Source organism: Lactuca serriola, chromosome 5 (assembly GCF_051521515.1).
Source record: "Lactuca serriola cultivar US96UC23 chromosome 5, Lser_US96UC23_V15, whole genome shotgun sequence".
NCBI classification, from domain to species: Eukaryota; Viridiplantae; Streptophyta; class Magnoliopsida; order Asterales; family Asteraceae; genus Lactuca; species Lactuca serriola.
In genome coordinates, this window is record NC_136412.1 from 39,468,396 (window position 1) to 39,540,484 (window position 72,089).

Consider the following 72,089-nt stretch of genomic DNA (forward strand, 5'->3'; position numbering starts at 1 on the left):
ATGTTGAGACAGAAGGAGGCATTGACCTAGATGAAGTACAAGTGCTAGGTGATTTGGACGACAACATTGAAGATGGAGATTGCATCCCCATGAACAAGACCTTGAATGATGTATTTTTGAACAAGCTCTTCCCCAAGGAGCAACCAACTCCAGACACTCCACCTCAAGAGGATCCATCTCATGAAGATCCATTTGATCAGATGGATGAACACGACCCAATTCATGAGGAGGTAACAACTTTTAATGAAAATGTTTATTGGAAAAAACAAAAACCTGTGTTAGGAATGAGATTTGAAAATCCTAAACAATTAAAACATATGTTGTGTAATTATGTTGTTGCTAAAGGATATCAATTGTGCTACAAAAAAATGATAGTAGGAGGCTTTTAGTTAAATGTTGTTCAGGGCAATGCAAGTTTAGATTGTGGGCTTCATGGATGAGTGAGGAAAATTCATTTCAGATTAAGTCTCTTATAGATGACCATAATTGTGCTAGAAATTTTAAAATGGGGTCAATTGTAAGCTATGCATGGATTGGTAGCCATTTCACATCTAAATTTTTACAAAAACAAAAAATGAGTGTTAGGCTACTAAAGGAAGAAGTAAAACAAAAATTTGGAATTGATGTGAGTATGGGACAGTGTAGAAGAGCAAAGAAATATGCAATTGAACTTATTGAAGGTACACTAGTTGAGCATTATGCCAAGCTTTGGTCATATGGTGAAGAGATAAGAAGATCCAATCCAGGATCAACTATCAAATTGGATGTCAACAGTATGCCTGATGGGAAGACATATTTTAGTAAGTTTTACATATGCTTTGAGGGGCTGAAACAAGGTTGGAAAGGAAGTTGTAGAAGAGTAATAAACCTGGATGGTTGTTTCTTAAAGGGATTATGTAGTGGAGAATTGATATGTGCCGTAGGAAGAGATGCTAACAATCATATTTTCCCAATAGCATGGGCAGTTGTGTGTGTGGAAAATAAAGAAAATTAGAAATGGTTTTTGGAGAATCTTCAAGATGATCAACAAGTTGATGATGGTAGTGGTATCACCCTGATGTCAGATCAACATAAGGTATATCACTTATTATACTTCATATTTCTTGTTAATAAAATTCTATTTTCTTAACATATGAATTTAAATTGTATAGGGGCTATTGGAGGCTGTGAAGGAAGTAATGCCTAATGTTGAACACAGACAGTGTGCAAGGCATATTGTTGCCAACTATAGGAAAAGGTTCAGTGGTGTGCATTAAGAGAGGATGTTTTGGAAAGCTTGCAAAGCATCAACTGAACCTTTATTCAATGCAACAATGAAGGAAATACAAGTACTAAATCCTGCAGCATTTGACTACCTTATGGAAAAGAACCCAAAATCATGGAGTAGAGCTTTCTTTAGAGAGGGGAGGATGTGTGATGCTGTTGAAAATGGATTATCTGAAAGCTTCAACAATGTCATTAGAGATGCAAGGAAAAAACCAATAATCACAATGTTAGAAGAAATTAGGTTGTATGTTATGGAGAGGCAATTCAATCTCACCATCAAAGGTTGTTCATGGCCTGATTTGAAACCATGCCCAGCCATTACAATCCTATTGAATCAGTTGAAAAGAGCTCAAAGGTTTTTTCTTTTCTATTAATACTTTATTTAGTTTTTCCACTATACACCCTAACTTTTATACCATTGCATCAGGTATTGGAAGGTTTTACCTACTGGTTTAAACCAGTTTGAAACAAGGAATTTGGCAGAGTCTTACGTTGTGGATGTAGATAGGAGAACTTGTTCATGTAGAGTGTGGAAACTAAATGGGTATGGATGTGTGCATTCAGTTGCAACAATCTCATACCTTAACAGTGATGTTGGTAATTATGTGGATCCAATGTACTATGGAGCAATTTATAAGAACACCTACAAGTATCCTATGCGTGGGATGAATGGTAGCAACATGTGGCCACCTACTGAACTCATTCCACCTTTGCCACCATTGAAAAGAAAAATGCCAGGTAGACCTAAATTTAATAGAAGAAAAGATTCAAGTGAAAGGGGTGCTAGACATACTGTGTCAAAGATTGGGAAAAAGATTATGTGTAGTGTATGCAAACAAGCAGGACATAACAAGGTTACATGTTCTAAATCTGAAAAGCCAACAAAACTAGAGGTAAGGAAAAGGAAGAGATCAAATGTTATTGATGGGGAGGGAAGCAGTGCTAAAAAGGCAAAAGGTATGACAGATGAGGAAGGAGGGAGGGGTAATAAGGGAATTAATGGAAAAGTTGGGGAAGGAAGAAGTGGTAAGAAGGCAAATGATGTTATAGATGATAAAGGGGGGGAGGGGTAAAAAGGGCAGTAATGGAAAAGTTGGGGAAGGAAGCAGTGGTAAGAAGGCAAATGATGTTATAGATGATAAAGGGGGGAGGGGTAAAAAGGGCGGTAATGGAAAATTTGGGGAAGGAACCAATGGTAGGAAGACAAGAAAGAAGTCGGAAAGAATTTTGAAGAAAAAACTTGGTACACGGGTTGAGGGTAACAATGGGGAAGGCAACACTATTGACAAGCCAATGGAACTAGAATAGGTTAAGTGTGGTCAATGTCGTTATGTAGTCAATGTGTTTATGACAACTGATTTCGGGTTAGGTGTTTTGATTTGATGTTTTCTACTCACTTTGGTCATGCTAAACAATGTTGGATTAAGTGTTTCAATTTTATGTTATGTACTCACTGTGGTGTTATGTAGTCACTTTGCTTATGCTAAACAATGTTAGATTAAGTGTTTTGATTTTATGTTCTGTACTATTTAAATTACTATGTTATGAACTCACTGTGGTGTTATGTATGCAAAAGGTTTCAATGTCCTATTGATGGTGTGTTGTGTTTATGGACGTGCATGGTATTGGGGTCCATTATTTACATTAGTGCTGGATATATATGGTCCCATTTACTCTAGGTGAACATGGCATTGATGTCTATTATTGACATTAGTGATTGAAAGTCATTACAAGGATAATGTAAATAACCATAACAATTTCCCTGACAAGGACATAAAAAACTGCTACATACGAATTACAACTTGTACACAATTATGCCAAAGAAAATAATCCAACTTAGAACTAAAGACATCTTTAGTTTCCAAATCTTTGATTCAAGCTTCTTTTTTGACCTAGCCAATCCTGCAATCGTAACTGCTTCAGCACTCATATTCTTAGTGTCTGCTTCTTCTACCCAACAAATAAAACCATTACGAGGTCCCTAACAAAATCAATTTAGAAGTTAGAAGTGTAGAATGCAAAGATAAAAACAAATAAATTAGGGATACAGTGTCTGATATGTGCATAATTAGTTAGTTATTTAGCATACATTTTTATTCATTTTTAACTAATTATGTGAATAATATGGACAAAAGGTACTTAATATTGTTTAAATTTTTTTTTCAGTCCAAAAGACATGCTTGGGAGTGAAAGGGAACAAGGGAAAGCAATTAGAGACCAAAGAAAGAAGATTGAAGGACAAAAACTTACCTACTCGGCGAGTACACGAGCCTACTCGGCGAGTCCAGCAGAATATTCCAGAAGATAGCCACGACTCCTGATTTAGACGGATAACAACGATTCTACTCGGCGAGTTGGGTCTGCTACTCGCCGAGTACACCCTGTTTTGAGATATCTATAAAAACCGAGCCTTTATCCGATGGGACTACTTTTCTGGCTTTTTTGAAGATCCAACTGCGATTGAGAACCCTTGAAGACGCTGAGGAATTCTAATCTTCAACCTTTTGAAGAATTGAAGCAACTAGGTTAATCATTCCACTTAGCTTTAGGAATTTAGTATGTTTAATCTAGCTAAACTTGTTTTTGAGTTTGTTTTTACTGCAACTATGAGCTAAATACGTTTTTGTTTCTGTTTGGGGAATACCAAGGAACTCCTATGGTTTAATTCTTAGCTTTTGGTTAATTGTTTATTGGTGATCTATTAAATTAAGTTTGTTAAAGAACCTTATGCATTAATCACAATTATTTTCTGTTAATTGGAAGGCAATTAAGCTGCATGAACATCTCTTAGTTGTTAACCTCATATGTCTATGTGAACACTAAATCATATGCTTAGGAATAATGATTATGAAACTAAGATTAATGAGATAATAGTTAGATTAATGTGTGAGCTTGTTTGAGAAACCATCAAACAAGAGGTTAATTGAACCACTAAATTGATTAACCACTACAAATCTTATTTAATCCAAATTATTAATCTAGGGAATTAATTAGTTTAAACACTTGATCACTGCTTGAATTAATTAATTATCTAAGGGTTAGGAGTAATGAACATGAACCTAACCACTATAATTGGTAGTCAATAACAATTAATCTATCATAAATACAAAATAACCATAGGAGTGAATTGGTTGAACCTAAATAGAAACATCTTTATCAAATTTGGTGAATTAGTTGTTTGTAACAACCCAATTTTTCACGTCCAAAAATTTTGTTTGTAAAAACATTACATGGAAATCATTAATAATTAAAACATTGTATAATTAAACCATTTCACATCGAAAACCAAATTGAAATCCTCAACATTTAAACAACCAAAATATCAGAGTGTCAATCCCAGAATAAACTCATAACTGCGGAAACAAAAGTGTGTGTGATATGCTGCTACCGGGCCTGCTCCTTCCCCTTGGCTGAAGAGGTACCTGAAACAACAATTGAAAAACGTAAGCACAAAGCTTAGTGAGTTCCCCCACTGTACCACATACCATAATAATCACATAACATACATCTATTGTCAGGCATATCTGGGTGCCCGACCTACCCCTTCGGTCCTCTCGACCAGATATTGCCTAGCATACCTGGGTGCTGGCCTCCCCTTCGGTCCTCTCGACCGGATACTGCCTAGCATATCTGGGTGCTGGCCTCCCCTTCGGTCCTCTCGACCGAATACTGTCTAGCATATCTGGGTGCTGGCCTCCCCTTCGGTGCTCTCGACCGGGTACCGGAGACTACATCTCCCCTCTACTACTACCACATAATACGTACCACATAAGAATCTATCTGGCATGGTTGGGTATAACTACCCCTTCGGCCCTATCGACCGGATATCTTGGGGACTATCTCCCCTACTACCACTAACACATAGCATCACATCATACTAACACATAAGCATGGAACAGGTAGTAGTAACCCTAGATGATTATCACGGAGACAATCATCCACATACAATTCCTACTGGTGGGCCGACATTGTGGCCGTAGACCCACCGCTACTGGAAGGTAACTCACCTCGAAGTAGCTGCTGATCTGGTCGAGAATTGACTGCCTACTGCTGCTCCGGAAATCCTCCGGCTGCAATTCCCACAACAAACTCAATCAATCATTGCTAACTGTCCATTGGGTAAAATGACCATTTTACCCCTGATCATGTCATAAGTCAAAGCCAGAGTCAACTTTCAGTTGACCCGACTCGCCGAGTTAGATCTCCAACTCGCCGAGTCCCTATCTAATCGAATGTCCTGTATCCCGTCCCTACTTGTCGAGTTAGGCGTTGACCCGACGAGTTCTTCTTCTAAACTGAGGTTCAAGTCCTTCATCCTACTCGCCGAGTTCATCTTCATTCGAAGAACACTATGCGGAGACTCGTCGAGTTGTATGAACAACTCGCCGAGTCTGTTCTTGATCTAAGGAGATTGCCTTGAACTCGCCGAGTTAGGGCATGGAGTCGCCGAGTTCCTCCATGGATGAGTTTGGCTTCCAACTCACTGAGTCACACCCCGTGACTCACCACACACACTCGACACAACGAAAAGGGGACAACTCGGAGACTCGCGAGCAGACTCGCGGAGTCAGATGAACGACTCGCCGAGTCGTCGCCATGCAATCACTATATACGCGATTTTGCTCGATTCCAGTCCATGCCATTCACAGATCTGGGTTCCTAGAGCATGAATGACACGTAAAGTTTCCAACTTTATGTGTAGATACTCACCAATGAGGGATTTAGGGCTCAAAATGCCTCAAAAGGGTAGATCTAGGGTGAACAAGCAACATGGGTCCATAAAGGCAACGGATCTGAGCTCTTGGGGCTCAATCATGCCTAGATCTAAAGGCCAATCAACTTATTACGAATTATCTTGCACATACAAGCTTGGGGAAGGGCTCAAGAAAGACTTAATGGAGCAATAAGCATAAAAACAGAGGGAAAACGGGCTATACCTCAAATAAATCACTGAGAGAACACTAAGATCCCTTCCTCTTGATCTACTCCACTTCCTTCTCAAATCCTTCAAGAACACACAAAATGCTTCAAACTCTCAAGGAAATAAGCTTTGGAACGAGGGTTGGGAGCTCTGAGGTGAATGGGGGCTGGCTTGGGGCGGACATGAGGTTTAAATAGGGTGCAAACCCCTGAAACTTAGGGTTTCATCCAACAGCGGTGACTCGCTGAGTCCAGGATATGGACTCGCCGAGTCGCCAACTTAAACATGTCCCGGGTCCCGTATCTACTCGGCGAGTCGGACCTATGACTCGCCGAGTCCAAGGCTAAAAAAAAGAGAATACTCAAATAAGATTTACGTACCAGGAACCAGGTGCTACATTGTTGCTTTAGTTATTTAGTTAATTAAGTGTTTTATGGTGTGCTTAAGTTTCTAGTCTTGTAAAACTAGAAGAAAAACCTTTTACTTTCATTAATTGCTTAGTTAAAATTAGCTATTAGTTTAATTTTCCGTTCCCTGAGTTCGATACCTTACTTACTAAACTATACCACTAAAAGACAGGTTCACTGCCTTTGTGTGCTAAATTTATTAATAAAAAGTAGGAATAAAACAAGTGCATTTACGACACATCAGTGTCCTGATAAAGAAAGTCAAACAAACCTTAGTGGGGGAAGCATAGAATGGTCTTCTAGGGTTTGATGGAGTGGAAGACATTCTGATTATGGCCAAACATCCACATGAGCATTCACCATTTTTGCTTCATTATTTCCGAGAGCTGCTAACTTCAAAATGCAAACAAGAACGTGTACAAAGAAATGGGATCTACTGCCGAGTAAAGGAGGTAAAGTACTTATAAAGAGCAAATGACGAAAATATCCCAGCCGAGTAAGGAAGTAGGTTCTTAAAAATTGTAAATTCTGAAAATACCCCTTGACGAAATTACCCCAATGTTTGACCTTATTAACATCTGTCACAGTTGGTGTACCAACAACAATTAATTTTCATTAATTAAGCCAACCAAGTGTCCAAATCGTTAGTCTTAATCAAGAACATTGATCCCAACAAATCAAAACGCATTCAAGGTGTTTACATTTCATCAAGATAATATCAAAATGTCTGTTACATGTTCCCATGACTTCAAAAAACATCCGTAAACAACCACCACTAGATTACCACATACATCATAGACGATTACCACAAACACAAACGAACACACACAATCCTAATAACATATATTATAATAAAAACCTTAAACATAATAGACGATTAAGACGAACACTAGATTATCATACCATTACTATTCACCTCCTTGAGAATCACTTGTTGAATATCAAGTGAATGATGAAAATCATTAGCATGAGCATCACCACGACAAGACCCACAACCAACAACGCAATAGCTTTAATCTGCTTCTCAACCTTGTCGAACCTTTGCTGCATGTTCAGGACATCAACCCTGGAATGAAGGTAATCGCGACCCATCTCCTCCTTCATGCGCTCCACCTCACCTTTTTGCTCGGTTATTTTATCACCACAGTCGCAGAAAATCGTGTGCAAATCGTTCAAGTATAGCCCGTCTCTTGAGTTAATCGAGTTGTTGGAGTTTATAGTATCTGGTGATGGTGGTGGGGTAGGCTCCATGGAAGACAGTGAAAGGGAACAGGAGTATTCTATTTTCATTTGTCGGGTTGTGTTTGGCCGGAAGTGGTAACAAAATGTTAGGGTTTTGTCCAAGAGACCATCCATTTATATAGTAGGGGACCACCTCACCCTTAGTGCCCAAGTAAGTGAACTCATTGGTGAGTCGATGACGTGTAAACCGACTCGTCTGAGTTGACTCAGTAGGTTACTTGGATGATGACATGGCAAGCAAACCGGTTGAATTGGGTCATAATCCCAAATTAGCCGGTTAAATGTTAGTTTATGCCCTTCTAAAGCCAAAAAATAAAATAAGAAACCTTTTAAACCAAAACTTGTAAGTTAGTGGGGCTACATTGACATTTTCCCTTTATTGAGCTTGAGTTTTTTTTTTTATAAAATAAAAATAAAATAAAAAAATCTTAGAAACTCGTTATCGAAGACATCGTTAATCAATTCCATAAAAACATAATCAAGGATAATACATGAAAAATAAAAAGATATAAAATAACAAATATCGAATGTTTTTATAGTTGATTAACTAATAACCTCTTAAAGAATTAGCCCACATGGTGGGCAACTATGGAGTAAGGACCATCTCTTGTTGGTGATTTTAGTGTCACCATGTCATTTTAAGTAACTGAGAATTAACATGTGAGCTAAGGGGCTTCATAATTTGTACTCTAATATATGTACGGGGTTGTGCGGAGTGCATGCATGTATAAGATCGAATTAGAAGTTGGTTCGACAACTATTCGGGGGCCCGGGGGCAGCGCCCCTAGGTCTGGGGTTTTCAAAGGGGCAGTGGCCCTTTGGCGGGGTCTAGGGGCAACACCCCTAGCGGGGTCCAAAGAGCAAAGCCCCTGGCTGCGCCCCAAAACCTCACCGAATTTTACATATGAAAACATAGTGAAAAATTCAATTTCTTGAAGGTGATTATGGTAAAACTAACGAAACTCGTTAATTTTCAGAAGTATAAACTTAAAGCTTTTATTTTAAATTAAAAAATCATGATCCAAAGCTATTCCAAATAGTTTATAGAGTTTTTGGAAGCTTTTAGATTGATGTTTTATATTATGTTATACATTTCAAAAACTTTTAATTATTTTTGCCAAACATTTTTAAACAATAAAAACTAGAACTTTCAACTTACAATCTTTTTTTATCAATCATACATATTTTTCAATCGACGATGTTAATACAAAGAAAAATATCATTTTATTCCGTACGATATTACAATTTGGTCCAAATAAACTTTTAACTATATTTTTAATATTTTTAGATGATATATTTTTGTAGGATAATGTATGTTTTTTTAGAAGGTAGATCAGGTCTTGCTGTTCATACTAAATATCATTGGCTAAGAACACCAAATATGTCGATAACATGCTTACAGAAGAAAATTGTGTAAAAAATTCTCAGTCAGTTGATATTTTTTAGACATGTTGTTTAGATAATATATAAGATTCAATGTAACTTTTTTGTTGTTATATAAAGTATATAAGTCATAATGTCTCAAAAAATAAGCATTGCGGGAGCCGTGTGGTGGGGAAATATTGTCATCTAGTTACAAGTCGCATGATGCCAGCTATATATCAATTATTGTATTGAAAGGAAAAGACCAATATTCTTTTTTTTTTTTCCTAGAAATTTGTTGAAACAATTCTTGTATGTGCCACATTTTTAATCCTCTATGGTGTGTAGTATATGAAAGATGGTTAATCCTTTTCTTTAAACAACCGATACCTATATTTTTAATCCTACTTTTGAATCTAAACATTTATCTATTATATAACTCGAATCCTCGACCAACTGACTAATAAACACATTTCCATTACACTTGATACGATTAGTACAAAGTTCTTTTGGTAGCTAAATTATATTAATAGATAATTTTTTTAAAGATGTTTGGATTTAATGGCTTTAACGTATTTACACCCAAAATATGAGGTCAGTAAATTATATCACTTTAGCATGCCATGTTAGTTGTCACTATAATTGAATAGAGAAAACTTGTATTTCACAGTAAATTAGATCGTTACATATACACAAGGAGATCCGATTAACATGGATCAGTTACAACAATTAAGGAAGACTAAATCTGTAATAATCTAGAAGATTAAACATAATAAACATGTGAATAAAATACATAAATGGAAGATGGATCTGGATCCGGTTTATCTTTTGATATGCTCCCGCAAGATGGACGATCGTGAGAGTGAGAGGAGACCAATCTTGGAAATAAAAGTGTTAAATCGGTGACATAGTAGAGGTTTAGTGAGAGCATCGGCTAACTGATCATCACCATTGATGTGAGTGACACGAATGGATCCGGCTTGTACTTTTTCCCTTACAAAATGAAAATCAAGTGCTAAATGTTTCATGCGAGAATGAAAAACAGGGTTGACTGAATAATGTGTAGCACTGAGATTGTCACAAAAAATGGTTGGGGTAGTAATTGACTGATAACCAAGTTCAGATAATAAGGATATCAACCATTGTATTTCAGTAGTTGTAGAGGCAACAACCCTAAATTCATCTTCAGTGGACGAGCGAGCTAAGGTTGGATGGCGTTTAGAGCTCCAAGAGATTGGGTTAGATCCAAGATAGACAATATAACCTGAAGTGTTGCGGTAAGTTTGTTTATCACCTGCCCAATCAACATCAGTGAAAGCATGTAGCTGTCGTGGAGACTTACGCTGGATAAGAAGACCATGATTCATTGTTCCTTGTAGATATCGTAGTAATCTTTTGAGTGCTGACCAGTGCATATCAGTTGGGCGATGCATAAACTGTGAGAGTTTGTTAACAACAAAAGCAATATCTGGTCTTGTGATTGATAAGTATTGAAGAGCTCCAACATGTGACTTGTAATCTGTAACATTAGAGATAGGTTTTCCATCATCAATAGTAAGAGATATAGAGCTTGACATCGGAGTGGTTGATGCTTTACAATCAGTCATATTGGCTTTGTGAAGAAGATCAAGAATGTATTTAGTTTGAGAAAGAAAAAGGCCATGAGAATGATGAACAACTTCGACTTCGAGAAAATAAGAAAGAGTTCCTAAGTCTTTGATAGAAAAGCGTTTAGCAAGGGAAGTGATAAAGGCTGAAACATGAGACGAGTTTGGACCAGTGATTATTATATCGTCTACATAAACAAGAGTATAGATGGGAGAAGATGCTGATTGATAAACAAACAGGGAGGAATCAGAGATGGTTGGTTTGAAGTTTAAAGAAAGTAAGTAAGATTTAAGTTCATGATACCAAGCACGAGAGGCTTGGCGAAGACCATAGATAGCTTTATTTAGTTTGCAAACATGGTCAGGGAAGGTGGAGTCAATGAAACCTGGAGGCTGAGACATGTAAACAGATTCGGTGAGATGTCCTTGCAAAAAGGCATTGTTTACATCTAGCTGGCGCAAGCACCAGTTTTGAGAAGTAGCTAAGGAAAGAACGAGTCTAAGGGAGGCAGGTTTGAGGATCGGACTAAAGGTTTCACCATAATCAAGTCCTGGTCATTGATGAAAACCTTTGGCTACTAGTCTAGCTTTAAGGCGATCAAGAGAACCATCAGGTTTGTATTTGGTACAATATACCCATTTGCATCCAATTAGATTAGGAGCTGAATCATGAGGGACAAGTGTCCAAGTATTATTATTGATAAGAGCATCATACTCAGTTTGCATAGCCTTGCGCCATGGAGGTTGTTTCAAAGCTTGAGTGATTGTATGAGGTTATGGAAAGGAGGAGGGAGTAGCATGATAAAGAATGAAATCATTATTGTGATATTTTGAGTTGGGTTTAGGATTATTGCGAGTGATGATTTTAGTTGTGTCATGAGATTGGGTGGGTACGGAATTTGATGTGGGTGTATTAGGACCAGGTTGTGAGTGGATGGACTCGTTAAAGTCAATATAGGTGGATGGAGATTGGTGAGAGGTAGAGGTAGATGAGGTAGGAGAAGACTGTGGTGTGGAAAGTGAATCAGATTATGAGGAGAGAGGAGGAGAGGGGTGGTGTGACAAGTGGTGGAATATTTGGTGAAGGTGAAAGTGGAAGTAATTGTAGGTGAAGTAAAGTATATGGTTCAGGGATGGATGATGGGTTGGTATTTGTAAGTCTAGTATAAGGAAAATCATATTCAACGAAGTATACGTGTCTAGATGTGTAAATTCTGTTGGTAATAGGATCTAAGAGGTGATATGCACTTTGAGAAGAGGAGTAGCTAATGAGGATGCATGGTTTGGAGCGGGATTGAAGTTTGTGATTGGTATAAGGTCGTAACCATGGGTAAGCAAGACAACCAAAACTCCTTAGTTTTGTATAGTTTGGATGTTTTTGAAAAAGTTGGAAATATGGGGAGGTGTTATTAAGGGTGTTTGTGGGTAATTGATTAATTAGATAGGTGGCTGTTGTGACAGCAAAAGACCAAAATTTTAATGACATTTGTGCATGAGAGAGAAGAGACAAGGAAGTTTCAATAAAGTAGGGGTGGGTAAGATGGCGTTATTGTTGGAAGTGGAACGATTGTACCATGGCCTGTTGGGAGGTCTTTTGTTAGCAGCAAAGGCAGTAGTAGGGTGGTGAATAGTGGTAGGGATGAGAGGTGTTTGAATTAGGGAAAGTTCATGATTGATGAGCTTTTCATGAAGTCCAGAGAAGGATATAGGTGTATCACGTGCATGGATGGCTTCAATGACAGGTTTGTAGGATGTAGATTCAAGACCTGTGAGGATGGCGTCTGTGATGTCTTCCTGATCCATTTGCTTGCCCAAGATGCTTAACTCATCAACAATTGTTTTGATGGTTTACATGTAGTATGTAATTGACTGATTAGATGTTTTAGTTGTTTGTTTGAGGCGATGCTGTAGTTGCTTGATGTGGCCTCGAGATGGTTTAGCATAGGTGTTTGATAAGATTTTCCAGGCTTCAAGAGAAGTAGTCGCACTGGTGATCAGTGGAACAATGGTAGGGGCAAGAGTGCCGACACACACAATGATCCTAATTACATATGAAGACATATGTGTATAAACAATTAGTGATTATAACACTAATTAAACATGTATGAACATCCTATTGCAAGGAAAACACTTTGGTCAAGTGCTAGGAGGCTATCGGGTTGCAACTAAGGAGTGCAAAGCCTCATACGGGAGTTTATGGTCCAATGACCATCTTTATTGGATTTTACGGCCCAAGGGAGTTTACTCCTGGCCGTAAACTCTCCATTGGTCACCAAAAGGGACTTAAAACTCTAAGGGCTTAATTGGTTAAGTGCTCCAAAACTTTAAACAAGAGTTTGGGTGGGTTTAAGGTCCTAAAATGGCCTTGTTGGGTGTTCACGGCCCTGGGACCACTCCCCCATGAGTTTACGGCCGTAAACTCATGGTAAGGAGTACCATTTCGTGAATCTTGGTCCTTAGGTCGATGGGGTAAGGTTCTATGTCACTAACCAAGGCTTACTAAGGTGTTACGGTGTCATTTGCACCCTTAAAAGGGGTTTACGACCCAAGAACATGTCTTGGCCGTAAACTCCTTGAATCCCATGATTTCTTATGTTTTCTAAGCTCTAAATATGATAAGCATGGTGTACAGTGAGTTGGATCAAGTGTACTTACAATCTACGAGCTCAAATGGTCGATATTGGCCAAGAACACGAGTGCGTGTTCTTGGTGGATCTTGAAAATCTATAAAATGGAATGATTTCACGGATGAAATCATGTAAGATTACTAGATCATCTAAGATATCAACTAGTTAGGGCGAGACACTTACGAGTTTTGAAGATCGGGGACGAAGATCGGGATGGTACTTGAGAGGGTTTGGGCCAAGGAAATGAAAGAAATGAACAAATGACCTTCATCTTCACCATATAAGCTGAGTTTACGGCCCATATGGAGTTTATGGCCGTAAACTCCCATGTGGTGGCCGTGAACTCATGGTTAATGTACTTAAGGCTCGGTCTTTGCGCTATAAATTCAGCAGATAAACCCCGACACTTTTTCCTTAAGTGCTCAAGACTCAGAACTCTCAAACGGACTCTAAATTGTGCTGAATTATAGCAGGAATGAGTTTGAATTTCTATTGACTTGGTATGTTGTACAGAATGGAAATTTCGGGTTGTTACAGTAGGGCTTCAATCTGTGTCTTCCAGCTCATGTAATTGGTAGAGTTCAATTTCAGTGAGGAAGGAAATTGAACTAGGGTTAGAGAATTTGTAGAGAGGGGAAGAGAGTTGACAACAGATGAGGAGGAGTTTGTTTCAGTAGTCATGAGATCAGCGATTGAGAAATATGTTTAGAGGAAAAGAAGAGACCTGCTCTGATACCATATAATTGAATAGAGAAAACTTGTATTCACAGTAAATTAGATCGTTACATATACACAAGGAGATCCGATTAACATGGATCCGTTACAACAACTGAGGAAGACTAAATCTATAATTATCTAGAAGATTAAACATAATAAACATGTGAATAAAATACATAAATAGAAGATGGATCTGGATCCGATTTATCTTTTGATAGTCACATCATCAAAGATTGCAATGTCAGCATGTCACGTCATTTAGCAACCGATTGACCAGGTAAATAACCAACATTAAAACAAATTGAAAAACAAAGTGTCCAAAATTAAATAAAAAGTAACGTAATGTTAAATTCCAATATTCGTATGAACTTAATGACTTTTGTGGAATTTCTCTTTATAAATATGTATAATTCAAAATTATCATAAACGGTTTAGATTTGATATCATCAAATTCCAACTACTATAAACATATGTATCAGTTGTGGAAATTTTCTTTTATGTATAATTGGAGTTGAGTTAATGTAAAACTTGTTCATACTTATGACTAAAACTGCAAGTTTTTTTTTTAGTTGTGTTTGACATATGCGACAAAATGAAAGACGGGACTAATATGATAGGACTCAACTGAAGAAGACATGACAGCTTATTTATATAGTGTTTAGTAAACTAAAACATTAAAGAACAAAATATTATAAATTACCAATTTATTTTTATGAATCGTAAAAACACTAATACAAATTAAACAAAAAAAGAACACACACATAGCCTCGTTGCTCTGTTTACCGTTCTATTTGGAGAATTCCTCCCCTACACATCTGTTATAATTTTTACATTTGAAATTAATTCTATAACTCAAATGGTTCATGTGCGATGAAAGCCGATTTTACTCCCATAATGGGACAATATATTATAGACATATATAATGACATCAATGATGGTATTCATCATAAAGAATGTAAAATGAAGGTCGCTATGTTAAATATGATGAGTAAAAAAGAATATTGCTTCATGGTAAAGAATGAAAACAACAAGTCATGATTGTTTAAGTCTTGAAGATGACAAATAAAAAATTATTGCCTCACTGTTCATTTTGAATAAGGAAGAGAGAGGAGAAGGGGGTCGTGTGAAGACGATGAAAAGATGAAGAGGGTATTTTTGTCTAAAATGAACTGCCTATTTGTAAAAAGAGGAAAAATAATTGTACAATATGTATTTAGTCTTCTATATATATTATAATAATAATAATTATAAATATTAGGAATGGCGTTAATTATTTAAAAAGAGAATGTGTCGGTGTCCTTTTAATTTATAGTTTTTACAAAAAGTGTAGGTATTGTTTTGTACATCCAATGCATCCCTTTGTTGAATTTGGGGCTCCTTTTCATTCAATTTGCTTTATTGCTTTAATAATGGGGTCTACGATATAAACCACTTTTTGATTTTTCAATACGGATTGTCCATGGGTCACTCACTAGTCTCGATCCGTTTTAGGTGCTATAAAATAAAATTTAAGTACATTACACAAATGGTCTATATAGTTAACTAGTTTTTTCTTTTTTAATCAAATTTTCTTTTCATCAATTGTAACAACGACCATTCTAATGCTTTGATTTGATTTTGTTTCTTTTCCCATGAATTTCTCACCTTTGATCGCTCATCATGCAAAGAAAAACCAAGAATATTAAGCGTAAACCATTACTTAATGGCTAATGAATTTGAAAAACAATCTTATAACACACAAATTTATCATCAAATTCAACTAGATCACTATAATCAAGTCCGATGTCACTCCCTAAAATAACGATATTGAGTTAGAACACCTCATGTTGATATCTATCGACCATCATGGAACACTAGAAGTCAACACTGATCTTCGGCTAATTCTTATCCAAAAACGTGACAAAAACTAACAAGAAAATTAAAAAAAATGACATCTTAATTTACCATGTAGTATTACTAGTAACTTGTTTGTAGTAAATCGCTTTAAACACTTTCATATTAAAGGAACAAAAAAAAACTTTCATTTTTTCTATCTTGCAATAGTTTATTCTAGTCGACATATACCGAATTTACTATTCAAATATAATATGATATTTTAAATTCATCCATATTATAAAAAATGATAACTTTTAAGAAATTCCAAATCGAGAATTTCAAAGTATTGTGTGGTCAAAAAAGAAGAGAGTACGAGAGAATAATAAATTCAACATTCATTTATTATGAGCTAGATTTAGGTGTAAATTTATTGAAACAATTTTTTTTTTTTAATTTTATGAGCTAGTATTTTCAAGAAGAAAATATCATTACTTGTCAGTTTAAAAGATTCTTCATGTTTTTTCAAACTTTATTAATTAGTTTTATATAAAAGTGATGTTCTAGACAATCCATTTCTAACTTCTTGTAGATTATCAATTGATTGATATTTTGTAATTCATTGGTTAAGTGTGGAATTAATAGGAGATTCATTTTCAACATATTTTATTATTTTAGAAATTTTCAGCTATTTAAACAAAAACCAATAATTGCATTATCTCCCAATAATCTAAACTTTTTAACATTAATAACATATGTAACTTTTTGAATTTGAAGTTTATATACGAGTTGTCTCATTAGCAAATAGTAATCTTTTAAAGACAATATCCTTATAAAAAAATATCCACTAAATACCAATTCCCCTTTTACCCCTGTTTCTTTTGCAAAAATGGTTGACAAATCATCATAAAAGGAACACTTTTTGAAAAGTTTTCTTGGTGGGGTGTCGTAATTTCTTGATTTTTGGTAGCATGCCCATCTCTTTCGTTCTTTTGTTTTATATAATTTACAAACTTTCTCACTTAAATACTTTTATCTAAAAGATTTTCGTAACTCATAATCCATCATAAATCTATGTCATTCATCTGTACACTGCTCCACGAGTAAAGAAAATTAAATACCGGTGAAAAGTAGCTTTCTTGATTAAATTAGCATGATTGAATGAAACAAAAAGCTGCAGTTTTGCCTCTGAATATAAAAATCGTTTCCCTTTTGCATTTAATTTTTTTGATGACACTATTTTCTTGAAATTGTTACTTCCCTTGATTCACACTGTAAACACACACACACACTAAAACGCATCAATTACCCTGTTTGTCGTTTCTCCATTTTAACAAATTACACACCTGTAGTGAGTAGTGGGTGTGTCCATTACTACTACTCCATGTGGGTTGTTTGCTCATATTTTTTGTCATTTGTTTTCATCGTTTCTTTATCAAAATCAAAATCATTGCATTTTTAGCTCCATAAGTACTCCCCCAATCCCAATTTCTTCACTCTTTCCACTCTTTTCCCACAAATATCATTATATAATCAACCATTTTCGATCTGGGTTTCTTCATTGCAGATTTGGGCGTGATATCATAACTTGGCCGGAAAAGAAAGATGGCCGGAGGTGGAGGCGGAGGAAAATCCGACGAGCCAGCACCACACCCACCCAAAGATCAGCTTCTTGGTGTGACTTACTGCATTACAAGTCCACCCCCATGGCGTAAGTTTGTTTCAGTATAGATAGATGTTCATGTTCCTCTTTTTGAAAAAAGTTATTTCAGATTCTTTATATGGCAAGTGGGTTGTTCTAAATTAGGTTGTTTTAGGGTTTCTTTAAGGCTCGCATATCTGGTACCAAATTCATTCTGATTCCTGTACAATCATTCCATGTTTCTTATTTAATTCAAACTTTACCATTTACTTTTATTAATTCCTACAAATATTCTTCGCATCTAGTTTCTAATTTCGTTCTTTATACTTTAGCATATTCCGAGAAATTAAGGTTATGTTATCCTTTCTTTTTGTACAGCTGAAGCTATTCTACTCGGGTTTCAGCATTATCTAGTAATGCTCGGCACAACGGTTATTATTCCGACAGCTCTTGTTCCTCAAATGGGCGGCGGAAACGTAAGACATTAAAAAAATTAAAATTAAAAAACATATTGTTCATGTTTCTAGTAATTCAATACTCAATAATAACTTTTTTTTTAATAAATTCTATCAGGAGGAGAAAGCACAAGTCATTCAAACACTACTTTTTGTTGCCGGGTGGAACACGTTGCTACAAACTTTGTTTGGTACTAGGTTACCAGCCGTAATTGGGGGTTCATATACTTTTGTTGCGCCCACAATCTCAATCATCTTGAATAATAGATGGAATGATCCAGATCCTATAGAGGTGAATCTCTAAATGGGTGCTTGAAAATTGAAATACCAAAATTCATCTTGAAATGAGTAAATAGTGATCAAGAAACAAAATCTTGATTTTCTTTCAGAAATTCAAGAAAACAATGCGGGCAATCCAAGGTGCTTTGATTGTTGCTTCAACTCTTCAAATTGTTCTAGGGTTCAGTGGTCTGTGGCGAAATGTTGCAAGGTTGGTTCATAATTGATTATTGCAACTTTAAATAATCATAATCATAATTAAACAATCAGTTGATTAAAGCTACCGATATACACTTAAATTTACATATATCTTAATAACCACTTTGTTGGCAAAATGTTTTTAGAGAAATAAGACTACAAGAATATACATGGAAAACTCCAAAAACCGGAGAATAACTACGGGCCCACTTTACCTTTCTACAATCTATCAATCTGGGACAAAATCTTTCTTTCATATTACTGTTTTAGTCAACAAATCTGATAACACGGTTTTCGTGTGAGTATTATGACCTTATACGATGAGAAATATCAAATACTCAATAAATGGAATATTTGGATATGCTTTGACCTAATTTTCATTTAGCTAACAGTAGCTTTCTTTCTTTAACATCATTATAGATTTTTGAGTCCTCTTTCTGCTGCTCCTTTGGTGGCTCTTGCTGGTTTTGGGCTCTATGAATTTGGATTCCCCGGGGTAAGTATAAAAAAAAAAAAATAAAGAAATCATTTCTTCTCATGATCACATTTTTAGCTAAATACGTAAATTAAACTTGTCTTGTCTTTTTTAGGTTGCAAGATGCGTCGAAATCGGGCTTCCTCAACTCATCTTTGTAGTCGTCTTGTCGCAGGTAATAATATTGTCATATTTTAATGCATTACTATGCACTTAATCTGGTAAGCTATATATGAGTCAGAAAGAAAAGAACAACTTAATACAAAAAGTACTAAATTTGGTTTGTTTTGTTTATGTGTAGTATTTGCCTCATTTGATACATTCGGGAAAAGGGATCTTTGAGAAATTTTCAGTTGTGGCATCGATTGCAATTGTTTGGATTTATGCTCATTTGCTTACGGTTGGTGGGGCCTACAATCATACGGCACCAAAAACACAAACAAGTTGTCGTACTGATCGTTCTGGATTAATCGATGCTGCACCGTGGTTAGTTACTTATTACACACTATTAATTTAGCTCTAAATTTTTTTATTTAATTTTGTAACGCTTTTTTTTTTGTTAATACTTTTAAGGATAAAAATTCCATATCCATTTCAATGGGGTGCACCTTCTTTTGATGCTGGTGAAGCTTTTGCTATGATGATGACTGCTTTTGTTACCCTTGTAGAGGTCCGTTTGACCGTTTGACTTTTTTTTTCTTTTTGCTAACATTGTTAAAAGTTAAAATCGTTATTATTTACATTTTTACACATTTCAATTATATGATTCAGTCAACTGGTGGATTCATTGCGGTTTCACGGTATGCAAGTGCAACCCCCTTGCCTCCATCTATTCTAAGCCGTGGTGTTGGTTGGCAGGTAATTATAATTCTTTTTAACTTTTAGTTAAAAATAATTATATTTTTTTTACAAAAAGAAAAAAAAAAAGACAAATATGTTTGTCTTTTCTTTTGTTGTTAGGGAATTGGCATTTTGTTGTCTGGCTTGTTTGGAACAGTAACTGGATCTTCTGTCTCTATGTAAGTGACAAATCTCAAAAAAAAAAAATTTAGCTTCGAAATTACTCACTACTTTTATAAAAAAAAAAAAAGAATGAAGAGTTTATGATTTGTTATTTGCAGTGAGAATGCGGGACTATTGGCTGTGACCCGTGTAGGAAGTCGAAGAGTTGTACAAATCTCAGCAGGGTTCATGATTTTCTTCTCCGTTCTTGGTATTTTCTTTTCCAATTTTACCCTTTTATTTAATTTTAAAATTATCATATTCCTAAACTTTTGGAAACGATTGACAGGTAAATTTGGAGCAGTCTTTGCGTCAATTCCTGCACCAATTGTCGCTGCTCTTTACTGCCTTTTCTTCGCTTACGTGGGTACGTTTACATAAATATCCAATCCGCGAACCTTTTATTAATTCATTAGAAGTAACTCCGAGGGCAATTATGTCTTTTCATGTTTCTGTAGGTTCATCGGGTTTGAGTTTCCTTCAATTCTGCAACCTTAACAGCTTCCGAACAAAATTCATACTCGGGTTTTCAATCTTTTTGGGCTTGTCTGTACCCCAATATTTCAACGAATACGAAGCGATTAATGGATATGGCCCTGTTCACACTTCAGGAAGATGGGTGCGTACATTAATAACCTAATTTTTAGTATTTTTCCAAGATTTTTAGATCTTTCAAGAAAGAATTGAAATCTAGGAGACCCCACGAAAGAAAGTTTTGATCTTGGCCTATCTATACAATAATTGACCTCGATTTATGTTGTTTTTTGTAGTTTAACAACATGGTGAATGTTCCATTTTCATCGGAAGCTTTTGTGGCTGGTGTTGTGGCGTATTTTCTTGATAATACACTTCACAAGGATAGTTCGATAAGAAAAGACAGGGGCAAGCATTGGTGGGACAAGTTTAGATCGTTCCACACTGACTCAAGAAGTGAAGAGTTTTACTCATTGCCATTCAATCTCAACAAATACTTTCCAGCTGTGTGATTTATATAACTATTGTTTTTTTTAGTCAAATATGTATCTAATCTTGTGCTAAAGTAGTTCATGTTCATTGTTCAATTGTATCTCAACCGAGTGATTCTTAGAACATTCCCCAATACGGGTAAGATGGATCCAAAGGAGAAAGGTTAAGTTTTTGTTGCTTTCAAATTCTTAAGAACATTGTCTCCCCACTTTTGTAATAGAAATCTTGATTCCTGAATATGTTCCTAATTTTGAATATCTCATTATTTTATAATCGCAATCTTGATTTCAAAGAAAAAATTGTTCAAGTAAATATGTTGAGTTGTGGAAACCGAGGGTTGCCTTGAGGCCCAAATGATAGAGGGAGGCGCAATGCTAGGAAGAAACTTAACTTTGGGTCTGGTATGAAGAGTCTTTGTATATTGACTTCATGTACTTGTAAACAAAATTATGATTACTTATAATCCATAGTATGAGCTACTTTACATAATTATTTGAAGATAAAAAGTTTGTATTAATTTGAAAAACAAAGTCATTTTAAGAGAAAAAATTGCATATAATGGACTTAGAGCATGTTTGTGATTGTTTTTAAAACAACTTTTGTTTTTTAACTTTTCCAAAAAGTTAAAAGATGTTTGAATAATGCAAAAGATCTTTTAAAATAACTTTTTGTGTAGAAGGAAAACTTAGTGTTTCAATAGTCATAAATTCCTATCTTTTTGTGACTTTTGGGACTTTTTAACATGAAAAGATGATTCTTACCTTAAAAACAAATACAAACACATTTTAAAAACTATCTTTTGAAAAAAGTTACTAGCCAAAAAATCATTTTACAAAAAGAACTTTTAACATCAAAAAGTAATCCCAAACACCCCTTTAAACGGTAAAGTCCTCAACATTTAAAAGTTTAAAGTGTTAAGGCATATAGAGTGAATCAGTATAATCAAGAAACAAAGATAGAGTAAACAATTTTACATACATTTTAAATCTTAATTATACATCTTCTAAATATGCAAAATCTAAATTTTATATTCGGTCTTTGACTAAGTCTTCAAATCCAATACTTGACAAAATACGTAGGTTAGACTTGGAAAGTCGGTGAATATTATTGACATTAATTCTTAATATATTAGATAAGTCAACAATCAAATCCCAAAGTCAAACCCCTTAAAGATTTTTACTTCTGATACTCAAGTCAAAAGTTTAGTAAATACTTATCATTTGGGGAAAGACACATTAAAGTGTAGGCATTGGTAAACATAAAAAACAAATCCACAATTTCAAGTATGCAATGCATATGTTTTTACTTCTGATACTCAAGTCAATCTCAATGTCCCACTCCTCACTCGTTATAAGGATGAGAAATAATCCATGTAAAAGTAGCGAATAACACACTCTACATATATGGACTCTAATTGTCAAGATCATGTGTCCATAACACAAAAACCGCACAAGAGGTAGCTAGCTTCATGTGCAAGTGAGTCCTATCTAGAATGTCATCATTATCATTTGTCCCAAATCATGCAAGCATTGGCTTGCAAACCATAGGTTCAATGAACAAAATAATACAAGCATTGACTTGCTAAAACAAAGGTTCAATGACCCCAAATCAAAGTGTCCAAATCATATAATTCATAACCCATCCTAAGTGGATGCACAAGAGCAAGTTTAAAGTGAAGTTTAAAGCAAAAAACATAGTGATCACATAGTACAAACATATGATATTCCAAATAAAGGAGAATTTAGGTAAGCAAAATATAGTAATGACATGTATTCTAGGGTAATGAATCCACCTAAACTTGTTGCAATATACTACTTTACTTCTAATGTTGTTTGGTTGTCTAGTTGTCACCTACAAATAAACATAACTCGAGTAATTACTAACAAATTACATTCCAACAATCTTAATCCCAAACATCTCATTTTAAACATTGCATGTAATCTCTAAGATCATGGAAATAGAATGGAAGCAATTGAAGTAGACTTGGACTTTAAACAAAAAAGATTAGTTTTCCTTCACACAGGTTTACTCAATCGAGGGGAATTTTCTTTGTGGCTCCACTCAGTCGAATGGATTTTCTAGACAACACCACTTCGAGTTGTAACTCCTTTTAAGTTTCCAAAACTTGTCCAAATCAATTTTAATTCGTTCTATTCCACTTCTAATGACCTTGTATCATTAACTAACATCCAAATACTAGTTTCAAAACTTTGATTAATTTTATTAGAACTGGCAATAGCTTCAAGATAAGAAATTATCTTCAAATGATGATTTAATACCATCAAACATGATTCTAATTGGTGATTTAAACTATATTTAAAATATAATTTGAAGTTTCAATGAATTAAAACATAAATCATATCAAATCTAAAGCTAGAACATGTTGTCATTGGCTTTTTATAACACTTGTCCATTTATAAAACAAAGTTTATAATTAAAACATATACACAATATATCTAACCCAATTAGTATACTACTTTAAAGGATAACACGTTTAGGAATAATGACTTTTTATGCTTCATAGTTTAGCCACAACAGTTTCAAGAAATTGTCACTTTTGGTCCCTTATTTTTGTGATTCATAGTTTAGCCACAACAGTTTTAAGAAGTTACCACTTTTGGTCCCTTTTGTTTTATGTATTTCATTTTTTGTCCCTTGTATTGTATGTTTGCCACTTTTGGTCCATACATTATATATATATATATATATATATATATATATATATATATATATATATATATATATATATATATATATATATATATATATACCATAAAAGTTTCATGAATTTGCCACTTTTGGTCCCTTGTATTTTATGTTTGTCACTTTTGGTTCCCTGCATTTTATATATATTAAATATTAGTCACAAATGTTTCTAAGATTTTGCTACTTTGGTCCCTTGCATTTATTATGACCTCTAAATTTTTTGTTGTTTTAAATGTACTGATTTTTGTGTTTCTTTAAAAAGAACGTATTGGGGGTGAAGGCCGGGATCACCTACTAGTTTATATAAGATTACAATTCTTTTATAAAATACAACATTTTATAAAACTTTTCTTCATTTTTATGAAAATTACTTCACTTAAATATTTTAATAAATAAATTTGAACTAATACCGTTTCAGATTAATGAATAAAAACGAAATCGATACACCTTGATAATTTTCCTTCCCTTGAAGTCCTGTAACATGCATATAGATGCAATGACACCCATTCCTGATATCATGCATTATATCCATGTCCGATGTTTTGATGATTTTTGTTGCCAATAGGGTCTTCCACTACAACTGACCATCTAAGTTGCTGTCTAATACCAAATGATACAGAAGATATTGAGGACAAAGATGATCGGAAACAAAATGGAGTTGCTCAAATATCACAATAACAACCTTTGTTGGGTCTTTGTTCTTTTTTGGGGAAAGAATTTAGTCCTTATTCCTTCCAAACTCCAAAGTGTTTATTCTCAACTCATGGTATAATCTTTACTACTAAATAATTTAAAAGCAACTATTTTGTTTATAGTAATCTAGAAACCTAAAGACTCCTAAGGTAAAAAAAAAGAAACAAAATCCAAATAAAAATATGGAAAGGACTAAAACCCTAAGTTCCCTTCAAAATTCCTAATAAGCCCAAAATACTCTAAAATTGCAAACCAGACGGGCCTCAGCTGGACCCGTCCGGTTTGTAATTTGTCAATCCGTTAAGTGCTCATTTTCGGCCTAGTTTGATTAGCATTAGGTTCGGGTTCCCTACATCATAATTGCTTACCAATAACCTATTCATGTATGGAAAAGTGAATAATCTCCCACATCAATCTCTAAACTTATTCTTCTCATAACTTCATTTAGCTTCAAATTTATCTCTTTGATTCTAGGATGAAGCTTATCTGCAGCAAGAAACTCATGTACAACACCATCGATCTCAATATAACTACACCCCGGGGTTGAAGTCGAATCACCCTCTTTATCAATCTTGGATTCTCTTATCTTTCTTACATTATCCCATTGGCCCAAAGAAGCATACAAATTCGAGAGCAGAACATGCCCTCCACCATCTCTTCTTGTAACATGTTCAATAATCCTCTCTGCAAGACCTGCATTTCCATGGAGTCGACAAGCACTCAACAATGCTCTATAAATAACACCATCAGGTTCCATACCCATTTTCTTAACAGCTTTGAATGCATCTTCAAATTCACCAGCGCGACTTAAAAGGTCTATCAAGCATCCAAAATGTTCAAGTTTGGGTGAAATCCCCCATAATCGCTCCATATTATTGAAAATCAAGATTCCTTCTTTAACTTTCCCTGAATGGCTACATGCGTTAAGAACGCTAACAAGGGTGATGTTATCTGGTTTGATGTTTTCTGCTAGCATTTCAGTGAACATCTGGAGTGCGTCTTTACCAAGTCCGTGCATAGATAATCCTGAAATTAAGCTTGTCCATGTCAGAAGGTCTCGTTTGTTTATTCCATTGAAAACCTGTTTCGCGTAATCTATTTTCCCACATTTTGCATACATATCGATTAGAGCAGTTGCGATGTTTGAGGTTTTTGGGACGCCATTTTTGTCTAAGTAAAAATGGATCCATTTTCCTTGGTTTAGTTGACCAAGATGAGCGCAAGCTGAAAGGACGCTGACATAAATTGCTTCATTGGGCTCGACATCACCATTAATCAACATCTCATTAAAGCATCGCAAAGCATGATTATACATCTTGTGGCCGACATAACCCGCGATCATTACTGCCCACGATACCTCGTTTCTTTCAGGCATTTTCGCAAACAGTTCTTCTGCTTGCGGTATCTTGCCACCAGTTGCATACCCTTTGACCAGACTCGTCCAGGTAATTGTATCTCGTTGAGACATTTCATCGAACACTTTCTGGGCAGATTCCGTTCTTGAATACACAACGTACATATTTACTAAAGCGTTGCCTACACAAACATCTGAATCATACCCAAGTTTAATTACCATTGTATGACAGTTTTGAGCAAAACCCAACAGTGTCCGATGGTGTGAACAAGCTGTAATGGTAAACGTAAAGGTGTAATCATCTGGAACTGCTAAAGAGTGGCACCCACCAAGCAGAAGCATTTCTTTGAAAAGATGCAGTGATTCATTGTTACGCGCCGTTTTCGAATAAGCTTGAATGATGAGATTCCATAAGAAAGTGGGTGGCAACGATGGATATCTACTGAATACCTTCCTAGCGGATTTAAGTTCCCCATGATCACTGTATGATCGAATTAACGATCCAGTAAGATTATTGCTTTTAACTAATGATCTAAATATGACCTGGGCGTGAATTTTCTTAGTTTGCTTCAGTGATGGCCGGTGTTTTAACAGCTCATACAAACGAACCTTTGGTTGGCTCATGAGTTGTCACTTGTCAGAAAGGTGTTTGATGAAATGCGTTGGAGAAAAATATTCAATAAACCTATATCTGGCTCAAGAGTTGTCACGCATCACTTTATCTTTCAAAAAAAGTAGTGACAGATCCATATATATATAACAAAATCGAAGGAAAATTGAATGGAAATATAACAAGACAACAGAAAAAAAAACCAATCAAAAGCCTCAAATAATCACAAGAACCACACATCCTTACAACCCCACACCAACTTTATTCAGTAATGACAAGTTATTCACTCAACACACGCAGTCAAAACTCAAAAAAGTTCAAATCTTGTAAATAATCTTCTTTGAACAACATAAGAAAAAACACAGACTGCAAAAACTCTTCTCAAAATATAGTTTAACATTCAGAAACCCGATCTTGAATTTAATCTCAGATCATCAAACTTCGGTTGTGTTCTCAGTCACCCCATTGGGCACTCCATGATTTGGTTCATGTTGCTTGTCAAATTGACTGAAATTTCCCTTCGCCATGAAAAGCTGTGCATGGTGATGCTTGCAATAAAGCTGATGCTCATGAGCCACGTAGTTTGATGGACTTATATGACACCCTCCATAGCTACACTTGAAACATGCCTTGTGGTATGCATTTCCATCAACACCCACCTGAAAAAACATCATCAAGATTGTGAATCTTTAAAAAAGATTGAAACTTTATCAATTAATTTCAACTATTTCATGCGAATTCTTGTTTATTACTTTACCTTTTCAATAGGGTAGACGGTTTTCTTGCAAGAAACACATTTGTCTTGTGTTCCACCAAACATACTCGATACTTTACTGTTAGATTGGCCCTGAAAGTTTTCACATAACAAATATTAGCGTCACATCACTTTAAGAATCTATGGAACATGCTTCTTTTAACCCTTTTTTAAACAAACATAAAATGGGAAACAAAAAAAATGTAATTTTGTTACATTAAATGGTTAAAAGAAAGCATTTCCAATTATGGAGTACCTGATCAGAAGATCTATCAACTCTAACTGTTTTGGGGGTACCTGTTAAGACATGAAAAGTGATATCGCTTTATGTTTTTGTCATATGTGTAATTGGTTAGATTATAAACCAATTACAGACTTCTTATAATATTATTTTGTAATAGACTCAAAGATGTATTTTTCTCTATAATAATATAACATTCAACATCTTCTTCACTACATTTACTGTGTGTTCTTGCTCGTATTACAATCATAATTCCACATTTGGTCAATTATTTGGATCTAACAGAGTGAATTAGTAGCAAGATTCTGTTATTTTGTCATTATTGAACGATGTTTATAACTTTTTGGTAAGTAATTAAGAGTAAAGGACTAAACTAACCTTCAAAACTCTTATCCAAACTGCCAGTCAATTTGAAGAGCTGATCAAAATGAGGTTGACAGTATAATACTCCTTCAAAAGAGCTGTAATTACTTAACTGCAATAAAAAATCGAAAGATATTACTTTTATAATGTGTGTGTTTTTTTTTTCATACGAAGGATGTCGTAATTACACAAAACCAAGATAATTAATAGCAAAATTATGAACTGAGTTTTCAATAAAACTCCATCAGATGAATCAATAAATTCCGTTCTGGCTATTTAAGATCACAAATAGCAAAAATATTAATTAAAACCAAAAAAAGAATACTTAAATAGCTCATAAATCTTTATCAGATGAACATAAACTTGAACACTGGTCATTTCAAATCAATAATCACAGTAAGCCAAGATCAAAAAAAGCGCAAAAGATTCAACAAAAGATCAACTTGTTTCACTTTAAATTAATGATCACAGAAAACCCGGATCAAACATAAAAGATTCATTAAAACTAATAAACTCTCCTTCAATAATTAAAATCAACTTTGGTTACTTTAAATCAATAATCAAACAAAACCCAGATCAGAAAAGGTGCTAATTAATATATGCAATAAAACTCAAGAATCAGAAAGAGATATTAGAGCATAATTCTAACAAAAACAGATTAAATCGAAGTTGGGATCATGGTTTACTAAAATAAGAAGTCAAAAGAAAGATGAAAACCTTGAGGGTGCTTTTGCAATGGTGACATCTGAAACAAGCCCTGTGATAAACTTTATTATCAACAGTGAGTTCATCCACCAAGTAAACAGTCTTTTCACAAGCCTTACACTTTTGTGTTGTCCCTCCATAGGAAGCCATTTTTGATGATCTTTCTTTCAAAGATTCAACAGATTTCAAGACCCAGCAGCGATCGAATCAAGCAACCCAAAAAGCAAACGGAAATCTGTGATCAATCAAGAAAAGGAGAACACTTGTTTGTGTGTATGTATGTGTATGTGTGTGTGTGTGTTGGTGGAGTCTAATAAGAGGGCCGTGGGTTTACAACAAGATCGTCGGGGGGAGTCAAACACTGTTCTGTAGCTGTCAATTGTGGGGTCATCTTTGTAATTAGGCCAGGAGATGGGGCTGATTATTAGGTGGAATTTGTGCGAGATTACCGTATTGCCCTTTCATGTATATTCGACTTTTGAGTTTTTAGGAGGGAAGACATGTCCTCCTTCCGACCAAAAAGTTCTGCGTTTTACGAAAGCAATCCAGATTCGGATGTTCAAACTTCAGAGTGTTCTCACGGTAAATACAAAATAATATATTTATGAGTAGATTACAGTTTTGGTCCCTATTGTTTACATTAATTTGCGGTTTTAGTCTAATTCTGAATTTTTGACATGACTTGTGATTTCCAAAAGTTATATGCGTTCTTGTGGTCCCCAAGATTCACTACGTGAATTCTCAATATGTTTAATGCGTGTAAGACCTTTTTATTTTATTTTATTTGGTTATATTGACATTATTAGTGGTGCGTTTTTTAGTATTAAAATCCAATCCATAATCGAAATCGGTCCCGTAATAGAACTGTTTGTATGTATATTGTCCGATACTTGTTCTTGGATATCAAGCAATTTGATATTCAGTATAACCGGTACCGGTAACAAGAAAAGTCTTGTTTCCTCTCATTAATATAATTATATAAGTATGAAGATATAAAAATTTCCTTATGTGCATGCTACTCTTGATCTCCATGTTTAAATCAAAATAAGTAATCGTTACCATTTTAAAATTAAATCACCATTATAAATTAAGATATAAAAATCATCTTCAAGTACTTGAAGAATTGATCGATTTGTACCTTTGCTGTCCTTTTGTTTTGCGTATAATAGTTGAAGCAAGAATAATGGAAGCAACTAAAGCAAGTCACATAAGATTTTATTTCTTGTCAAGCAATCTCGGGTCTATATTATTCCTCACTGAATTTACACGTAAGGATTGTAACACTCTAAATTTTCAAACAAATTTTTTTCATTTTAAAAGATTCACACAAAATATAGTTTAACATTTCTCATGCCAAATTTGAAATTTTCCCAACACAAAACATCAGAAATTGTTTGTCAAATATCCCAGAATCCACATAAACATAAATCATCAAGCTGGTGTGTACAATCATGCCGATACCTTCCCGCGATTCTGAGATGTACCTGATACATATTTTATACAAACACTGTAAGAACGAAGCTTAGTGAGTTCCCCAAAATACCACATACACAAATAATTAGCCTCTCATGGCTATGTCTCAATAAGGACCATCCGGTCATAAGTCTCATTGAGGACCCTCTGGTCTCACGTCTCGGTATGGACCATCCGATCATGTGTCTCAGTGAAGACCCTCCGGTCTCACGGCTTGGTATGGACCCTCCGATCATAACTCAATATATGCAGGATAATGTAACAACAAAAATCACATAGACAGAATGCACAATAATACATATCTCAGTATAAGCACATAGGACCCTCTAGTCAATAACACGAATAAGACCCTTCGGTCACACATAGATTACCACACAGGTAAGTATAATGAGAAGACTCACCTCGCAAGTAAAGTAAATAAATCCTGCACCCGAACTGCCGGTCTAGTCTCCGCCTAAGATATGTCACATATACCTCTAATTAATAACTGACATGAACAACCCTTAAAATGTTAGACCAAGTCCTCTACTAAACCTCAGGAGGGTAAAAAGACCATTTTGCCCCTCAAAAGTCCATATCTTGACCAAAACCCTGAAGGTCAAAGAAAGGCAACTCCCAGTACGTACGTTGGGCATACGCCCCTCTACGTTGGGCGTACAGCTAGCCATGCATACATCGGGGTGGCTCAGCGCTACGATGCGCGTAGCTAAGAGTACGCATAGCGTACTCCCTATATTTCCTCTTTTCACTCTTTTTGTCTTATTCCGTTAAGACAATTGCTATTACTACAGATCTGGGTTGAGTAACGTCCATTACTCCATAAAGTTGGTGACTTTAAGCCTTAGTAAGGCTGGACAAGTCTAAAAATTATAAACTCTAATCCTTCAATCACAAAGGTCCACATATCGCATGCATAGAGAGATCTTGACGACCAAGATCTCATTTTTATGAACCCAAACGTCTAAAAACACCAAAAAAACATGAACTATTCTAAACAATGAGAAAGTTTCAAGCTTGATACCTCTGGATGATGCACCAACCACAGAAAACAGATCTAAGAGCCTGGACACCAAATCTCCTTCCTTCAAGGCTCCTTCTTCACAAAAGAACTTCACAAGAACACTCAATAAGCCACAAATGCTCACACAAGCTATGGAAACGAGATTTAGGATTTAAGGGGAGTTGGAGGCTGGAAATGGTGGCTGGAAATAAGGCCATCGTGTTCCTTAAATAATGACACACAAGACAATTAGGGTTTACACTATGAGCCTAGTACGCCCAGCGTACCCTCTGGTACGCCCAACGTACTAGATGGTATCTACGTTTTTGATACGCACATGAGTACGCTGAGCGTAGACATGCATACGCCCCACGTACTTATTTACCACCTTTATCTCAATTAAGGGCTAGTTTTGACAAGTGCAATAAAAGTTAGGGTCATCGATACATACTTTATCTAGGGATGTTACAAGGATGATATATCTTTAAGCCTTTATTCTTTGTTGTTATTGTAACGCTCTGTTCCGAATCAATTCCTAATTCGAGGCTGTGGCTCAAAGAGCGGTCATCATAAGGATTAGGGCCTTTGAAAAGGTAAGATTTAAGCCTATTTGGATGTGGGTAATGTAGATATGTGACCCAATAGTTCGGTTTGCACTTTAGATTCAAAGCGTAAAATGGGAATGTAGTGTTTTAGACTTCTTTTATGAATTATGGATTTTAGTTCGATATGTTTTAATTCAAAAGTAATTAGATAGGGTTGTAGAGATCCTCGGTTCCTTTATTTTGATATAAAGAATGTCGAAAACGGAGTTAGAACAAAGAAGTTATGACCGTTTGAAGTTTGGGTAGTTTTAGGCCAAGTTGAGTACGTTGGGCGTACACAAAGGTGTATGTTGGGCGTACTAATGGAATTGTGAGTACGCTAGGCGTACCAGGAGTACGTTGGGCATACGTAATCAGAATCCAAACCCTATTTTCGTGGTTTAAGCCCTATTTAAGCTCCTTAACTCCCCCAAATACACTCCATTCTCAGCCTCTACCTCTCCAACACCCCTTTCATGAAACCTTAACCTTAGATAAGCCTTGTGAGCTAAAAGAAAGTGATTTTGAATGCTTTGGAGTATGCATCGTGCACCTTGGAGAAGAAGGAACTTCTTGTAGAAGTGTTGGTTGCATTGGAGCTTGTAGATTTGGACTTTGTTCACCTTGATCTATCTTCTAGAGGTATAACGTTTGAATCTTGATGATGCATTTCTTAGATCTAGCTAGTTTTGGATGTTATGAGCTTTTGTTCATTGTAGTGCATAAAGTTTAGATCTTGAAAGTTTGTGACCTTGTTATGGATAAAGTTGGAAACTTTATCCATCTAAACATCATTGTGATTCAGATCTGAAGGTTGGAGACTTGGACTTAATGGATTAAGTTGAAAAAGATGCACTTTTGGTCCCATTTGATGCTTAAAGGATAGATCTTGGTGGTTCGGACCATTTTAATGGATAAAGTTGTAAACTTTATCCATTATGGAGCTTTTAGGATCCATAAAAATGTAATACTGATCCTTCTATACCTTCCATGAGAGTATCATGATGTCTTAATGGATTAATAAGTTAAGGTTTTAGCTTTTAGACCTTTTCTAGATATGGAAAGTCATAAATGTGGAAACTTTATGATTTAGAATAATGTTGTGGGACTAGATCTTAGTGTTGTATGAAAGAAATTAAGAGATTAAGCACTTAATGGAAAAGTGTCATTTGGCCGGGTACGTCGGGCGTACTTTGAATATGTTGCGCGTACTCGTATGGGGTCCCGATTTTGGTTGGTAAGTACGCCATGCGTACGAGCTGAGTACGTTGGGCGTACTCAGCCTGAAGTTTGATTTGTTGACTTTGACTTCCGTTGACCGTTGACTTTTGTAACACCGAAAATTTTAAATTTATTTTATTCATTTTTATTTCATAAAATGCACATTATTCTATATAAACACTTTTTATTAGAAAATCATCAACGAGGTTTTCAGAACATTATGAAATTCTAGGATCTGTATTCATCACTCTTTTCTCTTGTGTGTGTACAATCGAGCCGCCGCCTTCCCGCGATTCTGAAGAACCTGAAACACATAACACATAACACGGTAAGCACGAAGCTTAGTGAGTTCCCCAAAATACCACATACAACACGTACGCCACTCAAGGCTACAATATGACCCTCCGGTCAGTGTGTCTCAGCGGAACCCTCCAGTTTCGTATCGTTAGACCCTCCGGTCCGGTCTATATCGTTGGACCCTCCGGTCCGGTCTATAAACTCCGCATAGCATAAATCACAAAGACATGATGCATAGCATATCACATATAACATAATACTCAATGTAAGCACATAAGATCCTCCGGTCACACATAATTACCACTCAAGGTAACGTATAGTGAGAAGACTCACCTTGGGTAGTTCTCAAAAAGTCTCGAGCTCGAAATACCGATCTAGCCGCCGCCTAATCACATAAACAAATAACTCTAAATCAGTAGTGGCTCTCAAAGGCTAGACAAGTCTCGTACTATGCTTCCCAGAAGGGTAAAAGTCCATTCTACCCCTCCCCTGGCCCAATAGTCCACTGGTTGACTAAACCCTAAAAGTCAACGGTCCAACTTTGACCAGACTCGTCGAGTCAGGCAACGACTCGGCGAGTCCACCCGAAAATTTTAAAATTATTTTATTCATTTTTATTTCATAAAAATGCACATTATTCTATATAAACACTCGACGAGTCCACACGCGTAATCAGATTCCTCACAAGGTCTCACTCGACTCACTGAGTCACCCACCCAACTCGTCGGGTCTCCACTAATCACGAAACTCAGGTAAACTCGATCTGACTCGTCAAGTCCTCCTATGGACTCGGCGAGTCTCCTCCATGACCAAACTCATCTGACCTTCTGAGGCCAGATCTGCTTCACCAACTTGTAGATCTATCCTTCTAGCACCCATAAATCACGTAAAGGTCCAAACTTTACGTCCATGCATCATGATTAGAGCCATAAATGAAGAAATAGCCATCTAAATGGAAACCTAGGCTCAAACTCTCTATGTGACTGCATAAAGCTGAACATAAGGGACTCTCTGGACCTCCCATGGTCCAGATCTAAGGCTTATTCCACATTGGGACCTCAAACATTCCATAAACCTTTAAAGAGAATGGTTAAGAAATCCTAGATTCATGAAATCAACATCAACAGTAGAAATGGTCCGATTTGTTACCTCAAAGTGAAGCTCCAGGCTTCATAACCTCAGTACATCAACCCCCTCTGCTCCCTCTTTCTAGAATCTCATCTTCTCTTTAGAAATGACACACCAAAATGCTCAAGATGGATCTTCTTTACTCTCCAAGCTCTCAAGGATGATTTAGGGTTTCTCCAGGGTAAGGATAGCTGCAATTGAAGACCCTAAGGCTCTTTAAATAGGTCCCAAACCCGAACAATTAGGGTTTTACTCCGCAGCGCCGACTCGTCAAGTCCATTCATTTAAACACGTCACCTGATCGCGCCCCTACTCGACGAGTTAATCCACCAACTCGCCGAGTCCCTTCGATTAAATCAAAATATATAAATAATATAACATACCCAACATTCTCTTAACGACTAGAGAGTATTACCACCCTCGCAGTATCTCAACCCTTCCTTGATTAGTGCATGCTACGGCTCCCCGTGGCATCACTACAACCTCTCTCTGATTCGTGAGTACTACGGCTCCCCGTAGCATCACCCCAACCTCTCTGATCCGTGAATACTACGGCTCCCCGTAGCATCACTACAGCCTATCTCCGATCCGGGAGTACTACGGCTCCCCGTAGCATCACCACAACCTCTGCTCTAAGCCACTGAACTGCGGCTCCCCGCAGTCTTACCACACCAACCCTTACCTCTTCATAATCTCATTTTCACGTAGACGCCACACCACGATCATGAACTCATGCCCTGCGGACCGGCCATGCATAGGTGTACACACCTACTCAAGCTATGCACTGCTATTTCTGACAGCATCCGAACACACATTTCCTTGCTGCAACCACCTTCCCGAATAATCTCACCTGATGTCATTTGGCCATAAGGTTCTCACCGGAACCGTACTCACTTGATACCCACTATCTGCCTCCGACTCACAATTTCCAAAATAATCCGAACTTAATGACAACATATTCCGATACTTCAGGACACCATCACAACATCCCACGATGCCTTATCTCAATCATTGATCTCACACTCACAACATCATACACGGATACCGCCTCCGTTTATTAGAATCTCGAAATCGACCTTCATCTTGCAACACTTGCAACCTCGAAGTATTCCCTTTCCAAATTGAACACAGGACATCGCCATTAACCCGTAACTCGACTACAAGGACCCGGAAATTCACCCATTGCCGATTGCTACTCATACCGTCTCCGAAATTAACTAACAGACCAATTGTTGCTTTTCCTGGTGAGGAGATCACATTTTGAACATATACCTGTCAACCTCTGCTGCTGCTCTCTGAACTCAAGGACTTAACTGTCTCGTCCTTTTTTTACACACTCAAATTCTGACCCGAACAACCTCTCTGACCGACAGCCACCTGCCATAAAATCACTCATTCCTTCCTGATTATGCACGACTGGCATCATCTCACTTGCACCTCGCCCTATCCACCAATTTAGCCATGAACCCATGAATCTGCCACATAATCACTATAACCAGTCCTCTAACTGCCTCTGCATAATTCTCAAATCCCTTCAGCAATTACCTGGTTCTCCCCCACTTTGGGTTCGAACCATCGCCAATTGGCGCACTTTCAATCCATCCACAGACAGCTTCCATTAATAACATCACATCTATCTCTGATTGAGCTATGCAACGCTTGATGATCTCCCCAATTAGAAACCTAGCAATACCAAATACTCCGAATCCCAGACGAAGCCCTCATAAATTCTTCTCATGACTTCCTTTAATCATTCAGGACCTCATACTGCCCCATAACTGGACATCCCAACTGCCCCGATTCACCCAAGACTCTCCGTTTCCACCATTGGCTCTATGGTACAAGAAATACTTCAGCACGGACAAACAGCTCAAACACCCTGAAAAGATCACCACCAGTAGTACTCCACGACCTCCAATTTCTAGAACCAGAAACTCGATAGCTCATTCCCCTTCTCAAGAACGGAAACTACGTAACTCTCGCCATAGAAGGTGATGGCTCATCCATCAGCCGATGGCTTGACTTGAACCCCGCTTCTTCAATAACATCATCCCACTTATCCTTAAGCCGTGCAGTTTCCACTAGCACCTCACAAATAAAACCTCTTAAAACGAATCACATTTCTCTTTCAAGCATACTCCCTGGAACACATTCAAATTGGCCCTCAAGCCCCATACTCTCTCATACCTGATCTCAGTATAATCAACATAATGGCATAACTGGTAGGACCAGTAACACTAATCATTGCAGCCATGGTACTCGAACCATGTTGCTATCTCTCTGCCCGCTATAATTCATGGTTATCGAACCATGTTATCTTCTCTCAATCCGCTACAAATCATGGTACTCGAACCATGACATCACCTCCCAACCTTCTTCCAAGCATGGTACTCAAACCATACAATCCCCTCTCATCTGCCACTGATCATGGTACTCAAACCATACAATCCCCTCACATCTGCCACTGATCATGGTACTCAAACCATACGATCCCCTCTCATCTGCCACTGATCATGGTACTCAAACCATACGATCCCCTCTCATCTGCCACTGATCATGGTACTGAAACGATACGATCCCTCTCATCTACTACTTAGAATCCCAGGAACTTTCCATGTATCGAGTATGGGTCCTCTGCTTTCAGTAGTACGTGCCCATACTACCTGCCACATCTACCCATACTTTCCACATAAATCATCCCAGATCTCCTAAGTAGCTGCTCAACCTCCTCACTTACAAATTCCGCCCTGCTGGCCACTCTTCCTGCGAATACTCTCCATTATCCGCCTACTCATCTAACAAAGATCACTTCCCAGGCTCTTCCTAGGTTCCACACCTTCCTGCCATTAGCTGCTGAAGAACACCTAGTGATGCCAACCGTCTACCTCCTGAATATCATCATATTCACTTAGTAGCCGACTCCCATCATCGAGAATTCCACAAAGCACGAAGCAAGCAGCATTCGGGCATCGAATCGTCCCTTATCAACACGTATCACCACTCTAGGTTACAACTCCGCTTGCTACAATTGTAATCAAAGACGTCACCGAGCTCCAGCAAATCCACCCCTCGTGGGTATCCGACTACCTCCTCAGAAGGCTCCTCAAATGCTCATCTAGGTATCTCTCCTAGATTACTCCTCTGCTCAAATCCTTCTCTAAATAGGATTCCTGCTGGATACTCATAATCCGCACATACACAAAAGCAATTCACAGATAACAGTAACTCCTAGGCTAAGGCATCACAAATCAGGCCACTCTAGCGCTAAAATATGAAATACCTAGCCTACTCTCTAGCATATATAACATTTCACATATTACTCATAACACACAATGTAAGGGTATTTTTGGGAAATCACCATTCGGGCGCTGGCTGATTGTACACACTGCTCGTTGTCTCTTTCTCTTATAAATTCTCTTACTCATTTTTAGAAAACCCATTTCTTTTGAAAACCTTTTTCTTAATCCTAAGTTTGAGTCTGGACATACCCGAAGGTGTATCCGAATCCCTCAAACCAAGGCTCTGATACCAACTTGTAACACCGAAAATTTTAAATTTATTTTATTCATTTTCATTTCATAAAAATGCACATTATTCTATATAAACACTTTTTATTTAAAATACATCAACAAGGTTTTCAGAACATTATGAAATTCCAGGATCTGTATTCATCACTCTTTTCTCTTGTTTGTGTACAATCGAGCCGCCGCCTTTCCGCCATTCTGAAGAACTTAAAACACATAACGCATAACACGATAAGCACGAAGCTTAGTGAGTTCCCCAAAATACCACATACAACACGTACGCCACTCAAGGCTACAATATGACCCTACGGTCAGTGTGTCTCAGCGGAACCCTCCAGTTCCGTATCGTTGGACCCTCCGGTCCGGTCTATATCGTTGGGCCCTCCGGTCCGGTCTATAAACTCCGCATAGCATAAATCACAAAGACATGATGCATAGCATATCAGACATAACATAATACCCAATGTAAGCACATAAGACCCTCCGGTCACACATAACTACCACTCAAGGTAACGTATAGTGAGAAGACTCACCTCGGGTAATTCTCGAAAAGTCTCGAACTCGAAATACCGATCTAGCCGCTGCCTAATCACATAAATAAATAACTCTAAATCAGCAGTGGCTCTCAAAGGCTAGACAAGTCTCGTACTATGCTTCCCAGAAGGGTAAAATACCATTCTACCCCTCCCCTGGCCCAATAGTCCACTGGTTGACTAAACCCTAAAAGTCAACGGAAGTCAATGGTCCAACTTTGACCAGACTCGTCGAGTCAGGAAACGACTCGGCGAGTCCACACGAGTAATCAGATTCCTCACAAGGTCTCACTTGACTCACTAAGTCACCCACCCAACTCGTCGGGTCTCCACTGATCACGAAACTCGGGTAAACTCGATCCGACTCGTCGAGTCCTCCTATGGACTCGGCGAGTCTCCTCCATGACCAAACTCATCTGACCTTCTGAGGCCAGATCTGCTTCACCAACTTGTAGATCTATCCTTCTAGCACCCACAAATCACGTAAAGGTCCAAACTTTACGTCCATGCATCATGATTAGAGCCATAAATGAAGAAATAGCCATCTAAATGGAAACCTAGGCTCAAACTCTCTATGTGACTGCATAAAGCTGAACATAAGGGACTCTCTGGACCTCCCATGGTCCAGATCTAAGGCTTATTCCACATTGGGACCTCAAACATTCCATAAACCTTTAAAGAGAATGGTTAAGAAACCCTAGATTCATGAAATCAACATCAACATGAGAAATGGTCCGATTTGTTACCTCAAAGTGAAGCTCCAGGCTTCATAACCTCAGTACATCAACCCCCTCTGGTCCCTCTTGCTAGAATCTCATCTTCTATCTAGAAATGATACACCAAAATGCTCAAGATGGCTCTTATTTACTCTCCAAGCTCTCAAGGATGATTTAGGGTTTCTCCAGGGTAAGGATAGCCGCAATTGAAGACCCTAAGGCTCTTTAAATAGGTCCCAAACCCGAACAATTAGGGTTTTCCTCCACAGCGTCGACTCGGCGAGTCCAATGCTCGACTCGTCGAGTCTATTCATTTAAACATGCCACCTGATCGCGCCCCTACTCGACGAGTTAATCCACCAACTCGCCGAGTCCCTTCGATTAAATCAAAATATATAAAGAATATAACATACCCAAGAATCTGGATGTTACAATTCTCCCCCACTTGAATTAGATTTCGTCCTCGAAATCGCTCCTTGACCCCACATAATTAGAATCCAATAATCCATAAGATTCCACCGTAGGATCTCATACCACACCAATATTACTGAAGAGGACACCTCCCGTACGAATTATCCTCATGCCACCTTCTACCAGAATCATCAACTCTGACAACTCACTGTTCCTCTGATTCTTCCTAACGAAAACCATCGATTGGCTATCGATCATCCATACCACTCGCACCACGTGCTCCTCATCCCGCTCGAAGGAGCGAAAGGATCATGCTACACAAGGAACCCATCCCCTGCACTATCATCGAAATCTCGTTTGAACAAAGACTCTCAAAACCTTCCCTTCGAACTCAGGGAAATGTTTATGTTTAATCAGAATCATCTACTGATGTATAGCAATCTCAAGCCTCGACTTCCTGCCAGATCTCCCTTTCCAACCCTAAGCACCAGGTTACCCACGACCTTCACTATTGAACCTCCCAAGAAGATCCATGCATGACCCACCACTTCCTTCTCACAACAAGTGTTTCAAACCATGGTGACACACAAGTCACCAATTCTCGCTATCCCCAGTGAACACTAAAATCCACACTCGAATATCAGCTCACTCCTAACACTTAACATCTAAGGCTCAATAATTTCGTGCAACTCGCTGCTCTATCCCATCCAACACTGAACCTCTGGCCTCAATTCCAGATGACAACTAACTTTTCAGAAAAGTACTCATTCTCTGAATCTGAAACCTCATATCGCCTTTCCGGCGCACTACTAAAATCAAACTCATCACAAGAGTTTGATCAATCCCCGGGTTGGACCACTCGCCCCAAGAACCATTCATTTCGAGACCGATGACTCGCAACCCACACTTAACTCACTCATCTACAACAACCACGATTCCATCCAATATAACCACTCCAGACAAATGAGATAACCACAATCTCGTCCCTGATTTAACCATCAGGCTCCCATATCTCATATATTTGGGCTACCCAAGCCAAACAACCGTTTGGCGTTATGCTCTGATCATAGAATAGTTTATCCCAACATTCTCTTACTGACTAGAGAGTACTACCACCCTCGCAGTATCTCAACCCTTCCTTGATTAATGCATGCTACGGCTCCCCATGGCATCACTACAACCTCTCTCTGATTCGTGAGTACTATGACTCCCTGTAGCATCACCCCAACCTCTCTGATCCGTGAATACTACGGATCCCCGTAGCATCACTACAGCCTATCTCCGATCTGTGAGTACTACGGCTCCCCGTAGCATCACCACAACCTCTGCTCTAAGCCACTAAACTGCGGCTCCCCACAGTCTTACCGCACCAGCCCTTACCTCTTCATAATCTGATTTTCACGTAGACGCCACACCGCGATCATGAACTCATTCCCTGCTGACCGGCCATGCGTAGGTGTACACACCTACTCAAGTTATGCACTGCTATTTCTGACAGCATCCGAACACACATTTCCCTACTGCAACCACCTTCCCGAATAATCTCACCTGATGTCATTTGGCCATAAGGTTCTCACCAGAACCGTACTCAGTTGATACCCACTATCTGCCTCCGACTCACAATTTCCAAAATAATCCGAACTTAATGACAGCATATTCCGATACTTCAGGACACCATCACAACATCCCACGATGCCTTATCTCAATCACTGATCTCACACTCACAACATCATACACGGATACCACCTCCCTTTATTAGAATCTCGAAATCGACCTTCATCTTGCAACACTTGCAACCTCGAAGTATTCCCTTTCCAAATTGAACACATGACATCGCCATTAACCCGTAACTCGACTACAAGGACCCGAAAATTCACCCATTGCCGATTGCTACTCATACCGTCTCCGAAATTAACTAACAGACCAATTGTTGCTTTTCCTGGTGAGGAGATCACATTTTGAACATATACCTGTCAACCTCTGCTGCTGCTCTCTGAACTCAAGGACTTAACTGTCTCGTCCTTTTTTTACACACTCAAATTCTGACCCGAACAACCTTTCTGACCGACGGCCACCTGCCATAAAATCACTCATTCCTTCCTGATTATGCACGACAGACATCATCTCACTTGCACCTCGCCGTATCCACCAATTTAGCCCTGAACCCATGAATCTGCCACATAATCACTATCACTAGTCCTCTAACTGCCTCTGCACAATTCTCAAATCCCTTCAGAAATTACCTGGTTCTCCCCCACTTAGGGTTCGAACCATCGCTAATTGGCGGCGCACTTTCAATCCATCCACATACTGCTTCCATTAATAACATCGCATCTATTCTCTGATTGCGCTACGCAACGCTTGATGATCTCCCCAATTAGAAACCTAGCAATACCAAATACTCCGAATCCCAGACGAAGCCCTCATAAATTCTTCTCATGACTTCCTTTAATCATTCAGGACCTCATACTGCCCCATAACTGGACATCCCAACTGCCCCGATTCACCCAAGACTCTCCGTTTCCACCATTGGCTCTATGGTACAAGAAATACTTCACCACGGACAAACCGCTCAAACACCCTGAAAAGATCACCACCGGTACTACTCCACGGCCTCCAATTTCTAGAACCAGAAACTCGATAGCTCATTCCCCTTCTCAAGAAAGGAAACCACGTAACTCTCGCCATAGAATTTGATGGCTCATCCATCAGCCGATGGCTTGACTCGAACCCCGCTTCTTCAACAACATCATCCCACTTATCCTTAAGCCGTGCAGTTTCCACTGGCACCTCACAAATAAAACCTCTTAAAACGAATCCCATTTCTCTTTCAAGCATACTCCCTCGAACTCATTCAAATTGGCCCTCAAGCCGCATACTCTCTCATACCTGATCTCGGTATAATCAACATAATGGCATAACTGGTAGGACCAGTAACACTAATCATCGCAACCATGGTACTCGAACCATGTTGCTATCTCTCTGTCCGCTATAAATCATGGTTATCGAACCATGTTATCTTCTCTTAATCCGCTACAAATCATGGTACTCGAACCATGACATCATCTCCCAACCTTCTTCCAAGCATGGTACTCAAACCATACAATCCCCTCTCATCTGCCACTGATCATGGTACTCAAACCGTACAATCCCCTCTCATCTGCCACTGATCATGGTACTCAAACCATACGCTACCCTCTCATCTGCCACTGATCATGGTACTTAAACCATACGATCCCTCTCATCTGCCACCGATCATGGTACTCAAACCATACGATCCCTCTCATCTACTACTTAGAATCCCAGGAACTTTCCATGTATCGAGTATGGGTCCTCTGCTTTCAGTAGTACGGGACCATACTACCTGCCACATCTACCCATACTTTCCACATAAATCATCCCAGATCTCCTAAGCAGCTGCTCAACCTCCTCACTTACAAATTCCGCCCTGCTGGCCGCTCTTCCTGCGAATACTCTCCATTATCCGCCTACTCATCTAACAAAGATCACTTCCCAGGCTCTTCCTAGGTTCCACACCTTCCTGCAATTAGCTGCTGAAGAACACCTAGTGATGCCAACCATCTACCTCCTGAATATTGTCATATTCACTTAGTAGCCGACTCCCATGTAACGCCCGTAAATCCGGGCTAGTCAATTTAGAGACGATAAGCATCAAAAATGACTTTTTTTTATGGAAGATTATTTAGAAGTATTAATCTTAACCAAGTTGTAGTATATGTCACAAGGTTTCCGTGCATATAAAGAACGCCAAAATCCGAGTTATAACGAAGAAGTTATGAACTGTCGAAGTTTCGCGACAAAATCGGGGCTACCCAGCGCGACGTAAATAGTGAACTTAAGGTAGATAGATATCTATCCTTAGTGATCTAAACAAGAGTTGAAGATTTATTCGATAGTAGTCCGACGATAAAAAGACAGACGAAAACGGAGCTCAGATGAAGGAGTTATGAATTTCGAACGGAGTTTTCCTGTCTCGGCCTACTAAAGATAATATATAAGTAATATACTTATAATATATTAAAAATAAAGTCAAAATTAGCCAATGGAGTCTAAACGAGAGTTGTAGAGCATAATCTCACATTCGCGTCGATATAAAGAACGTCGAAAACGGAGTTCGTATGCGAAAGTTATGAATTTCTGAAGTCCGGGGCGCGAAACCCCAAAACTGTCAGAGACCACGACGTGGCAAGCAGTGCCATGACGTGGCAAGTCTCCTGACAGCTCTGGGATTCCCCCAAATGCAACTTGGGATGACGCATGCAGTGACGATCAAGCCCACGACGTGGCAAAAGGATCCCACGATGTGGCAAGGGCCAAATTTGCCCTATAAATAGATTTGAAGGGCCAGCCGACTATGGTTGCTCCACCCCTTCTCTCCCACTCCCGATACACCCTCTAAGCCCTATTTTAACCCCCCGAAGCCCCGGTATCAACCCCAAGACCTGAAGCAAGTCCCGAAGCCCGAAGATCCCGAGAAGAAAAGAGTTTCCGAGCCGAAGCTCTGCCCGCGAGAAACCCGGTGTGTGAAGTGATCCCGGTTTCACCGAAGAATACTACTTCTACAAGCCGTAGTGATGTCTGATCATCTTCTGATCAAGTGAGTGTATAGTCCCTTTCATAAACACGATAATAATACAAGTATGGTTTGAGTGTATTAAGTATATTGTTGTTTATATGTGTTAGTGTGTGGTTACTTTCTTCTAACACATAAGTATGAAGTATTTGCTATGAAATACGTGCTATGTGTTTATATATTGTTGTTTAGTTGAGATGTTGGTGGAATGGATGAACTATATAGGTTTTAATGAGTTAAACTGCATATGCATTTTGTAACTACAAATATGTTGGGTAGGACATGGGTAGATGAGATCCGTGAGTATGGATCAGATCAAGAGATTAGTTTAGATCTGTGAGTAGGAATCAGATCAAGAGGCTAGTTTTAGATTCGTGAGTAGGGATCAGATCAATAGGTTAGTTTTAGATCCGTGAGTAAGGATCAGATCAAGAGGTTAGTTTTAGATCCAAGGGTATGGATCAGATCAAGAGGTTAGTTTTAGATTTGGGAATTTGGATTAGGTAATGAGGCAAATTTAAGATCCGGGAGTACGGATTATGTATTTTTGAATTACGTGTTCATACGATAAGGTATCATGCGTATAGTCCCTTTTAGGAATGTGATTTTTATACGTGTATTGATTAAAGTATGAAATATACACATGTATGTAAAGTATTTGTTATCGTCCGAAATACGGGTTAGATATATTTGATAATATACAACGTGCGAATCAGTTATGGTTCAATATGTGTTAAGATGTGAATATATGATATTATTACTTAAAACTCTGTGTTAAGTATACACTAGTTAGCATTGCCTAAACGGAGTTAATATCGAAAATTGATTATAAGCATTGTAGGCTTGCCTAGTGATGGGTTAAGGCTTAAATAGGGATGTTTAGTTCAATTAAGTTTGGACATTGGGTAGTCTCTTATTAAGAGTACGTGCGTTGCGAGATTGATGATCGGTGGAGTACGTCCTACGTACAGAAGTACATTTTATGTACGAAGTCTTTTTCAAAGCTCTGTGTCTTGGGTGCTGCTTGTGCCAGGGTACTATTATGTTCTCGGGTACGATTCTTTCGCATACCAAAGTACTATAATGTGCCAGAAGTACTATCATGTACAAAGTCTTTTTGACAATTTTGTGTGTCGGTTACGGGAGCGTACGGGAGTACTCTAGTAGTTTTTCCCAATACTTTTATTTTGAGAGAGCTTTGGAGTCAGCGTTTCTTTTATGAGGTGATCGACCGAGCTTATGTCAGCGTTTTTCTTTCACGAAGTAGTTAAGGGAACTTCGTAGACTGCCTAATAAAGTGTGTCGGTTATAGGCCACTGATAGGTATGTTTGGTGATATATTGCTGGATAGGGTGCGTCTGGGGGTTAAATACCTCATGTATTCAGGCCACTCCTAGGCAAAGTTCGATGTTGGGATAGGTAAAGTCTGGGGTATAATACCTCATGATAGTCAGACCACGCCTAGGCATTGTTATCTAGATAACTACCCCTGACTTAAAATGTCTTGTGGTTCTTTGTTTTACGAACGAAGGTTCGTGGTGAAACTCATTCTATTCCCCTAATTTGATGTCTTTATTGATCCTCGTTTGCTGCTAGGGAATTTCCGAAGCAGCTTCGTCAGTTTGTGGTTCATATCGATTCCTTAGGCTAGATCTCGTAAGATCATTGTATAGGGTCAGTATGTGAGGATCGACGGGATGGGATATACTGTTTTAGAAATATAATTTATATGTGTTTATAATATTAGTGATTTTGCAGGATCGAGATATACTTTATTATCACGTTGTTTGAACTAAGAGCTTTCATACTCTGTGTTCCTTAGGTGATTGGGTTCACCAGGGATATTTGAACTAAGTATTCATTAGATATTTGAATTTAGTGTTCATCAGAGATAATTGAACTAGGTGTTCATTAAGTGTTTGTGAACTCGGTGTTCATTGGGTAATATTGGAACTAAGTGTTCATTAGGTGTTCTTGAACTAGGTGTTCATTAATTATTGTGAATTGCGTGTTCACTAGAGGTAATCTAAGAACCATGGCAGCACTAGACTTTGTGCCAATTCCTTAGGGCAATCCTTAGGAATGAATGGGAGAAGGGTAATTGGTTCTTAGGATAAATCTTTAAGAAATAAATGGAGATAATGGGGGTGGGTATTTGAATTGATTGTTTGATAATTAAATATAATAATTATATTATTGTGGGTTGAAAACCCTATATGCTCACCAGGCTCCCAAGCCTGACCCACTCAGTTTTTTTGTATCACAGGTATCGATACGAAGATATATTTCACGGAGAGATTAAAGGAGATGTAAAATCTTTAGTGTAAATAATGTAAGTTTTGTTTATGCTTATGTGTCTGTATCGGAACATGACATCCCGAGATTTTGTTATATAATGAAAATACATTTCTTTACAGAAATGCTTTGATAAATCTTTATCATATTTTGGGAACAAATTCCGCAACTGTTTTCTTTAAAAGATTACTTTGATTTTAAAAACAAGCATAAACAAATCGGTTTTTTCTGGCCGTAAAATTGGGGATGTCACATCCCATCACCGATAATTCCACAAAGCACGAAGCAAGCAACATTCGGGCATCGAATCGTCCCTTATCAACACGTATCACCACTCTAGGTTACAACTCCGCTTGCTACAATCGTAATCAAACACGTCACCGAGCTCCAGCAAATCCACCCCTCGTGGGTATCCGACTACCTCCTCAGAAGGCTCCTCAAATGCTCATCTAGGTATCTCTCCTAGATTACTCCTCTGCTCAAATCCTTCTCTAAATAGGATTCTTGCTGGATACTCATAATTCGCACATACACAAAAGCAATTCACAGATAACAGTAACTCCTAGGCTAAGGCATCACAAATCAGGCTACTCTAGCGCTAAAATATGAAATACCTAGCATACTCTCTAGCATATATAACATTTCACATATTACTCATAACACACAATGTAAGGGTATTTTTGGGAAATCACCATTCGGGTGCTGGCTGATTGTACATACTGCTCGTTGTCTCTTTCTCTTATAAATTCTCTTACTCATTTTTAGAAAACCCATTTCTTTTGAAAACCTTTTTCTTAATCCTAAGTTTGAGTCTGGACATAAGGTGTATCCGAATCCCTCAAACCAAGGCTCTGATACCAACTTGTAACACCGAAAATTTTAAATTTATTTTATTCATTTTTATTTCATAAAAATGCACATTATTCTATATAAACATTTTTTATTTAAAAATCATCAACAAGGTTTTCAGAACATTATGAAACTCCAGGATCTGTATTCATCACTCTTTTCTCTTGTGTGTGTACAATCGAGACGCCGCCTTCCCGCGATTCTGAAGAACTTGAAACACATAACACATAACACGGTAAGCACGAAGCTTAGTGAGTTCCCCAAAATACCACATACAACACGTACGCCACTCAAGGCTACAATATGACCCTCCGGTCAGTGTGTCTCAGCGGAACCCTCCAGTTCCATATCGTTGGACCCTCCGGTCCGGTCTATATCGTTGGTCCCTCCGGTCCGGTCTATAGACTCCGCATAACATAAATCACAAAGACATGATGTATAGCATATCACATATAGCATAATACTCAATGTAAGCACATAAGACCCTCCGGTCACACATAACTACCACTCAAGGTAATGTATAGTGAGAAGACTCACCTCGAGTAATTCTCGAAAAGTCTCGAACTCGAAATACCGATCTAGCCGCCGCCTAATCACATAAACAAATAACTCTAAATCAGCAGTGGCTCTCAAAGGCTAGACAAGTCTCGTACTATGCTTCCCAGAAGGGTAAAAGACCATTCTACCCCTCCCCTGGCCCAATAGTCTACTGGTTGACTAAACCCTAAAAGTCAACGGAAGTCAACAGTCCAACTTTGACCAGACTCGTCGAGTCAGGCAATGAGTCGGCGAGTCCACACGCGTAATCAGATTCCTCACAAGGTCTCACTCGACTCACTGAGGCACCCACCCAACTCGTCGGGTCTCCACTGATCACGAAACTCGGGTAAACTCGATCTGACTCGTCGAGTCCTCCTATGGACTCGACGAGTCTCCTCCATGACCAAACTCATCTGACCTTCTGAGGCCAGATCTGCTTCACCAACTTGTAGATCTATCCTTCTAGCATCCAAAAATCACGTAAAGGTCCAAACTTTATGTCCATGCATCATGATTAGAGCCATAAATGAAGAAATAACCATCTAAATGGAAACCTAGGCTCAAACTCTCTATGTGACTGCATAAAGCTGAACATAAGGGACTCTCTGGACCTCCCATGGTCCAGATCTAAGGCTTATTCCACATTGGGACCTCAAACATTCCATAAACCTTTAAAGAGAATGGTTAAGAAACCCTAGATTCATGAAATCAACATCAACAGGAGAAATGGTCCGATTTATTACCTCAAAGTTAAGCTCCAGGCTTCATAACCTCAGTACATCAACCCTCTCTGGTCCGTCTTGCTAGAATCTCATATTCTCTTTAGAAATTACACACCAAAATGATCAAGATGGCTCTTTTTTACTCTCCAAGCTCTCAAGGATGATTTAGGGTTTCTCCAGGGTAAGGATAGCTGCAATTGAAGACCCTAAGGCTCTTTAAATAGGTCCCAAACCCGAACAATTAGGGTTTTCCTCCACAACGCCGACTCGGCGAGTCCAATGCTCGACTCATCGAGTCCATTCAGTTAAACACGTCACCTGATCGCGCCCCTACTCGACGATTTAATCCACTAACTCGCCGAGTCCCTTCAATTAAATCAAAATATATAAATAATATAACATACCCAAGAATCTAGATGTTACAACTTTTGAGAAAGTTTGACCTTGGGCCAAACTTGAGTGTTTTGGCCTATTAAATAAGATTTTATCTGGTTCTAGTATTGATAGCTCGTAAAGTCGACGGGGTAGCAACTAAGGATTTCTTCCGAGGAGCTTCTGCATTCAAGGTGAGTCTCCTCACTGTTTGTATGGGTCGAAGGCACCAATGCCCACCCATTTGGTTTATGTGTTGTAAGAAGACCTGGGGGTTAGCCCTAGGCATTATATATGAAAGACCAGGAGGCGGCTCCTGGCACACTGTATACTATTATGTATGATAGGAAGACCTGGGGGTTAGCCCTAGGCATTATATATGAAAGACCAGGAGGCGGCTCCTGGCACACTGTATACTATTATGTATGATAGGAAGACCTGGGGGTTAGCCCTAGGCATTATGTATGATAGACCAGGAGGTGGCTCCTGGCATACTGTATGCTATTATGTACGATAGGAAGACCCGAAGGTTAGCCCTAGGCATTATGTATGAAAGACCAGGAGGCGGCTCCTAACACACTGTATGCTAATTAGCTAAGTAAAGTAGTATGTATGCTAGTCGTCTTTGTGATGCTTGCATGGAAGACCAGGAGGTGGCCTTGACACTTGTCTGTAAGACCCAAGGTGGCCCCCGGCTTGGCAAGAAAGACCATGTGGCGGCCCGTGACATAATAGCAAGACTATGTATCGACACACAACATCTTTATTGATTATGATATATAAATGATATGTATAGCTCATGGTTATGTATGGCAGTATGTGATTTATGTGCTTGTATGCTAGATAATATTCAGTTGAAAGCGACAGAAGGGGTAGGCCAACACCCAAATATGCTAGGCAATATGTTGATATGTATGGTATGTGGTATTTGGGGAACTCACTAAGCTCTGTGCTTACGGTTTTCACTTTTGGTTTCAGGTACCTCCAGTTTTCAAATAAAGGAGCTCGGGACGATCGCATTGCATACACCTATGTTTTCCGCAATATGTGATTTTTGGGAATGAACTCTGATAAATGTTTTATTTGAAATGTTTTTCAATATGTGAACCAAGTTACAAATATGTTTTAGTTATATTAAAAATGAAATTGTTGGTCATGAATTTTGGGATGTTACAGTTATGCCTTTTTTTATGAGTTCATGTTAGAGATCATCTTCATCTTCAAGTAAGAGATCATCTTCACATGTAATTGTTTACAATCACGCCTCTTTTATTTTGTATACATGTGTTTAGGTCATTCAAATTTGATTATATTGATACATGTTTGTATGATAGATTACTTAGTTGTTATTATAATTAATTAGAATCGACAAAACTGCAAATTTGGTTCCTGTGGTATTCAAAAAACTTTGAATAGGGTCCAAAAAGTTTTCAACTTGCATGGGTGGTCGAAAATCAAAAATTTCCTTTGGTTTTGGTCCTTGGAGAACTTGAAATGACTCTTTTACCCTTTTCATTTGTTTTTTCTATTTTCTTTATTAACTTAAGTACTTAAATATTTAGAAAATAATAAAAAAATAATATACCCACCCCACCTTATCACTCCATCGGTAACCCCATATATATGTGTATATATATATATATATATATATATATATATATATATATATATATATATATATATATATATACCTCATAAACCAACAGAGAACATAAATCCCACCTTCATAAAAATAACCCCAAATCGACTTCATCATGAAATGCAAGGAGAGTGGGTTTAAATTTAAGAGACCATTGAAGCCCTTCTTGGTTATTTTCTTGATTTTTCAGCTGTTGAGGAAGTTGTTGCTGCTTCTCTATGTCGTCACCGACGAATGAAGGGGGAGGGGGGGGGGGGGGAAGATGAGTTGTTGTTGTCTACTATGGTTAGAGGTGTGGTGACGGTGGTGGTGATTTGTTGAAGTTGACGGCGGCGGACGAGGATAGAGCATTGGAGCTCAGCCAATAGAACCAAGACGAAGCCAAGAAACATAGCAAGACAGACCACAAGGACTAGGGTTAACCCCATCATCAAATTGGATGCACCCATCATCATTTTTCACACTGTGTATGTGAAAGAATGTGAGAATTGGGAGTATCACCATTGAACATTGTGGTAATAAATAGCAGACTCAAGCTTTTGACAGGAAAATGGTGGTGGGGTGAACCCAGAGAAGGAATCTTGATTCTTTTAAGGTTACAAGGATTGTTGAGGGGAATACAGTTCGATCATTAAGATGTTTTTGTGAAAATGTCATGACGAGAATTATAAGTTATAAGAAAGAAGAATTTTGAATAGATCGTATAGATCCATGATTCAATCAATGGAGTCAGAGAACCGTGAAGGAGAATTCATGGATGGTACAGATCTAGGTTTAGCAAATCTTGTTTTTTTTTTTTTTTTTATAAATAATCTCCATATTGTTATTGTTATGTGTGTTTCTTCAATTTCAATTTTGACTCGGTGAACAAAAACACAAGTGTAAATCATGGGTTTCTTCTTATTTCAATTTCAATTTTGGTTGTGTATATTTATCTCTTTAATTTCAGTTTGATTTTATTTTTGGTTGTGTATGTGTGTCCCTCTTGATTTCGATTTGAAGGGCTTCAATGGTTTCGATGTAGTTGTTTGAAAGATCTGTGTATGTATGTGTTTATGTCAACATGAGAGAGAGGGAGAGAGAGGTTACCGGTGGAGTGATAGGGTGGGGTGGGGTAGGATTTTATTTTTTTATTATTTTCTAATTATTTAAATACTTAAGTTAATAAAGAAAATAGAAAAAACAAATGAAAAGGGTAAATGAGTCATTTCAAATTGTTTAAGGACCAAAACCAAAGGAAAATCTTGATTTTGGACCATCCATGCAAGTTGAAAACTTTTTGGACCCTATTCAAAGTTTTTTTTACCATAGGGATCAATTTTGTAGTTTTGTCATTAGAATCGCTAGAATCATGTGTGATAATGATATGTGTTTTGGTAAAGTTTAGGGACCTAAAGTAAAACTTTACATAACTATACTTTAGTTAAGTAAAATGTTAGTTTTGGTATCTAAACTTTAGAAGGTTATTGATTCCTACCCAATTTCCTTTTTTTTTTTTTTTTATTATTTTTATTATTTTTTATTTTTTTTTTATTTTTATAACACTATATATACTTTCAGAAAGTTGTTATTTTGGTCTCTTAACTTTTAAAACTTCAAGTTCCTACCCATTTCCCATCTTTTGTAACATTCTAGGTATTTTTAGAAACTTTTTTTCCCTAAACATCCCAATACCCAATTCCCTTTTATTTATTTATTCAAATAACATTGCAATACTTCAAGAAAGTACAAACAACCCCCAAAGTTAATTGTTTCATAGTTTACTCATTTACTTAATATACTTAACTACTTAAGTCGTTGTATTATTTAATGATATTTAATGCCCTTTAATTATTTAAATGTCAAACAAAATATTTTTAATTAAATTGAATTAATATTTAGAACCCTGTAACATTTAACACATAAACATTAAACGCTTAACATAAACCCAATATGTTAAAATTTAAAATCTAGAACCTACGCCCTAAACCTTATACACCAAACCCTAAACCATATTTTGTGAAACAATTTTTCATTTGAATTATCAATTTACTCATTATTTCTATATATGATGCTAGTAGATCTATCTATGAAAACGATGTCTAAAAAAGTCACATTCGATTTGATTGTTCGATTTTTAGAAATATTAAATATTGAAATGGTCATGCCTTTAGAATGTTTTGCAAGAGAGAGCTCGTTTAAGCTCATAAGCTTAAACAAGCTTCTATGTAATATACATTTATTTTATTTCTTGTTATCTATTACTTATATATATTAATAAAATAAAAAAATAACGCAATCAATCACAATATTTAATGAGCTTCACATACAAACGAGCATTAATCAACCCTCAAAGTTAATTGTTTCATAATTTACTCATTTAATAAATATTATATTACGTGTGTGTCGCACATATCAGCTTGAATTCGGTGGTTGATGTTTTGGATTATGCCTCAAATTGGGGAAATTTTCTAAAAAGGAGAGTGAGAGTTGTTGGTATATGTTACGGAATGATGTAGAGTGTGTGGAAAGCAAGGAATAATTGGCGGTTCAACAAAAACAAAATAGCAGCTACAAAAGTTGCAGATATCATCAAATCCATCACTTTCGTCTGGTTCAAACACAAAAGTGGTAATGAGAGTCTTAAATAGCCGGATTGGAGTATACAACCACTATAAAACCGGAGTTTTTTTTTAAAATTGTTTGCTTACTTTATTCTCTTTTTCCATATTGTATCTGTTTTGGGTCTTTTCCTAACTTCTTGCTAGGGGCCAGTTGCGCCGTTGCGGAACCAGAAAATCTTGTAAGGGGTAGCACAAAAATATCCTGATAAAAGATATATATATATATATATATATATATATATATATATATATATATATATATATATATATATACCACACACACACACACACAATTTCTTTAGAAATAACAAAGTACCGCAAAAGTGTTACTCATTTTCTGAAAGCCCCCCATCACCTGTTCGATCTTAAAATCCATAAGTTATTTTTTTTCTACACTGCAAATTAAAGCATCGTTCATAAAATCATCACATTTTATTACAAAAGTCGGTATTCAAGAACATTATTGTGGAAAAACATATTTCAATTAAGGTATTTTTTTCTCACCATTTTCATCACTACTACCAACATCTAATTATTTTTAAAAAATTTCCAATTAAACCCTACAAACACACTATTGATTTAAAATTCACAATTAAAGATTTAAACCTTATATCACCAACATCATAACAATGGAACAACTAATTGACTGATTAGGTTTTTAATTTTAAGAACTAAATTAAAATAAAACATAAAACATTAAAGATGAAAATTGAAAAAATACTTGTTTCATGAGGATTCCGTAAGTGAGCAAGTGCCAAATTGGAGAAGAATCTTAATTGACAAAAAGGTTGTCTTGAAGATGGGGCAAGCAGGAAACGATCAATCGAAAAAAGGAAGATATTACTTCAAGTGTTTTTCCTTCCGTCGTAACTCATATTCTCATAAGAATGTACACACAAGTTAATGGGCTTCAATATAATATGGGCTGTCATCGATTAACCGAGAATCGAAAAGAAAAAAATGGACTTCAATATAATATATGTATTTTAATGTAATACAAGAAGCAAGCAAGTTGGCACCATTCAATGTAAAAATAAAATATTGATTAATTCAGGGGTGCACGCGCTATCCTTATCAACTAACTAATTCCGCCCCTGCTAGGGCTCCTTTTTATATATACTCATTAGTTTATAACTCGTGATAACTACGATTATGTTTTCCGCCAGAATGTATAAAATGAATCTTAGCAATATTATTCTTTCAGAATGAATCACTGTTTTCTGTTGGATTTTGATGTTTTGTTGGATTTGTTATAGAAATTGCTTGAAGACCTTATAGGAATGACGTGAAGAATGAATCAAAGATTGATCATACTCATAGTTTAAAAATCTTGTTCTTTTTTAAGAATTACACTTGTTATTCTTTCAGAATGTTGTTATTATTCAAAAATGTTCTTTTCGTATCACAATCATATATCACAATCATAGAATATAATTATTTGATATATTATTAGTTCAAGAATCGATTTTTTATATTGTTTCATAATGTATTTATTTATGTTTTTTATTTATTTATGTATTCTTAAAGGGTGTCATAAACTGCTATTCTAATAGAATGTCATTATAACAAAATTTCATTCTAATAGAATCGTATTCTGACAGAATAAAATAAGTTATAACTGGTGATGAATACAAATTAAATTAGAACTGAAATTGAATTAATATAAAAAAAATAGAATTATCCCTTTAATTTCGAAAATTTCCTTTTTTAAATATAGTTAATTGTCTAAAATACCCTTTTAATTAAATTTGAGTGACTATGTGGTACATGTTACCCTATTCTAATATCGTAGACCCTCAGATCATGATCATTGATTTTATTCATCTATTGGTCTAGAATTGTGCTTACGGGTACACAATAAATGTAGGAAACAAAATAACCTAGTCCTATATATATATATATATATATATATATATATATATATATATATATATATATATATATATATATATATATATATATATATAGTCATTGTGAAAATTTTAAAATTGTAAAATATGTTTGAATTTATTTTTTAAGCATGTTTTTTGGTCACTATATAATCTTAATTTACGAAATAAAATTTGTATTATACATATGTAAACGGAAACAAGGCAAAAATAATTTATTAGCTTTTTTTACTATATAATATATTCCAAACTCATTTTAAACTTATTGTTTTAACTTTTTTTTTTTGTAATATCTAATTTACTTGTAATATTTTTAAAAAGTTTGTATTTCTCAAACAAATTACAAAAATTGTCTTGGTTTGCTAACTTTTTTTTGCTCGTCTTCTAACGGGTTTCAAAATTGTTGTTTTGTTATTTTGGCATACTTTGGTTCTTGTATTTTATCTTCCAAAATTTTCATTTTCATTTATTATTTATATTATTGGTGATTGTCATCATGTAAAAAGAAATGAAAGTTTTAATATACAAAAGATACAACCTAATTTTATTTTTTTGCTTTTAAATATACTATCATATCAATATCTACTTATTTCTCACGTTATATAACAAACACTATTACATCGATAATTTATTAGTTTTTTCTTAGTATATAATATAATCCAAACTCACTTTAAAATTATTGTTTTATAATATCATATATTTTAATTGTTTATTATAATATCTAATTTACTTGAAATACTTATAAAAAAATTGTTTTTATCAAACAAATTGCAAAAATTGTCTCGGTGGTTTGCTAAACTTTTTTGTTTGCATTCTAGCAGGTTTCAAAATTATCATTTTGGTATTTTGGCCTACTTTGGTTCTTGTATTTTATCTTTCAAAATTTTCATTTTCATTTATTCTTTATATTAATGGTGATTGTCATCATATAAAAAATAAAGGTTTTAATATATAAACAATAAAACCTAATTTTATTCTTTTGACTTTAAATATAATATCATATCAATATCTACTTATTTCTCATATTATATAACAAAAAATATTAAACCGATAATTAATTAGTTTTTTCTTAGTATATAATATAATCCAAACCCACCTTAAAATTATTGTTTTATAATATTATATATTATAATTACTTTTTATAATATCTAATTTATTTGAAATATTTTAAAAAAACTTTGTCTTTACAAGCAAATTGCAAAAATTGTGTCGCTGGTATGCTAAATTTTGCTTGCATTCTAGCGGGTTTCAAAATTATCATTTTGGTATTTTGGCATACTTTGGTTCTTGTAGAATGCAAGCGTTGGAATGAACTCTTTAACCATATTGATTTGGAATGAACTCTTTTATAAGATACTAGACAAATGTCTGCGCGTTGTGCAGAAACACCTATATAGTTGAAATCTTTATAAATATATGTTTTTTTTTTTTTAAAATATAACAGTAACGTTGTTGTTAAATTTGATATAATAATTTGTATACTAAATTGATATAATATATTGATTATTTTGGATTATATGATTATATATACATATATATATATATATATATATATATATATATATATATATATATATATATATATATATATATATATTATAACTGCATAATCTCAATCGTTTGAATGATTCCTACACACGAGTTACTCATGAATACAATTAAATATAATATATGATTTAATATTATTTATAATTGTTGTTATTGTTAATTATTTTTTTTAAAATTTATTTACTTAACATTTTAATTTCTATCATTATAATATTTAACATCAAACATTGTTTTTTGATTTTAAAGGTGACAATATAATCATTTATATAGAGTTATTTTTAACTATTATTATTGTAAATTATTTAAGCCAGTTATTTGAAAACTTTAACGAATATAAAAATATATTTAGAAAATATTTTAGTTAAATTTAGATTATAATTTAGTTTTTGCATTTAGTACTACAATTTATCACTTTTAAGTATGCACAAAATATTCATTGGGGTTTTTAAGTGGAACTAAAATTTAAATTGACACTGTAATGTTATATTTAAATTAACAATTTAAGTATTTTGTCCAAACTGTTCAAAAGTTGTAGCTTTAAACTGATAATAGTTTACTTACAACAATATCTTAAACCTAATAAGTTAAGTATAATATGTTAAAAGTTAAAGACATAAATTTATATGTAGAAATAAATATATTATTTTAATATTGAAATTTAGTTTATTTATGATTACATTTTAAGCTTGATATTTATTTAACCTTATTAAGCAACTTATAATCGTTATTAGAAAAACAGTACAATTTATCACTTTTAGTTATTTATAAAATATTCTTTGGGTTGTTTAAGTTAAACTAAAATTTATATTTAAGTTGATCCTGTAATGTTATATTTTAATTTATAATTTAAGTATTTTATATAATGGTTTACATCCAACAATATATTAAAACTAATAAATTAAGTATAATATGTTAAAAATTAAATAACATAACTTTATAAGTAGAAGTAAAGATATTTTTTTAATATTGAAAATTAGTATATATATGATTACACTTTAGATTTGATATTTATTTAATCTTATTAACCAACTTGTAATTATTATTAGAAAGAAATTAAAAAGTCATGGGAGTTTCAAATGAATATGGTGATAGGAAAAATACATGAGAGTTTCAAATGAATATGGTGAAAGGAAAAATGCTTCATTTATAAGTATACTAGGCGAATGCCCGTGCATTGCGTGAGATATAAAAAAATATTTTATATTAAAAATAACTAAATCATTGTTATTAACAATTAAATAATAATTTCATAAAAAATATAAAAAATGATTTTTAGTATTGTTATTATGTTGAACTATATTATAAGAGATAAGGTTGGAACTTGAAGTTGTTTTGCATATACAAAGTTATATGATTAAAATAGAAAAATTAATTTTTAAAAATAAATAAATCGTTATTGTTATCTATTAAATAATAATTTCATATTAAATTAAAACGTTTATATTAATATTATCATTATGTAGAAAATACGATAACAAAGACATCTTTTTATCTATCTTAAATTTTATCATTGTGTACAACATATGATAACAGAGACAACTTTTTATCTTAAATAGTAAAAAAAATGTTTTGTATCATAAATATTACCATAATTATGTAGAACATATGATAATAGTGACGTCTTTTATAAGGTTAAAACTTTAAATTGTATTACATATAGGGTTGTAAAACTTGGCTAACACAACCAAATACGCGACATGTTACTTGAACTCGGCCTTCAATGGAAGCGAGCTTGCCTAACTCAGCCAGAAGACACTCAGATCCTTATTAAACTCGATCCAAATCTAAAAGATACGATCCAAAATCATTTTCGAAATTCTGAAATTTAATTGGTCACTTGTCGATAAAGACAATCTCACCAAAGAATACACACAACATCCTACAAAGTTAGATGCAAGGAAGATCTCATGTCTTAGTCCTTTTAAAATATTTCACAATCTTTCCTATTTGTAGAGGAGAATACATTCTCTTGTTTACTCTCACGATCAAAGTGGGATGAAGACATTTTAATTAAACTCATTTCTTTATTTGCCAATAATTTCATTTTGATAACTAAAATATTAAATAAAAAAATAAAACATTATCCAGAAAATTTATTGTTCAATAGTTCCATTTTTCAGTAATCTCGTAAGTTGCTATAAAAAATCAAGTTTTTATTGAATAACTTTTTGTTAAATCCTAAAATCATAAATTCAGTTAGGTACTTAATACAGAAAGTTTGTGTAAATGTATTTTCATGATTCAAAATGTCATTATAAAATGAATTCATTTATAAAATATAATCGAGTATATATTTCGTGCTTTTGAATCAAAGTGATTTTTCAAACAATTATAATTTTATGTTTAGGTAGATTGTTTTATATTTATATAACATTATGAAACTTATAATATTATTATAAACAATTTGAATAATAATGAGAGTTTCAAATGTATGTGGTGAAAGGAAAATGCTTCATTTATCGGTCCAAATTGATCAAACTCGGACTGATTCAGCTTAATATACCAAACTACATAACATTTTTTCTATTGAAACCCAGTTTGTATATATTTTGTGTTTTTGAATCAAATTTATTTTTCCAACAATTATAATTTTATGTTTAGATAACTTATTTATAATATTATTAGAAAAAATTTGAAAAATCATGGGAGTTTCAAATGTATGTGCTGAAAGGAAAATGCTTCCTTTATCGGTCCAAATTGATCAAACTCAGACCGATTCAACTCAATATACCAAACTACATAACGGGTTTTCAACTGAAACTCTGTTTGAACCTAAAATAATCTTGTTCAAAACCATTTTCGGGATTCTAAAACTTAAATGGACAGTTGCCAATAAAGACAATCTCACCAAAAAATACCCTCAATATCCAAAAAAGGTAAGCATAAGGAAGTTCTCATGGTTTGGTCCCTTTGAAACAATTCACAACCTTTCCTATTTATAGAAAAGGAAACGTTCTCTTATTTACTCTCACCATCGATGTTGGATGAAGACATTGTAATAAAACACGCTTTCTTGTTAATAAAACATTATTCAACTTATTTAGTAAAACACAATTTCTCTTGTTTACCCTTTCTTTATTGTTCAATAGTTTCATTTTTCTATAATCTTGTAAGTTGCTATCCAAAAAAGTAAGTTCTTATTGAATAACTTTTTGTTCAATTCTAAAATCATAAATTCAGTTAGGTACTTAATATAGAAAGCTTGTTTATATGTATTTTCAAGATTCAAAAGTTCATTATAAAAAGAATTCATTTATAAAATATAATCTGCGTATATATTTCGTGCTTTTGGTCAAATCGAATTTTCAAACAATTCTAATTTTATTTTTAGGTAGATGTTTTTTTTATATTTATATAACATTATGTAGCTTTTTAAAAATATCATTGGAAACAATTTGAAAAATCATGGGAGTTTCAAATGTATGTAGTGAATGGAAAATGCTTCTTTTATGGTCTAAATAGATCAAACTCGGACCGATTCAACTAAATATACCAAACTACATATTTTTTTTCTAGTGAAACCCGGTTTGTAGATGTTTCGTGCTTTTGAATCAAAGTGATTTTTCAAACAGTTATAATTTTAGGTTTAGGTAGATTCTTTTTTATATTTATATAAAATTATGTAACTTATTTATAATATTATTAGAAATAATTTGAAAAATCATGGGAGTTTCAAATGTTTGTTGTGAAAGGAAAATGATTCCTGTATCGGTCCAAATTGATCCAGCTCCTGTTCAACTCAATATACCCAACTACTTATTTTTTTTTCTAGTGAAATTCGGTTCAAAACCATTTTTGGAATTCTAAAAGTTAACTTGACACTTGCCAATATCGACAATCTCACCAAATAATACCTTCAAAATCCTACAAAGGTAGGCATGAGGAAGTTCTCATTATTTGGTCCATTTGAAACATTTCACAACCTTTCCTATTTATAGAAGAGGAAACATTCTCTTGTTTACTTTCATCATCGACGTGGGATAAAGACATAGTAATAAAATACCATTTCTTGTTTATAGAACATTATTTAACTTATTTATAATATTATTGTAAAGAAATTGAAAAGTCATGGGAGTTTCAAATGAATGTGGTGAAAGGAAGTTAAAAAAAGGGGTTTCAAATGCATGAGATTCAAGAAAAAAATGCTAGCTTTATAAGTATGTATGACTAGGTGAATCCCCGCACGTTGCGCGAGAATAGAATTATATAGTTAAAATAATAACTTTTACCAAATTATTATTTAATATTTCTACTTTGAAACAAAATGTTAGTAGTAAAGCAAACATATAGTTACCATATTAGTTTTATTAAACATTATAGTTTAATTTTTAAGTCATTGTGATATATACAACTATTTGATAATTTTATAAACCGTTTAAAATTATGTAAATTATATATCAAATGAATGATAATATAACGGGTAATAAAACATATGAACAAAAATATGAACTGCAACTTTTAAAAACATAAAAATAGAAAAACATCTATTATAACATTTGTATTAAAAAAGATATATATACAACGAATAATAAAAAATATGAAAAATAAACACTGTAACTTTTAATAACATAAAACACTAAAACATATATTATAACATTTATATGAACTCTTCATATTTAAATCACAAATCTCTTCAAATACATTAATGTTTTAACGAACAAAAATTTACAACCTTATAAAAAAAGGAAAATAAAAAGTTATTAGTGATTACTAATTAATAATCATAAGTTAAAAACTCTTGAGTTGTAACTAATAAATATACGTAAATTAGAAAACTCTTGAGCTGTAATGTGAGTTTCAAATGAATGCAGTACTTGGAAATATGTATTTATTATTATTATTATTATTATTATTATTATTATTATTATTATTATTATTATATTCGTCTAAATAATTGGTTTTGATGCGTCATTTTAATCCCTTCAATTATTAAACATAAAGATATTTAATTATAAATTTATAACATACATAGGTGCATATACATGTTAAACAAATCACATATACTATATATATTTTCGTAAATGTGATATGTAATTCTTGTCGTAGTAATATGGATAAATTACCTTCATATGAAGAACATATCATGATAAGTCTATCATAATTACATATCAAATGTTAAAAATTATGTTATCTTTTAAATATGTTGTGTAGGATAACCTAACAAAAAAATAATAGAAAATAAACATAATCAGAATAGAAAAATCACAATCAAATAAATAAGAGAATTGGGTGGTTGAATATATAAATAAAGATGTTATATAAACATACATTTAAATCAAAAGAAAAAACTAATATTCATCAACTTTGCTCAAACAAAAAAAACCTATATCCGTTTTCTGAATCTTCTTTCTTCATTTAACACCATTCAACCATAGAAACTTGATGACAATTCTTTACTAACCTGCAATCAAAATATTTGTCTTGAAAAAGAAGAATCATAAAGATATTCCAAGCAAAACATTGATGTTTGGAGAGTCACATTCAAGATTGAATAATACATACAAATCACATATAACGATTAAATGAGAAACTGAATATAAAGAAAGAATATAAAAACTTCATTTGTTTTGGTTGAAAGATATTCCAAGCAAAACATTGATGTTATCACATCCTTCTTACATGTAAGATTTTATATAACACAAAAGACACAAAAGATTGATCTTTTTATAGTAAACTTTTCACTAAATGCAAATTAAACATAATATAAGTTATAAAACTTTTGAGTGTTAAATCATAATTAAGAAAACTTTTGAGTTGCATTAGTTAAAAAAGGGGGTTTCAAATGAATGTGGTTTGAGAAAGTTAAAAAATGGGGGTTTCAAATGCATGAGATTCAAGAAAAAATGTTAGCTTTATAAGTATGTATGACTAGACGAATGCTCACATGTTGTGCAGAAACACCTATATAGTTTAAATCTTTACAAATATATATATATATATATATATATATATATATATATATATATATATTCAATGAAAGATTAACGTTGTTGTTAAATTTGATATAATAACTTGTATACTAAATTGATATAATATATTGATTATTTTGAATTATATGATAATATATACAACTATTATAATTGTATAATCTCAACTGTTTGAATGACATCTACCCGCGAGTTACTCATGAATAAAATTAAATATAATATATGACTTAATGTTATTTATAGTTTTTGTTATTTTTAATTAATTTTTTAAAATTTATTTTCTTAACGTTTTAATTTCTATCATTATAATTATTTTAAACATCAGACATTGTTTTTTGATTGTAAAGGCAACAATATAATCATTTATATAGAATTATTTTTACCTGTTGTTGTTGTAAGTTATTTTTAAGCTACTTATTTGAAAGCTTTAACGATTATACAAATATCTTTCGGAAATATTTTAGTTAAATTGATATTATAATTTAGTTTTTGCATTTAGCAATACAATTTATCAGTTTTAACTCTTCACAAAATATTCATTAGATTTTTTAAGTGGAACTGAAATTTATATTTAAGTTGACACTGTAATGTTATATTTAAATTAGCAGTTTAAGTATTTTTCTCAAACTGTTCCAAAGTTGTAGCTTTAAATTGATAATGATTTACATACAACAACATATTAAATCTAATAAATTAAGTATAATATGTTAAAAGTTAAGACATGACTTTATAAGTAGAAGTAAATATATTATTTTAATATTGAAATTTAGTTTATTTATGATTACACTTTAGTTTTAATATTTATTTAACCTTATTAACCAAACTATAATCATTATTAGAAAAACACTACAATTGATTACTTTTAACTACTTACAAAATATTATTTGGGTTGTTTAAGTTAAACTAAAATTTATATTTAAGTTGGTCCTGTAATGTTATATTTAAGTTTATAATTTAAATATTTTATACAAATTGTTCAAAAGTTGTAGCTTTAAGATGATAATGGTTTACATTCAACAATATATTAAAACTAATAAATTAAATATAATATGTAAAAAGTTAAAAAACATAACTTTATAAGTAGAAGTAAATATATTCTTTTAATATTGAAATTTAGTTTATATATGATTACACTTTAGTTTTAATATTTATATAATCTTATTAACGAACTTATAATTATTATTAGAAAGAAATTGAAAAGTTATGTGAGGTGAGTTATCCTTACTATATCAACAGGGTATAAGGCACCAAGGCAGGCCCTTTGTCAGATTTGTATCCGGGTATTTGCTTGATATGTTTATTGATCTGCTAGATCTGCATCCTGACAGTTAGGATGATGTTATGTTAATGATCGGTTAGGTCGGTATCCTGGTTATAGGATGGTTGTTGTGTTAGTGATATGTTAGATCGGTATGATTATATGTTATATATGTTAGCGTATGATATATATGTGCACATGTTTGTGGATTGGGGGTTGGGTTGGGGCGGTCCTGCTTTGTGCTGAAGGCCAACATACCCAGGGCGGTCTGGATAAACTGAAGGTCCTACAAAGGGGTTCAGTTAGGCCGAAGGCCCAACGAGCGGTCCGGATAGGTTGCAGGCCCTGCGAGGCGGTCCAGATGTGCCGAAGGCTCGAGAGCCTATCCAGATAAGCTGTAGGCCCTACGAGGCGGTCCAGTCAGGCTAAAGGCTCATTATGCATGCTATTTTGTATTTGTTGATATGACATGATTATGGTTATATGAGACTGGTATTTTGTGGGGTAGCTCACTAAGCTTTCGGGGTTACAGTTTCAGTTTATTGTTTCAGGTTCAGCGGATAGCCGCGGGAAGACGAAGGCGTGGCCATACACTTCCTCGATTGATGATTATGATTTTATGGGAAATCTGATGTTTAAACTATTTTGAAAAGAAATTGTAATGACTGAATGGTTTCAAATGATTTAAAAAGTTTTAAATTGGCTCGAATTTTATGGGTGTTACACTTATACTATATATATATATATATAGATATAGATATATATATATATATATATATATATATATATATATATATATATAAAATTAAAAGTTTAACATTATATATGTATAAGAAAAGTCGGTCTTACCATTAGTAAGCCTCATTCACGAAGGTGATCTATAAGGGGTGCTTAAGGAAGCGACCTATAAAATGACCGCCATTGGGTATACACTCTTACCCACCGCACTCTTGACTAGTGGAGGGTCATTATCCGAACGTGTAGGATAGGATATTAATTCTGTCATTAATAAGTATAATGATCTATATAAAGTAAGTAAACGTTTTTATAAAATTCCCAATCTTAGTTACTTTAGGAAAATGTGAATTTGATGATAATCCTTAAAATTGCACATTGCACCTTGTAAAGTCGTTAGTGGAGTGTGTGTGGTTAATTAACACACTAACTTGGACTAATAAAGAGTGGCAATGGGTAACTCGTAAATTATCATAGATCAATGGAGCATGTATGGTTAACCAACACATTGATTAGGTGGTGAATGACATCGAAAGTACCAAGCTAATTTGCATGGTTATTCACACCTTGTTTATGATCCTCGGTATCCCAGTCACAAACTTGAAGGGCATTATTCATATTAAACATGTCATTGAATAGTTCAATGAATCTCAAAGAATCTAGGAATTTCATTTCATTCAAAACCTAATTCTTTTAATTTTGTTTTTCGTGGTGGAATTGGTAAATCGTCATTTGCCTACCTTCAAATAGTTTACAATTGGATTACAACATCCATTTTCCGAATTGTGGATTATTGTGTTGGGTCCTAGCCTTAATATTTCATTTTGGGTGTTATATTAAGGATTCCTTATCTAATCAAAACTTTTTTCTTATTCTTTTGCATATATCTACCTAAAACAACGCTTCCGGTTCCTCCAACAACAACTCCAACAACTCCTTCTCGCTCTTGAACATTTATGTGAGGATCACGTTCGATGGTTCCAATTTCAATGATTAGATTTGGTACATTCGAATCGCCTTGCGTTACGAGGACAAAGAATATTGTTGGATAAGGTGTCTAAGTTCGTAACTATTTTTGGTATGTACTTGACCCGACCCGACATGATCCGTTTGGGTTGCACTTCACTGAAACAATTTATATGGATAATCTTTTTAGAATAGTATATTTATGATTTATTAATATATTATTAGTTATAATATATTAATATGAAATCATATTATTTAATTAGTATTTATCAAGAATTTATTTAGAGTTAATTTAGTGATCAAAAGGAACTAATTAAATATGGACTCTTATATATATATATATATATATATATATATATATATATAGAGAGAGAGAGAGATAGAGAGAGAGAATGGGCCTAGTTCATTTAGGATGGGCTAAGTTTTCATGGATAGTCTATGGAGATTTTAACCCATGGATCCTATGGAAATGAAAGGTCATGGGTATTAGAGTTTACATGGATGTAATGCTAATCCTCCATACTATATAAAGAGGTCTTTGGCACATGAAATGGCACTAGTGTGTGAGTGAACAAGAGTGGGCTGATTTCTCTAGTGCATACTATTCTCTCAAGTTTTCCAAGGTATTTTTGTGATTTGTGATTCCACTTGAGGCATCCACATTATTGGTGCTAGGCTCTCAAGAATCCACGCAATCAACCACAAGAAAAGGTATGTTATTCTACTAAGTTTTTTATGTTACAAGTACCCCATAACATGCTAGTTAGGTTGAGAACCTTGGAAAATCAAATTTGCATGTATAATAGAGAAAACATAGATCCAAGGTTTCTAGGGTTGCATGTACACCATAGGAGTGTTAGAATGCTCAAAACCCTTCAGTGGTACCAGAGCCTAGGATTTTTTTCATTATACTTGATGCAAAATGCTTGAAAAAGTCGAAAATCTGTTCACTGTTCAGTGGACTCGCCTAGTCCATGGGGGGACTCGACGAGTCCAAGAGAAAACTCATCCTACTCGTCGAGTAGGTGCTTACACTCGGCGAGTAGGAGGCCCTATGTGCAGATTTTTGAGTTTTGATGCTGTAAATGGACTAGAATCATCACCCTAAACTGTTTTAGGTTTATAAAACCTATTTTTGATGTGGTAATGATTATGCTAATCCATTTTCAATGGTTATTATCAAATTTTCAAGTTTTATATGTGTTTGTATGATTCTTGAAATTGTTGATATGAATGTTCATACTTATGAGTTTTAGTAGATCATAGGAATTATTTGCAAATTGTTTGTTGGTGCAATTATTGATCTAAATGCCAATTAATGGACTCCATAACTTGTCCTCAAGTTACAGAATTCCAAAAGTTTTTCCTTTAAAACCATTAAAATTCATAAGTTATAGAAACGAAAAGTCTTGAATAGTTTCAAAATTTGCCCTCAAGTCTTGGAATTTGTAAAGTCTCACACACACTTTAATTCCAAACCCTAGAGTTTTAAAAGTTAAAATTCAACCCTTATACTTTATAGTATTATAAGTTAATAATATATATATATATATATATATATATATATATATATATATGTATGTATAAGAGCAAGTCAGTTTTACTGTTAGTAGGCCTCATTCACGAAGCCGGTCTATAAGGGGGGTATAAGGTTGTTGCCTATAAAATGGCAGCTTAATGGGTGTCCACTCTGACCCACCGCTTCCTTGACTGGTGGAGGGTCGTTAGCCGAACGGGTAGGACAAGGACCATAACTCTCATTAAAAGTATAATGATAAATATAAAGTAACTAAACCTTTTATAAATTCCCAATCTTAGTTACTTTAGGAAAATGTGAAATTGGTGCTAACCCATGAAATTACACTTTATACCTTACCAAGTCGTTGGTGGAGCGTGTGTGGTAACTGACACACTAACATGGACTAGTAAGAGTGGCAAAGGGTGACTTAATCTTTATCGTAGATCGGTGGAATGCGTGTGGGTAACCGGAACATTGATTATGTGATAAATATTAAGGGTACCAAGTTAATTTGCATGGTTATTCACACATTGTTTGTGATCCTCGGCATCCCAGTCACAAACTTGAGAGGGCTGAATCGAGATTTAAGCATGCCATTGAAAAGTTTAATGAATCTCAAAAGATCTAGGAGTTTCAATCCAATTAAAACCTAATAATTTATTTCGTTTTTCATGGTGGAAATTAGCGAATCGTCATTTGCCTACCTTCAAATATTTTGTAGCTTGGATTATGACATCCCTCTTCCAAGTTATAAAGTATTGTGTTGGGTCCTAGCCTTAATATTACATTTGGGTGTCTTATTAAGGATTTTATATCTAATCTAAACTTCTCTTTCTTCTTTTCAGATGTCTTCCAACAATGCTGCTTCTGGCTCAAACCCTACCGGCTCCTTTTCTCTCATGAACCTTTGTGGGAGAGTCATCTTTGATGGTTCAATCTTTAATGATTGGATCAGGAACATCAAGATGGTCACGCGTTATGAGGACAACGAATATGTCCTCAACAAGGAGCTGGAAGAAATTTATGAGTCTACTGCTACTCTAGAGGAGATCGCTGACTTTAGGGCACATGAGAGAGATGCTACCAAAGTGGCATGTATTATGTTGGCCATAATGACAGTTGAACTCCAGAAGTCCTATGAGGACTTTTACCCTTTTGAGATGCACATGGACTTGATGGACCGCTACCATCAGAGTGCTTGTCAAGAGAGGTATGAAATCATCTCTTCCATGATAACAACCCGAATAAAGGATGGTGAATCCATCATGGTCCACATGCAGAAAATGCAAAGGTTTGTGGAGCCTTTATTGAAGTTTAATGTGAAGTTCCCCGAGGAGTTGGCTATTGACATCATACTGCACTCCTTACCTACTTGTTATGATCAGTTCTGAATGACCTATCATATGAGCAAGGAGGAGGTCACACTCAACAAGCTTCAAGGACTTTTGAAGACCGCCAAAAGTGGTCTCAAAGGTAAATCGGTTGTTACTAAACCTACTCCTAACAACGCCCCTGTTTTGGCAATCGGGCAGAGCAGAGGGAAGAAGAGGAAGACCCCTTCGAAGGGTACCAAGGGAAAGTCTCTTTATGGCTCCTCTTCAAGTGGAACCAAAGGTGGTTCTATCACTCCTTCTTCCAACCCAAAGGAAGCTGAATGCTTCTATTGTCATGATAAGGGGAACTGGAAACGAAACTGCACCAAGTACCTGCAAGATGTTAAGGATGGGAAGGTCAAACCTACCCATGCAGGTATTTACACTATATTTTCTAATAACTCATCACATACTAATTCTTTGGTCCTTGATATAGGTTGTGGTATTCATATATGTTCTGATTTGTAGGGCCTAAGAAGAAGTGAGGGCATGGAGCATAGAAAGTTAAAATTGATCATGGGGAATATGAAAGCTTCATCTGTCACCAAAAGTGGAGTTTATTCTTTGTTGCTAAGTAGTGGGTTAATGTTAGATTTGAATAAGTGTTGTTACTCGTCTGAAATGGCGAGAAATGTTATTTATTTTCACGGTTTGTACAAACAAGGATTTACTTTTTCATTTAATAATGAATGTGGTGGTATTAATGCTTTTTATAATAATGTTCTTTATTTTAAAGCATTACCTTGTGATGGTGTATATGAAACTGTGTCGGTTGTAGACAACTTAGGAAATAATGTGTTGCGTATCGATTCTTCCACTACTTTGGACAAAGCATCCTTGTGGAATTGTCGTCTTGGACATGTTAACAAGAAGCACATAGGCCAACTCCAAAAGGCTGGAGTTTTGGAGTCATTTGACTTCAAGTCAGATGATAGTTGCGAGTCTTGTTTGCTTGGAAAAATGGCTAAGTTACCCTTCACTGGTACTTGTGCTAGGGGTGAAGGTTTGTTGGACCTCATACACACAGATGTGTGTGGACCCTTCAGAACCACTACAAGGGATACTAACCGCTTCTTTGTGACTTTTACTGATGATTACAGTAGATATGGTTATGTCTACTTAGGTGCTGTTTGTTTTTCTGAAGCCAAAATGTCTGTAGTCTGCGGACCACATCTGCAAGCCTCTACAGCTGAAGAGGTGAACCAAACATCTGCAGTCTACAATAAGAAGACTGTTTGTTTTTTAATGTCTGCAGGCTGCTGAAATAAACTAAATTTTAAATAAAATGATTTTACAAACTTAAATGAATTTTCAACACCAAAATTTTAATAATAATAGTCATATAACACTCCAAATAAAATTCATGCAACGAAATTAGTCATACAATAAAAAAAAATTGGTTTTACAATAACAATTTATATTAGAATCGAAATGCAATGCTTTTATAAATACAAAAATTATTAATGGCTTATATAATTCATATTAGAATCAAAAAGCAATGCTTTTATAAATACTTTAATATAACTCATTTTTTTGTTCTTAAATAATGGACATATAACATTTTTTTTTAAATTCTGGTCGCACATCATAAAATTAGAAACATGGTTTTAATGTTCTATTCTTTTCTTTTAATATTATTGAAAAAATCAATAAACAGATATATACATTAATAATTAAATAAACATAAAATAAAAAAGTTATCATCACTTATACTTTCAATATGATGGATTGGGAGGTGCCGAAAGAAAAAAAATATGTATGTTTTGGTTTAGGTTTATTGCACTTGTGAAGACCTTAGAAGACATTGGTCCATGTCTGCGCCAAGAAGACCTCGCGCAGATGTTTTTAGGTCTGCGCACTTTCAAAAAACAAACGGTCTACGAGGGAATATGTCTGCGCGTGGTCTGCGCGACGTAGACAGAAGTGGTCACGCAGATCTGCAGACAAAAAACAAACGACACCTTAATCAAGCATAAGTCAGAAACCTTTGAAAAGCTCAAAGAGTTTAAACAGGAAGTGGAGAATCAGTTGGGTAGGAACATTAAGATGCCTCGATCCGATCGAGGATGAGAGTATCTTAGTACATAGTTCCTTGACTATCTTAAGGAATATGAAATTATTTCACAATTGACACCTCCCAGAACACCACAACTTAATGGTGTGGATGAGAGGCGCAATCGAACCTTGTTAGACATGGTTCGTTCCATGATGAGTCGAGCTTCGTTACCAATCTCGTTTTAGGGGTATGCCTTAGAGACTGCCGCCCATATCCTTAATCTAGTCCCTAGCAAGAAGGTTGTCAAAACACCTCACGAGATGTGGACCGGGAACGTTCCCAATTTAGACCACATTAAGATTTGGGGTTGCGAGGATTTCGTGAGGCGTGAGACTCAGGACAAGCTCGAAACTCGTAGTGAGAGTTGTATTTTCATCGGCTACCCATAGAAACCCTTTGGTTAACTCTTCTACAGACCAAGTGAGAATGTGGTCTTTGTGGCAAGGAGATGAGTCTTTCGCGAGAGAGAACTTATAAGCCAAGGAAACAGTGGGAGGCAAATTGACCTCGAAGAGCTTCAAGAGTCAAGTGGTGAAGGAACCTCAAACCCTAGCAATCAACCTGAGGAGGAAACTCCTGTTGAACCAACTGACGAGTCTGTACCTCTAAGGCGTTCCACTAGAGTTAGGAATCCACCTGAGCATTACTATGGTTTCCATATTACTGTGGAAGGTGCTACATTTATTAGTGATAGTACACTTGTAAATTTGGATGAACCTTATAGCTACAGGGAAGCCATGGGAGGCCCTGAGTCTGCTAAATTGAAAGAGGCTATGGACAGCAAGATTCAGTCCATGCATGACAATCAAGTTTGGAACTTGGTTGACAATGTACCGGGTTGTAAGACGGTCGGGTGCAAATGGATCTTCAAGAAGAAGACCGACATGGATGGAAAAGTGCACACTTATAAGGCGCGACTAGTTGCAAAGAGTTTCACTCAAACTCAGGGAGTTGACTATGATGAAACCTTCTCACCAGTAGCAAATATTAAGTCTATTAGGATTATGATAGCCATTGTTGCATTTCATGATTATGAAATATGGAAAATAGATGTCAAAACCGCTTTCCTTAATGAAAAGTTGGTTGAGGATGTTTACATGAGTCAGTCAGAGGGTTTTGTCAGTGCAAAGTACCCTGATAAAGTGTGAAAGCTTGAGAAATCCATTTATGGATTGGAACAAGCATATCACAGCTGGAATCTTTGTTTTGATGAGAAAGTCAAAGAGTTTAGTTTTTCGAGAAGCAAAGATGAGTCCTTTGTATATGTCAGAGCTACTGGGAGCATAGTTAGCTTTTTGGTACTGTATATGGATGACATACTACTCATGGGAAATGACATCCCAACCTTGTAGGAAGTTAAGTCCTGGCTTAGGAAGTGTTTCGCTATGAAGGACCTTGGAGAAGCTACCTATATCTTAGGGATAAGGATATTGAGAGAAAGGAGTTAAAGACTAATTGGACTTAGTCAAAGCACCTATGTGGACAAAGTGTTGAAAAGGTTCAACATTCAAAATTCCAAGAAAGGTGACTTATCGATCCAGCATAATGTGAAATTGAGCAAGGCTCAGAGTCCGAGTATAGAGGTTGAGATAGCTGAGATGAGTCGATTACCATATGCTTCTGCTGTTTGCTCGATCATGTATGCTATGATTTGTATCCATCCTGATGTGGCCTTTGCTTTGAGCATGGTCAGTAGATATCAGGGGAATCCTGACGAGGCTCACTGGATTGCGGTGAAGAACATTCTCATGTACCTGCGGAGGACTAAGGATTGGGTCCTTACCCTTGGTGGGAGTGATGACTTGAGAGTAGTGGGGTACTGTGACGCTAGCTTTCAGACTGATAAGGATAATCTGTGCTCTCAGTCGGGCTAGGTCTTTACCATGAATGGAGGAGCGATGTAGCACATGGTT

General features: G+C 35.5%; 2 protein-coding genes and 1 pseudogene across 2 annotated transcripts; 1 reads left to right on the forward strand and 2 right to left on the reverse strand.

Moving 5' to 3' along the window:
• Nucleotides 1-17,195: 17,195 nt before the first annotated feature.
• Nucleotides 17,196-21,215, forward strand: LOC145052344 (nucleobase-ascorbate transporter 6-like). Its single transcript, XM_079000151.1, has 15 exons — nucleotides 17,196-17,431; nucleotides 17,529-17,672; nucleotides 17,982-18,079; nucleotides 18,177-18,350; nucleotides 18,448-18,548; nucleotides 18,956-19,031; nucleotides 19,126-19,185; nucleotides 19,312-19,496; nucleotides 19,584-19,680; nucleotides 19,782-19,868; nucleotides 19,971-20,029; nucleotides 20,132-20,223; nucleotides 20,302-20,379; nucleotides 20,471-20,631; nucleotides 20,783-21,215. Exons 2-15 carry the CDS (start codon nucleotides 17,567-17,569, stop codon nucleotides 20,996-20,998), a joined length of 1,590 nt encoding a protein of 529 aa, XP_078856277.1. The 5' UTR covers nucleotides 17,196-17,431; nucleotides 17,529-17,566; the 3' UTR covers nucleotides 20,999-21,215.
• Nucleotides 21,216-24,631: 3,416 nt separating this feature from the next.
• LOC145052345 (pentatricopeptide repeat-containing protein At5g66520 pseudogene) lies at nucleotides 24,632-26,441 on the reverse strand (annotated as a pseudogene).
• Nucleotides 26,442-26,533: 92 nt separating this feature from the next.
• LOC145052346 (LIM domain-containing protein WLIM1-like) lies at nucleotides 26,534-28,699 on the reverse strand. The gene is made up of 5 exons (XM_079000152.1): nucleotides 28,417-28,699; nucleotides 27,715-27,811; nucleotides 27,352-27,392; nucleotides 27,099-27,188; nucleotides 26,534-27,000 (listed from the first exon to the last, which is right to left on the reverse strand). Exons 1-5 carry the CDS (start codon nucleotides 28,552-28,554, stop codon nucleotides 26,776-26,778), a joined length of 591 nt encoding a protein of 196 aa, XP_078856278.1. The 5' UTR covers nucleotides 28,555-28,699; the 3' UTR covers nucleotides 26,534-26,775.
• Nucleotides 28,700-72,089: the final 43,390 nt, after the last annotated feature.

Coding starts and splice junctions, on each gene's coding strand:
- LOC145052346 (XM_079000152.1), bottom strand. CDS start 28,554: ATGGCTTCCTATGGAGGGACAACACAAAAGTGTAAGGCTTGTGAAAAG. Junction 27,812..28,416: donor ATTGCAAAAGCACCCTCAAG/GTTTTCATCTTT, acceptor TTTTTATTGCAG/TTAAGTAATTACAGCTCTTT. Junction 27,189..27,351: donor TTGATAGATCTTCTGATCAG/GTACTCCATAAT, acceptor GAAAACTTTCAG/GGCCAATCTAACAGTAAAGT.
- LOC145052344 (XM_079000151.1), top strand. CDS start 17,567: ATGGCCGGAGGTGGAGGCGGAGGAAAATCCGACGAGCCAGCACCACAC. Junction 17,673..17,981: donor TACAAGTCCACCCCCATGGC/GTAAGTTTGTTT, acceptor CTTTTTGTACAG/CTGAAGCTATTCTACTCGGG. Junction 18,080..18,176: donor CTCAAATGGGCGGCGGAAAC/GTAAGACATTAA, acceptor AAATTCTATCAG/GAGGAGAAAGCACAAGTCAT.